The 72089-nt window shown below is 46.6% G+C and overlaps 1 protein-coding gene, 1 long non-coding RNA gene and 1 pseudogene across 3 annotated transcripts; 1 reads left to right on the top strand and 2 right to left on the bottom strand.

The window, feature by feature from the left end:
- Positions 1–256: 256 nt before the first annotated feature.
- LOC120841997 lies at positions 257–895 on the bottom strand. Its single transcript, XM_040212999.1, has one exon. It carries the CDS (start codon positions 893–895, stop codon positions 257–259), a length of 639 nt encoding a protein of 212 aa, XP_040068933.1.
- A 24539-nt stretch (positions 896–25434) lies between these two features.
- Positions 25435–39916, bottom strand: LOC115322275. Of its 2 annotated transcripts, none has more exons than XR_006076791.1 (4): positions 39867–39916; positions 28417–28507; positions 25596–25764; positions 25435–25514 (listed from the first exon to the last, which is right to left on the bottom strand). It is a non-coding gene; the product is annotated as an uncharacterized LOC115322275 (long non-coding RNA). The 2 variants fall into 2 exon arrangements; XR_003918951.2 differs by lacking the exon at positions 39867–39916 and adding an exon at positions 28640–28683.
- A 1864-nt stretch (positions 39917–41780) lies between these two features.
- On the top strand, positions 41781–42534 carry LOC8041864 (annotated as a pseudogene).
- Positions 42535–72089: the final 29555 nt, after the last annotated feature.

Raw genomic sequence — 72089 nt, 5'->3', positions numbered from 1 at the left:
ACAGTACAAAGAGTGAACCCGGCACTTCCACTGACGTCACTTTTTCGTTGTTGCCAGTAGAGACTCTCAGTTTGAAAAACACGGTAAGGTCCAAAATTGTAAATTCAATAACTTCGTGAAAAAAAAATTATTTTGACACAATATTTGGGATACTATTTTGGCGATGTTTGGTGAGTTCAGTAAAATTTCAAGCAAATCGGGAACCATCAAGAAATCGCCGCAGTACCCCTTTAAGAGATGCGTGCCGGAGAGCTCTTTAGTTTGAAATGAAGTATAAACAATAATAATAACATTTCTTACCCGAAATGTCTGTTGTTTCGTCCGCAAGCAGGGAGAAGCACTTCGCGCTGTTGACTTGACTGACAATGGTCTGCTGAACCAGAGTGCTGCTCGCCACCAAGATTTCGTTTTGTATTTGCGGGCTTAGGTACGTCGCATTGCCTGGTGCTGTCTCCAGGTGATCTCTGAGAAGATCGTCCCCGCTGCGAATTTTCAAGCGCACCAGTGCACGAAAGTTCCCGTCATTTTCGAAAGGGTCCTCCAAAGTGAGTGGTCCGGCGTCACGGTGTCCTCTGAGAGCTATGCCTTGCCTCCCGCAAAATAATACGAGTTCTATTATTGATATGAGCTTCTTCCGGTTCGTCTGCCTCTGCACGCGAGCAGCGGAGTCCATCCTTTCCTTCACTGACTCTCCTTGCACGGCTTGTACGAACTTGTCGGCGTCGAGAACGGCCGCCTTGTGGTATTCGGTCTCGCTGTGTGTTTTGAAGGTCTCTAGTGCGTTTTTCCAACGCACAAAGGGAGTCAGCACCAAGCCGCCGAGTTTCTGATGGCTCCCTTTTCCTGCCCAAAGAGGACACAAACCTTGCACAGAGCTCCCTCTTGGCCTTGGCATCTCGAGTACACCAACCAGGGGTACTTTTCTGTCCACTGAGTCTGGAATTTCAGCTTGCGTTTTCCCAGTGTAGGGAAACAATACTTGCTGCCAGGCTTCCAGTGGATTGTGAGTAATCGGCGCCTTGTCTCGTCGTCCCTGATCTTTTGACGTTTTGGACCGGTCAGGACGTAAAGTCCAATGTCATTATCGGAAACATTGCTTGCTTCGCCCGCGACGTCGTCGGAAACGGTAGATTCAGAGCACGCTGCTTTGTGGGTCAGTGTTTCTGCTGTGGACATAGCAGCATCGAGAGTAGCAGCACTACTTTCTTTTCTGAAAAAGTGGTCCAGCGTTAACTTTGGCCGCTTTGCTAAAGCCATTCTGGAAGAACCTTGCGTCCGCAGACATGGGTTGAGAATCTCTACTGAAGCCGCGGTGAGCCCGTTGGATCTGGAGGGCCTGGAGCCCTCTCCAGCGGCTCGGGCCAGGAAAGGAGGCACGGGAGCGGGAGAAACAAAACCGTGCCCGGAAATCGGAAGATCTGAAGACAGTCTGATTGGCCGAAGCATTGGCGCGAAAGTTAGCACGCCGAAGCGCTGCCAGGGACCCCGGAACCGGGGGAGGGGGGGGGGGCGTGGTGGGCAATGAGGCCTTGAGCACCCGCTGACATTTTCCAGGGGTGCTGGCAATATGCTGAGACCCCGTGCGTGCGTACCGAACAATACCTGCAGCCCCCCCCCCCCCCCCCCCCCCCCCGTCCCCCCTGTGTTCCCGCAGTAGCTCAGCTCCGCCAAGCCACGTACTTTGCTAGGGGCAAGCACGTGGCTCTGTTTTTGTTACGGCTGGTTACCCACCGGATCGCGGCACAACCTTCGTCCGTGAAATCAAAAAAAAAAAAAATTACGAAGGAAAGCAATGTGTCAGGAAACCGCGGACGACGCGGCAACTCCAAGAACATGGGGAGAAAAAGTAAAAGCCGGCGCCTACGGCCTGCATACACTATCATGGAGATCTCCTCTCTTCCCATGTGTAGGGTTGGCGGGAAAGAGGACCTTCGAGAGGTAATAGCTTTTAGACCCCGCCAGCCTTGGTGCTTTCCAATTACGGGCTCCCCGGATGTCTCATCCAGCTTCGACGACTTTTCGGATGGCGGCATCGGTCTTTGTGCTTTGTGTCGCGAACCCCGCTAACCGCAGAGCATGGCGTACCGCAGAGCAAGTCGCCGTCCCCCGCGCGGGGGTGACAAGGGCCCTTGCGGGCAAGGTCACTAGGTCGGGAGGTTGGGGAATGCCCAGGAGCGGTAATTGAACCCACAAGCTCTGTCTGTTCGGTGCAACGCCTTAACGGCTAAGGCGCTGTCTGGACCAGCAGAGGTTGTGAACTCCTGGTTCAATTTTGCGCAAACTGTTTCCCCTTTGCTCTAAATAGAAAAATGAAAAGTCGCCCTTTCCACCCTTCATTTTATATCGCGGAACTCGGAAGCCCTGGTGTCACTCTACAGTTAACACCGCAAGAGCGGTTCCCGCTTGCAGCGCCGCCAAATAAATATACGTCGGTGGAAGCGATCGCATTTGAATGTATTTACAGGGTGTCCCAGTTACTCAAAGTAAGCTGAAAAGAAAAGGGGGAATGCTCTAGGTGAATGAAACTAAAGGCCCGTTCACACTCTTGCGACTGCTTGCGACCTCTTAAACCTGGGTTCCTTAAAACTTATTAAACCAGAGAACACACTGGCGCCATCTATTGGGAAGCAGTGTAAACTCGGCGGTCCGGGATATTTGTTTTTTATTTCTCGCGCATTATCCTTCCTTTCTTGGCTCGAAAAACTTTTGTCAATGTTATAAACGAGCCTTTTTATGGGTATTACGCACATTTGACCTCGGAAATCCCGCAAAACCTTCGCTTTTGTGAAATGCAGTTCTAGGGTCACCGCATAGATGGCGCCACAATGTCAGTGTGTTCCCTCATTCTAGAAACATTTAAGAAGTTGTAAGAGATCTCGTCTCTCTCATACCCCTATTATACCCCTGTTACACGGGCACATTTAACTGCGGTTACGCTAAGCCACAGATAGCGCACAATACTTGCCGACAACATTCTGCGGCTATGCAGTCAAAGCTATGGGCGAACGTGCGCTTGAGCATCTTGAGCATCTATCGAAGCAGTGCGCGCGCGCTCTTCACTTCTTCTGAAATAGCTGTCAGAGAGAATAGTGTGGTATCTGTGGTGCCGCGCAACAGCAGTTAAGCTGAGTTAACCGCGGTTAATACCCCTGTTACACGGGCACACTTAACCGCGGTTAACTCAGCTTTAACTGCGGTTACGTGGCAGCACCAATGCCGCACTATACCCTCGGACAGCTATTTCAAAAGAAGTGAAGAGAGCGCGTGCACTGCTTTGATGGGTGCTCAAGATGCTCAAGCGCACGTTCGCCCTTAGTTCTGTCTGCATCGCCGCAGAATGTTGTCGGCAAGTATTGTGCGCTAATTGTGGTTTAGCGTAACTGCAGTTAAGTGTGCCCGTGTAACAGCGGTATAAGTGTGCCCGTGTAACAGGGGTATTACACGGGCACCCTTAACCGCGGTTAACTCAGCTTTAACTGCGGTTACGTGGCAGCACAGATGCCGCACTATACCCTCGGACAGCTATTTCAAAAGAAGTGAAGAGAGCGCGTGCACTGCCTTGATGGGTGCTCAAGATGCTCAAGCGCACGTTCGCCCATAGCTCTGCCTGCATCGCCGCAGAATGTTGTCGGCAAGTATTGTGCGCTAATTGTGATTTAGCGTAACTGCAGTTAAGTGTGCCCGTGTAACAGCGGTATCAGTCGTACTCGGTCGCAAGAGTGTGAACGGGCCTTAACTGTTTGCTTTTAGCAGAGGTCTTGACACAGACAAAAAGAGAGTGGGGGGGGGGGGGGGGGGGGGTGTCGCCGAACCCCCCCCCCCCGAAATAAAATCCTGGCTACGCCACTGATGTTAGGCACCACTGAGCTACATTTTAAGCCTGTTTACAAATAGTCAGGAGGGCCTTTTTCTACCTGCCTAGTAAGGGGTCTTTCTCTAACCTTTCAACCTGGGCCTCCGCACCGCACTGCTTAGCCTGGAATTAGCCGTCGCCCCTGCGCCTCCCTGAAATGCCGCGTAGTCCGCTGCTTCCAGTGCAGCTTTTGTTCCAGGGTCCCGCTCGCAAGCCCTCCGGTCTTGAGTACGGGTGGCGCTTGGTGAGAGCGGCCGGTTCCCCTTGATTGCCGCCTCTCTTCGAAGACTTTTCCGCAGGCTCCCGCTCGACTTCGTCACTTGACTCCGCGCGCTAGAGTCATTCTTTGCTTTCACTAGCTTCCTCCTGGATGCCGTCTCTCGGTGCCCCGTCGGCTTCACACTCGGAGATGACGCTTTCTTGGTCTCGAAGCTGTTGCTCTTTCGTAGCGAGGACCCTTCTCTTGGTGTCCTGGCCCACGCGTGTGAGTCGGCTCTCGCCGTCCTTTTCTTGGATCTCACCTTTAGATGCACGTGCGGCAGGACGATCGACGGACCATCACAGGACTCCGGGTCTCTGCCCCCGTTCTCGTGCGTCGCTGGCTGGCTGGCGGGGGAATCTGCCTTGCTGCCGCCAGCTCTGACCTTTACCGGCTTTCCCTGGATGACGCCGTCCTTGTCGCCGCCCCCTTGGGGGGTTGTGTGTGTGTTTATACAGCCTAGAACTTGGTCTGCCTCACAGGGGCGACGAGTCTCCCAGCTGTAGATGAGAAATTTAGCCAGTGAGGTACAAACCGCTAGCCTGGGGTCTTTAACGTGCGTCACGCAGTAGTGATACACGACCGCACGCCGGTACGATGCTCATCCAGATCGAAACGGGCAGGGGTGGGGCTCGAACCCAGGATCCCTGGGTTCTGCAGCGCGAGCTTTCGCTCCACGTGCTCCGAGCTGGTGTGCGCTAGACCACTCGGCCACCGATCCCCCCGCCGCCCCCTTGCTCGCTGCGGGCTCCAACTTTGCGCCTCTGTCCATCGAGTGCTGCTTTCCGGGACGTCTCTCGCTCGGGCGGCCCGATTGTTCTCTTCTCGTCCTTGTTGTCCGAAGCGATTCCCAGAGCCTCCGGCAAGTCCGCACTACTCGACGACCTTGACCAGCCGATGTGCCTCTTCTTGGGCGATCGCGTCTTGCCGACACGCGACAAACCGCACTTGCGCGGCAGCTTTGCAGCCGGGTCCTGGTTCCCCGGACCGTCCCCTTCAATGTGGAGCCCGTCTTCCTTTAACTTGCGGGACTTTGGCATGGCAGCATCCCTCTCTGTCGAGGTCTTCTTGTAGGCCACGCCCTCTTCCCTCTCTGGGGCCTCTTCCTCGGACTCGAGCAGCGGGATCGTCTATCCCAAGCAGCAGACCCCGGCCTGTGTTTGATCCTCGTCGACCACGTACACCTTCGCGGTGAATACGTCCACATTTTCGGTCGAAATGCCCTGCGGAGCCTTCCCCCTCGACGTCTCGAGGCTTAGTTTCTCACTGTCCGGGGCCCGCAAAAGCTCTAACATTTCTTCCAGCTTACGAATTTCGGCCTCAGCTTTTGTTCGGTACGCGAAAAACTTATCTGCTCGTTCTTGGGATTCCCATTTTCCTTTAACCATTTCTCTCGTCCAGTCTTGGACAGATACCAACTCCCGCTTAGCATCCACTAGATGAGTCAGTAACCACTCCTTCAGGCTAGCTTCATCGAGACCTAAATCTTGCCCTAAGGCCACTAGCTTCTTAAGCTTCATATTTTGGTCGCGCGGCCCCTTCTAGTTCCCGTTACCGTAGGATACTTTTTCCATACTCGTTCCGCAAGCTAGGCTATGAGCTCCCGCAACGGCGTCAGCTACACAGCGCACTTCCTACGGCCCAGGCGACCTCAATCTCAGCCCCCGCTCCTCACGGACTGAGCCGTCACCGTGGTCAGCAGGTCCTGTCGCGGACGCCAGTTTGTCACAGGTTCGGAAAATGATCGCCATGCAAACAAAATTTATAATTTTGTTAGGACCGCTGACCGGACGATAGGTCCACGCCCTGGTGGACGGACTCACCATAAGGGGCGAGGAACGAGGCGGAGACGTTGCGTTAAAATAACGAAGGATTTACTTGAACCCCGTTCAAAACTTAACGCATACACCAAACGCAAACAAAATAATCATCACACACTAACTCTGCCCTTCTCGCGCGCGGCGCTTTTACACATAAGAAAATTCACGTAAAAAAAAAAAAAAATCACACCGCTTTTCTTATCGCGCAGGCGCTACTAACAAAAAAAAATAACCGGCAGTGCAGCGGTTTAAAGGCTTTGTCCGCACTGGACAGTACACAAGAACAAACGAACAACAAAAGTATAACACAATAATGACTCTAAATGCTATACAATTCTACTAAATTGAGTGAGCGAACCTGGGTCCGGAGAGTGGTGTGAGTGACGCGGGCCCGTTGCGGCGCTGGTCGAAACGGGGAAGTCTGTGCGTGCTTGGATGCTCCGTGAGATGCTCCTCGGCACCACACTCACCCACGAGCACACACACTTGGGGGGCCTGCAGAGCCGCTCCGAGCTCTTCCCGCGTTCCCTCTTCCGCCGCACCCGCTGTCGCTCCAACTTTCGCGTCGCGTCCACCTACCGGTCCAGTCTTCGCATACACTAACTTGACTCGGCCAACTCGGCTCGGAATCAAGCCGAGGTGCGCACTTTCCCAAATTCCAGCGGCAGACACCACTCTCCCTCTCCCAAAAAAAATAATTGTTTTTCTACAGTTGCAACAACAAAATACATATAAACAAAAACACACGTCACACTGGCAAGCCCCGCAGTGAGCCTACCCCAGCTAACCATAAAGCGCCCCCCCCCCCCCCCCCCCTCAGACACCTGGATGCTATTCCCAACATTACGGGAAGCGAGGGGGCCCATCGCTAGCAACTGAAAACCTCGCGAGAAACGTCCTCGGGACGAGGGGGGCCAGGGGGCCATAAAACAGAAAACGGACGGTGCCGGAACCCTGCCGCTCAACGCGCGGGGCAAGGGAACGTCCCACGACCGGATGCGTTCCCCCGCAAAAACTTCGAAAAAAGATTTAAAAAATAGTCGAATTCGGTGACAATCATGTTAAACACTTCTGTCATATGTGCCAGCAAAACCACTGTCCAGTATGGTTCACTTTGAGGCACATAAGGCGGTTGCTGTGTGAACAAGAAGATCTGAGTTTTGGTACATATAGATCAACTCAGCAGTTTAACGTCACATCACTGCAGTGGTGCTGCTGTCGGCACTGCGCATGCGCAGCGCCTCGCTTCTCTCGGATCTGGTTCCTGTACATGCGCTGTCTCGGCAAATGAGGGCTTTTTTTGGTAAATACTGTGTTGGTGTATACGGTAAATAAAATGAGCACGAATTACTTCCTGAAGGTATTCAAAAGTAATGTCAAAGTAATTTCAAAATAATTTCAAAATAATTGTAATGTAGTGTTATTACCTTTAGTCTGCGGTAATTTGTAATGTAATTTATTACATTTTTGCAGTTTTCAAAAAGTAATTGGTAATGTAATTTATTAACTTTTTAAAAGTAATTTTGTCATCTCTGCCATGTGGTGCTCGAACTCGTCCTCTTGAACTACCATTATCATTCTGGAGGCGTAGGTATGGACGCAGTCATTCTCTTCGTGCCCAAACGTACGGCTTACTCTGTACCATGGTGTCCGGCATTGCTTCCTCAAGTGCCTAACTTTCCGGCATCTGAGACACAATGATGGCCGACCCGGAATCTACACTAACGCAGGGCCTCCCATGATGGTGACTTGGTGAGGGATGGAGTCCGCCGTGTTACCTTCCTTCAGATCTATCACAACGGTTCTGGTCGTTGTCTCTATTTCCTCAAAGCCAGTTCTGCGCCATTTGTGCCTCGCGACTTTCTTCACTATGCCGTAGCTGGCGAACGCTAGCAGGACTGCTTCATCCGGAACGTTCGTAGGCAGCCAGTGTACATTGAAGGTTTTCTGGCTGGTGTTGAGATCGATTACGACGTATATTTTCCCCTTGAACACGAGTTCATGTACTTTCACCATTTGTTCCTTCGCCAACATGCTGTGTAGCGTAAGAATGAATACGTGATCCTACTGATAAGCACCAAACCCGGCAATGTCCTTGAGGTTGATGGCGAACTTCAGTACGCAGCCGAAGTCATTGATTTGTAGGGTCTCGCTGATGGGTCGCAGTGCAAAATAACAGGATTAAAAAAGACCGACCTGTCGGCAGCGTGGGCAGAAGCATCTGGTGGGCGTTATTTCCTAGCTGAGCAGTTGATTCCAGGCTAGTGCTAGCCGTTGTTGCCGCTGCTGCGGAGCCCATGATCCCGCGTCCGCTCGCGACGAGTGCCGGAAGCCGAATTCCCATGCTACCGACTATACTCCCTTTCACGGTAGCGAACTGCAGAGGCTCCGGCCCCCGCGACCCAATGAGGGCGCCGGGGAAAGGCACGTGATAACACTCCGTGGTCGAGGCCACGGGGGCCTCGTTACCGCCACAGCAACAGAGCCCACTGCGAGAAAAATTAGTTCTAGGCTTCTTTATTTTTTAACGGTAATTGAACTCGCGCGATTCCATCCATAATGATAAGATATAAAGAATAAATATTAAATATTCACAGATTTATGAGTTTCGACTATATTAAAACCAAAAAAGTGACACGACATTCGTATCCACTCAATTTGTTTCGCCTTCAAGTGCCGTGGCCCTTGGCGATCGCCGGCGATCGTAGCCGTGTAATCGGCCGTATCCGCCCAAAACATCACACGGTGCCGTGGCATCAGCAGCAGTCACAGATTCGCGGCTAAATTGAGCGTATGGTTGTCTCAGGAAGTGCTTCCGAAGTGCTGGCTATTCTAGCGGATGGATGCGCTGCTGCGGTGGACGTTCATTCGAAGTAGGTTTGTTTCGGAGCAGACGACTCTTGGCTAGCAGCCGACAGCCGGTTCCTCCGGGCGATCGTGCCTCGCATTTGGCGTGGTGACACCTATGCTTCCAGCGGTGTCGGGTCACGTGCCTCGGTCCAACGCTCTTATTGGGTCGCGGGACCCCTAGCCTCCACAGTTGGTCAAGTTATCCTGAAACCGGGTATAGGCCAAACAAACACGCTTGCACGGCTTGGGAACGAGCGGAGTTTATATGTTTACCCATCGCGTTGCACTCTTAAAGGCGAAGCTTTAGTGTTCTCCTGCAATTGTTTTTGTTACTGTCACGACTGACATTATTCTTTACCCAAGTCCTCTGGTTTCCTTGCTTGTCTTTTTCTTTCAGCATTTTTTGTCACCAGTCCTACTCTGGTTTAGTCACTTGCTTTGAGGAATCTGTCTTGTGTCATCTTTACATTTAATTGTGTACACATAAATTATTATTATTATTATTATTATTATTATTACTATTATTATTATTCGTCCCAGTGCAAATATTCCCATATTTAGTGCAAATATTACCATGTAAAACAGTGCAAGAGTTAGAAGTGGAAAACAAGAAGTTCAACAAGGGAAAATCGGCGTACTGAAGAAACTACCCTTATAGAAATGGCATGTCAGAACTTATTGAAAAAGAACAGATATGGTTATATAAAAAACTGGGCATATATGGCCAGTTTTTATAAGTTTATATAATTTTATATATAATTAATTTAATTTTTATATATTTATATTTATATAATATATGGCCAGCTTATATAAAAAAAATCTGGCCAGATATGCCCAATTTTTTATATGTCCATATCTGGGTCTCCCAAAGAGGGATATATCTGCCTCCCATATAAGGTAAAATATGTCCCAATCAAATAAGGCAACCTTTATATATATATATCGGTTTCTACAAATATCTACCAAAAGTGACTTGTCATCTGTATAAGAAAAATACCAATTGTATAATGAGCATGTACCAACTTTTATTCATTTTGATATGAGCTGCCTTACGCCACTCCCGATTTCGCTCAACTTGGTTCCCAGTGAAAGCAGGATTATCGACATTCGCGTAACGAATGTCGATGAAATGTTAATGTTGACGAAACGTGTGTCCATGAAACGTGTATCCACGAAAAGGAGGCCGTGGAACGTGTTATCGCGAAACCCAGGGAGAATAAAAAATTCAGCATTCTACCTGCAGTTATGACATGATTTTAGACTGCCAATGGCAGGTGACTGCTGGTGGAATTTCGTCAAAATTATTCTGGCGGCTGCCAGGAAATAGACACGGATAATTCCAGAGGTGATCTGCAATTGTACCTGTAGGAAAACGATCGATTGTCGCGAAGTAAATTGCAGCGCACTTACGCTGACGATACCGGACTTGAATGGTGTAATCCGAGATATATGTCGACACGGGCACAGCAGAACAATCACTCAAACACAAAAACGAGGAGTAAGATGTCCGTGAAGATTCAACACGATGTAGCACAAGCTGTCATTTGTGGACGCGAAAACGAAACGCATCACAAACAATTCTGGGGCTTCTTTAGAAGTTGCCCGCGCCTGGTACATCGTTTTCTTTTCCATTGATCCCAATTTGAGGCAGTTTTGAGCGTGATCAGCCGTTTTTTTTGAAGATGAAATGTTTTGTGAAGATGTAAGTCATCCTTACATATTCAAGTCACCACTTCTCGCGCATGTGTTTTGAGCTCCTTGATCAACCGAAATTATCTATGAAACGTTCCTTCAATAGGTGCGGGGATGCATCGCAGCTCTCAAGTCTGCGTTTACTTTGCCCCGGGCTAAACCAAAGACCTTCGACAGCTGAAATTCGGTGACTGCGCGGGCGCAGCCTTGCAGCTCCGTAAAACCTACACCCGAGGGGCTAGGCTTGGTGAGCGCCAAAAAATGGGGCAGATTACGCGATAGGAGCTGAAGCTACCTGTAAGTCACGAGATCGCTGCTGCCACACCCATCGTCCGTCGCTCAGAATGGGGATTTTCTCGGCTCATCCTCTCAGAAGAAGCCGGCGCAAAAGGGGACTTTCCCTTCTCCTCGCCGTGCTACATCCAAGAAAGAACGAGGGCGAGGAGGACTTTCCGCCAGGAGGAAGAATATTTCTGCTGGTCCCCCTTTAAAGCATAAAGCGGTTTAGCGACTCGTGAGAAACCAGGAACAGATCGCCGGTAGTAAGTCGCCCAAGCCAAGGCAACTTAGAACGTCCGCACCTGATGTCGGGGTCGGCCAATCGGTTATGGCACACAACTTCGTTGGGTCAGGAGGAACTCCATTGGCTGAAATCACGTGGCCTGGGTACCGAGTTTCCCTAGCAAATAGGGTGCATTTTTTAGGAGTTATTTTCAGGTTTGCGTCCTGAAGCCGCTAAATAACCAGCTCAAGATTTGTCAAGTGTTCGGCGAACGTTTTCCCAAGGACCACGATATCGTCTGAATAAACAAGGCACGCCGACCAGGTGAGTCCCTGAAGAACATTCTCCATCAGACGTTGGAACGTTGCGTGCGCATTTCACAACCCGAATGGCACGACTGTAAATTGGTAGAGTGCACAGCCCGTGCTGAAGGCTGTTTTTTCGCGGTCAGGTGAATGTACTGGAACCTGCCAGTAGCCGCTCTTCAGGTCGAGAGTAGAGAACCAAGTGGAACCCGCGAGTGCGTCTAAGATGTCATCTGTCCGTGGTAGTGGAAGGGCAGCCTTCTTTGTGACCTCAATTAGCTTTCTATAATCCACGCAAAATCGAGTCGATCCATATTTTTTTTACCAGGGTAATCGGCGAGGACCAGGGTCCGTAGGATGGCTCAATGACACCTTGTGTGAGCATTTCTTGAACAAGGTCATTTACGTGCGAGCGCTTAGCCAGCGGCACCCTGCGAGGTGGCTGTCGAATAGGCGCAGCATCGCAGGTTATGATGCGGTGTGCGGTCAGATTTGTTTTTCCCAAATCGGTGTTACTACTCCTGAATGCCGTCGAAAAACGAGATAGAAAGCTTCTTAGAAAGACAGCGTCATCTTGTTGAAGTCGAGAAGCAGTAGTCTCGTACTGCGGAATAAGATGAGCGCCGAGGTCAACTGAACCCGAGCCTAGCGAGGTAGTAGCTGTAGTTTCCTTGCAAAAAGCAACTGTTGGTTGAGCATCTTCACTTGCAACAAGACAGTCTGCTCTGCTGTGGCCTTCTTTTTGGTAACCCGAGCAAGTCATTGTCGGAAGGGTGGTTGCCGACTGATGCATGGTTGTCCACCGTGAGGCCTTGCGAGCGGCCTCCAATTCTAATGCATACGTGTGAGCGGCCAGAAATGTGCGGGGGTGGGAAAGACGCACAGCCTCTTAGATATCTTCAGATGCAATAGAATTAATGAACGCCGCAGTGCTGACAACATCCACAGTGTCTTCGGAAGACCCGAGAAACGACAAGCGCGCAAGACGATCGATGTCGTCAGCGAGCTGGGACAACGTCTCACCCTATGCTTGTCGTCGATGACGTAGCTCAGCATGCTGAAGGTGACGTTGAGGCCCATCGCCGAAACGTTCTTCTAACGCCTGGACCAGCACGGTGTACGAACCACGGGATTCTGGCGGCATGTGGTGGAGCACTTCCAACGCTGGACCGCTAAGGTTGACTACAAGTAGTTGCTTTTCGGTCCAGCGATTGGCTTTAGCAAGAATCTCGAACTGTGTTACGTAGGCAGACCATGTGCCTGTGCCGTCAAACTGCGATGGCCGCAGCTTAAGAGGTGGAGCAGATCGAGGTAGAGTCGAAGCGACATTTGTCGTCACTGATGTTGGCGGAAGGTAACTTGCAGGCCATCAAGAAGTGCGACCGATATTCGTTCGAATAAATTCGACAGAACCTCCAAAAGGGCCGCGTCTCTGCGCCAGAGCTCCTGGGCAGTCTGTTGGTGGTGGGCATCCAGCGGGGCTTCAATGGCCGATGAAGTGTCAGTTCGAATGTTAGGGTCAATGAAGTCGTGAACCGGCCGGGGCGCGATGGCTTCTCCGGTTCGCGGGATCTCATCCTCAGGCTGTCGAGGAAGGTCCATGCGTGCCGGCAGAAGGCGCCTTGACTGAACATCCCACTTCTAACACCAGTGTAACGCTTTTATTTAAGCGCGTCCTTTGTCCCAATCTGTTCTCTGCTTGTCCCCGACGTCACGTCTTCTTCCTCTTCTTACAACCGTCACAGTATATATATATATATATATATATATATATATATATATATATATATATATATATATATATATATATATATATATATATATATATATATATATATATATATATATATATATATATATGTATGTATATATATATATATATATATATATATATATATATATATATATATATATATATATATATATATATATATATATATATATATATATACCAATTAATTTAAAATTATGTGTGCACTGTTAGGTTCGGGTTTTTAAACTTTAAATTTTTGGCGAAAGAGTTACACATAAATGACACCACGGTCAGCACATCTTCCGACTTTCAATACACGATGATTCGCCGACGCTCGCAAAGGGGAGGTTGCGATGCTGTGCGAATAGTTTTTGAAAAATGCGGCGTAGGGTACTTTGGCCGCAACAGCTTCGCAGCCATATGAAGGGAAAAGGATTCACGACGACGAAGTAGCGTCCTGCATCTTCAGTAAGCTATCGGTTTATGTTTCTCCGCAAAATTTAGCGGGGAAACATGAAGAAATTTAGTTTCACTGCTAGACTTAGCGGGAAAATTAACATCATGTGATATATACACCAATTCAATTTTCCGCTAAATTTAGCGGGGTGGTTACACCGATGCCGACGGCGACGCCGACAACGCATAACGAGGAAACGGGCGCTTATGAGCTGCGATCAAAAAATCATTATTTGATTATCTCGCTTTCCTATCTTATGCAATTCGTCAATATGTCACTCGTCAATCATACAACCAAATTTCCTTTGCCTTTCAATCTTGAAAATTCGCAGTCCAATAATTGGTTCAAGTATGTGGAATAACTTCACTTTAAGGATGTTAACAATGGTGAACCAATTACACGAGACTCATGCAATATAGATGTATCAGCTAGTGTCTTCGCGAGTACATCGGACTTTTTGCTTGCACGACCGAGACGGGCCAATATATCTTTATCATGGGATATATTTTACCCATGTATATCGTGAACGGGCTATATATGGCAGTATTTGACCTTTTATACAGCGATATATGGCCGTATTTGCACGCGCATATGGCGATATATGTCCTTATTTACGCACTCATATGGCCATATATGGCAGTATTTGCCCACTTATATGGCCATATCTGGCTGTATTTGCTCCCATATATAACAGTATTCGACCACTTATATGGCGATATCTGGCCGTGTTTGCTCCCATATATGGTGATATATGGCCATATTTGACTCCTTCTATGACATTTTCGTACGGATAGCCATGGCGATTAGGTAATTAGGTCCAGTTCACAGCACTACTGAAACTGTACCCGAAGGAGCGTTGTCTTGTTTTATAGCTAAGATACGCCCATTTACGATACCCGGAAACATTTGTAACCACGCTCCTTTCCCGGAGAAGGCGAGCCGGCCAGAAAAGTTTCCTGTTAGTCTGGATTTAGTTGTCATTCAAATACCCTCTTTCGGACGGGCTGCCGCAAGACAATGACCGAAGCTTGAAGCGTGATTGCATCCAGCGATATTTAGCGGCGATGAATAGTAACTTCTCTGGAACAGGCGGAGATGTGGCACGGTTATCCGATAACCAGTAGATCTATTCGGCATCACACAGAGTACGTCACACAATCCCGAGCCTGACCGCCAGGCCCGACTAAGACAAGAGCCTGGCCAGGTAGGGCTTTCTCCTGGAAGTAAAAGCATAGTTTTCACTAGTGAATATTGAAGGAATGGAACGGGCGAATATCGTTTCGTGAACATCCTTACCTACGAAGCCAACTTTCTTTTTAATCTTTTGATTTGTTTTGTGTCTCTGTGTTAGTTTTTTTCTCAGTTTTCTTTACAGGCCTGCATATGATGTGATCAAAGGGCAACTCCGGCCAAAACTCAAAATGGAATAAATTACTGGTATCGCTGTAGTGACACGAAATACGACCCCAGCCAAAATATTACGTCCGTGGTACGCCGCATTCTCAACTAACGCCGATAATAAAAATGCGACCCGCCGCGAGCGACTGCTTCTTAGCGGGCGGCCAGCGGGTTGCCGATCGGTAAAGCAAGATTGGGCCGTGACGTACGTATCGTCCTCTTTGTTCCTCCGGTCCGGGCGTTGCGCAGAGTGCGCTTTTTTAGCCGCTACCACCGCTACTTCGGGTTGTGATTGGCGTGCTTAGCAGGTGCTTTTCTCTGCAGCCGGTGTAGCTTCGGTATAGCCTTTTGTTTATTTGCTTGTGAGGACCCCAAGACTGCCCAGCTGTTCCTCGAAAGATGCTGAGTGCAACTTGTGGCGGTGTGGGCTGCTCAAACAACCCGATGCGCCACCCGGAGGTGCTTTTTCACAAGTTTCCAACGGGCCGGAAATTGAGGAAGTTGTGGGTGAACGCTGTTCGACGAGTGCACTGAGGACTTCGGCGTTTACGCGCCCGAGAAAAAAAACACACGAAAAAACAGACATGTACAGCACAGCACACGTGTGTTAGGGTGCCGCAGCCCGCGCCGGAGAGCCTCAAAGCTTCGTGTCTGGGACTGACCCGCAGCGCGAAAGCGAGAGGGCCCCCAGTTCTGTACGTCACTGGCAGCGCGGCGTAGAGCAACGCCGCTCCATCCACGGAGCCCCGATGACAATTTAGGCCTAGCGACGAGCACGGAAGACCGCACAAACGGCGACAGCCGATGAGTATGGCACCGAACGAGTTCACTCGTTTTCCAGTCGCTAACTTTCGGGTATACAAGGGATGGCACGCACGGCGGCGGCCGCCGAGTACGGCACTGTACGAGTTGACGGGTTTTCCAGTCGCTAGCTTTTCGGTATATGCACTAACTCTTGCTAGATATGCTGGATAACTACCACGTATACAAAATTAAAACAAAATCAGCTTACCTCCTATCTTTAGACCGCTAGCGCAACAGAGGTAGGTGCGGCTCAGCCTGCGTACTCGTTGAACGAGAACGTCACGTTCACATAGCGGCTGATTTTCAGTGTTGCCGGGGCCTCGAGCGGCTAGTTTCGGTTTTGTTGGCCACGCCCCAAACAAAACTTTGAGGCGTCGATATCTTTAAAACTACGCACGATAACAAGAAAAAAATTACACCTTGCAATTCAAGGAGGCTGACTGCACTAAAACAATTCCTAATCCCAAAATCAAAAGTATCGACCAGAGTTGCCCTTTAACATTCGTTATAACAAGTACCACCGTCTTTGTACTAACTACGTGTGCTTTTTTGTGCTTTGTATGCGCGTGGGTGTGTCTCCCCAACAGAATATGTGAGTAACTTTAGTGTATTATTTGAGGGTAATTTTAAGATTGGTTCAAGTGCCGACTTAATATTTTCGCCTGTTCCATGTGAAGTAATACCTGGGGTGCATAAAACTTTGATTTTTTTAGTGTGCACGTGGGACTACAAATTTTAAACTGCGCAATACTTTTTTATTGTACGTGGGACATGAGCTTGCGTTAACCTGCGTCAAACCTTCGTTTTTATTTACTGAAAATCTCTGTACGACTTTTAATTTGTATATGAACCCCTCTTTTCGTGTGCGAAGTCTTTGTTTACAGACGAGACTGACAATTTCGAACTGTTTTATTTTTAATGCAGGGTATGGTCCCAGAAGCCCCTGTTGGCTTTGATCGGACCCTCTAATCAACTTGAAGGTAGCTGAATTTGTGAATAACAATTTATATTATCATTATTATATTTATTATTGCCTGGTGGCTGCCTAAGCCAATGACCAACCAGGCAGCTACAGCAGGTCAAAAAAGAAGGCTATATTCATTACCCATCATCATTCTAATCAAAGAGCGATTAAGTGCGAAGACGTTAGTTTCCCGATGAGTTCCTTATCGTTCACACTGGGTGATACTGCCATCTCGTTTTTCGTCCAGTGAGAAATAGTTCCAAACACGCCTTAACATTCTTAAAGAGACGCGGAAGTGAGATTCCGGTGCGTTGTGGACAATGAATATTTCTTGATGGTATGCTTCCTGGGTTACCGATAGAGTTGTGAGCACGAGGTCAGTCTTTACTGCTTGACCTTGTGAACAAAATAGGTCCAGGAAGTATAACAGCGATGGCGACGCCCCATGACTATAAAATGGGCCTGAGGAGTGCCGTGTCGACAGAGCGCAAATAGGAAGATACAATAAACACTCTTTTAAAAAGCAAAAAAAAAAAACAGAAAACACGTAAAAACACGTAAAAACACGTAAATTCGCACACATTTTGTAACACGCGAAAGTTCTTTCAAGGTCTTTTCAAAAAGTGAAGGTTTTTACTCTCGGCAAATCGCAGATAGGTGTTCGTTGAAATCATGTTTTATATTTCTGTGCAATGAACGTCAGCCCGTGGTTTGTGAAGCAAAACAAAAAAAAAAAAAAGAAGGAAGATATTTATATGGAGTTATTTCTTCGTGTTGGGAAGTTTGCGCAATTTTCTGTCGGTTTCCTCGCATTTGTGTTCCACTCTATATTGCGCGTACTTCGTCATCCCCCTTTCGCGCGCACACACACACACACACACACACACACACACACACACACACACACATATCAATAGGTTTTGACAAACGGTCGGGGTTATGAGCTAGCTGTATTACATTATTTTTTAATGAAAGTGATGATATAGCATATATTCCTAAGAGTGAACCCCGAGCTCCAAGGACTCTTCCCTTGGCTATACGCGTAGTTCGGAGGTTTAATTGGACTCCCCGCAGCAATATGAAAGGCGCGCTTTCTGCACTCGGCGGGCTCGGCCCGCCGCGCGCCAATGTCTTGAAAGGGTTTGCCAGTGGGCGGGAAACGAAATGAAGTCGACCCGTGGCACACTCAAGCCAGGAACTAAGCGACGCCTCCGACTAGCCACAGCCATCTTGGTACTTGAAGTTCAGTGGTGTCATGGGTGCTGTGATCAGAAACGGCAGGAAAGAAACCTAGAGGTGTGAACACAGCCTGTGATCGAGCCGAAACAATGTCTCTTGAGCTTCCTGGCAGCGTGTTTCTAAAGCTCAAAAAGCGGCCCTTTTTGGAATCCGCAATCTCTCGGCAAACAGCGCCATCTCTGCACCAAGCAAAGAAACTGGTGACGCCGAACAAGACAATCAGTCGAACTGCGCTACCTGAGGGGCCAGCGACGTTGCGTTCTTGGGCGTCCCCGCACAAGATCAGAAATGCCAGTTATAAGGACGCGAGATCCCAGGTCGCGACGAGACTCTGTTCACGTTATTAATGGCTATAATGCGTGCTGTGATAATTAGCCTAGAAAAAAAAAACACTTTGGTAAATAAGCCCAAATTAAGGGCACGTAATTTAGCGTACAATGATGCACAAAATCATGTGGTACTGCGTCTTGGTTCAACGCCCATTAGGACAGGTCATCCACAAGGCGGCGGCGTTGGATGCTTCCGTTCATCGCCAGCCTACTGGGGGTCCGTTTGTTGACCGAGACAAGCCCATGTTGACACTGCAGCGACGCGAGAGAGTCTTCAGAGCTCCTGGGCAACGCTTTCCTTTAATTCGCCCTTCTATGACCAAGGTTGTCCGTCTCTACGCAAAATGGCCGCGCGTGTCTTGTTCTCTGCAGAACACACGCAAGAAGAATCACTGGCATACTCAGCATTATACTGCTGAGGTCGAGAGAACATTGGGAGCCCAAAATTCCATGTGTTTGGTTACTTTGCTGCTTTGGGATGCTAAGCGGAGGCTTCGCGGTTCAAAAGATGTATTCACACGGCGAAGAAATCCCTTCCTTTGCCTCTTGGGATGCGCTGCATCCTGGTAGCCGCGTCATGCTTTTGGGCGGAGCCGTGCTGGCGCAGACATCTCAAGGGGATCGGGGAGCTTTTGCCCGGGCTTCAAAAACTGTCCCCGTCTTGGCGGTGGACCTCTTTGCAATTGGCGATATTTTCTTGGCATGTCTAGAAACTTTACAAATTTTTCTCCGCGGTATACCTGCGCTGGCATTGTCATCGCCTAACTTGTGGCTGGCGCTGTTGTTGGGCATGTCATCGGAGGCACCCGAAGCAGTCTTCGATATTCATCAATGGTCGTCTTCAAGCCGCTCATCGTACAACTGGTTTTGAATTCCACGTTCTGTGTGTTGCATCAACCCTTTTAAAAAGCATACTCTTTTTTTTTCTTCTTTTTAGCAGCAGGTAGTTTTTTTGTTTGTTTTTTTCATCTAACAGCGCTGCTGTTATTGTCGCGTACCGCCGTTGTATAAAAGCTTCCATTTTTCTACTCTGGTCAACACGCGCCGAGCCCTGTTGTCGAGAGTGGGACCGCTAAATGCGTCGGATAACACTGACATCCCTCTCGTCTCCCCGCCGGTGGGAATGCTAGAGTCGCGAAGGGAGTCCTGTTGGTTCCGCCGATCACTGGCGTCATGCACATCCCTCCCGGAGAGGGCTCTTCCGTGTGGAGGAGGCGCTTAAAGGCCGACGTACAAAATAATTTTCCGCAAAGAAAATCCTCTTAGCCGCCCTTCCCCTTTCCCCATCTCCCACTCTTGCCTTGACGGCGGGGGAACTCCTTCTGTTGTTGCACCTTGGGGCTGGATAAGCCGGTTGCTCATCCCGGCTTATCCAGTCCCAAGATGCAGGAGCAAAAGGAGTCCACCCGCCGTCAAGATAGCAGTGGGAGATGGGGAAATGGGAATGGTGGCGAGGATTATTTGCCTACCTGGCGCAAAAAACTCTCTGTAGGTCGGGCTTTAAGGGCCGCTTGCACCAACATCGCTTACAATAACCTAAGGCAGTTCTTTCCGAAGCCGGCTTAGCATCCAAAATCGAGCTTGGCTAAGTATGGGTTTACATTGCTGTTGAACCTGCGTTATTTCGGGTTTACAAAACGCCGCTAGCTAAATGCTGGCTTTGAGTAGGTAATCTACGAATAGGCAGAGAAAATCTAGAGAACTCTCAGAGGGACGAATACGATTGGCGGAGATGAATCACTTGATGTAAACACTTTTCGGCTTGGTAGTTGGTGTCGGCGGCTGTTTTGTGCTCTTTTTCTTCGGTGAGTACGATATGAATCATTGCCTAATTGCATAATTTTCACGCTGATCATTTAAAAACAGGCTTTAATATCATAGAAGGCACCGAAAGTTCAGGCCGCGGTATGGGGGTGCTTGCGTCGACCTTGCTCAATGCTAGTCAGCACAGAATGGTTTGCACAATCGTCGGACAGCGGTTGTAGTACCTGCCAAAGGGAGTTGAGTTCGACACTATCACTCTAAAAAAAATCCCTTGCAACTGCTTTCCTGCAGAACACTCGAAGAGCCAATCAGCGGCACTTACGAAGGCAGCTTAGCGAATGACGATGCCGAAACATATGTTTAGACCAAAAAACGCAGTCTTAGTCGTGACATGAAGCAATTCAAGCGTGACGTTTTGCATTTCTTAATGTCACGACTTAGGCTGCGTTTTTTGGTTTAAAAATATGCTTTGGTATCGTGATTCGCTGAGCTACCACCGTAAGTTGCGGTGATTGGCTCTCCGAGTGTTGTGCGGAAAAGTAGATGCACGTTGTTTTCTTTATAGTGCACATCGTATTCAGCTTCTGTCCAGGCGCAGCCGACGCTACGAGCTGATGGGTCAAATCAAGGAGCATCAGAAGCTCGTCACTTCGCCTTTGTGTTTACGATTAGTTCAGCGATGATAGAACACGCACAGATGCATGACCAACACCATGACGGTGCGCTTTTGACGCTGTCTGGTTGGTCCCATCAACTCGTAGCGTTGGCTGCGTCTGCACTCCAAGGGGCAGGGAAGGAGATTCTGGGACCGTCTGTTCTTGGTCAGTACTGATTCTACGGGCCCTAACCATCCTAATAATTCCGAAATTACAAGCAAGCCGCGTTGATTTACATATTCAAAACGTAAGGAAAGGTCGGGAGCCACCACTTTGTAAGCGGATTTGTTGCGCTCAGGTAAGGTGGGGCCCCAGCAGCGGTGTCAGTGCCGTGACGATGGGCGCTCGTCGCCCAATCGCAAGCCTCCTCTCAATCGCAAGTGATTGGCAGACGCTGACGATCGGCCGACGAGCGCCCATCGTCACCGCGCTGACACCGCGTTTGGGCTATTCCCCGCCTTTCGTGAGCGGAACAATTCGCTCGGAAAGAGGTGTTGCCCGACCTTCCATCACATTGTTAATAGACCAATTGGCGTCTCGCAATTGTAATTGTTTTTTTTAATACTTTAAAGGTGCTTAGGGCTTGTAGAATCAGTTATGACCAAGAACAGACGATCGCAGAATCTTTTTTAGTGTCTCTTTAAGGTGGAACGAAGTATAGGCTGGTTGAAGGTGGCTGTGCATCCCCAGTTGTTTTCATTCCAAGCGTCTATTTATTTTTTTATTTATTTATTTTATACCCTCAGGGCCCGGAAGCATTAAAGAAGGGAGGGGCCAAGAACAACAACACAATATAGAGTATAAGAAATTCAAGTACAAAAATGCAGTAAACATGGGTGCTGAAGGATAAACAAATATTCTTCGCTATCGTAATTCTAAACGAGTCGATTGATGATATGGACACTGAAGATGCGGGAAGGCGATTCCATTCGGGTGACATTTGGGGACAGGAGAGTCGAGGTGGTCATTGCTGGGACGGCGATGAATTCTGACTTTGAATTGATGATCAGAGAGCGGGGAGTATACGGAGGAGTAAGTAAAAACTTATCTTTTACGGTAGGGTAAGAGTAATACATTCTGAGAAAAAGACATAAACCAGATAATTTACGACACAACAAAAAAAGGGGAAGAGATAGGTTAGCTTTCATGGACGACACACTGGCTGTACGGTGATAGTCAGAAAAAATAAAACGCGCACCGCAATTTTGGACAGCCTGGAGGTTAAGCGGGAGCATAGAGTGACAGGGATCCCAGATGAATGAAGCGCATTCAAATTCAGAACGTACTAGCGTTTTAAATAATAGTAACAAAGTAACCGAGCATAGAGTTGGCGTTAGCAATTATCAGGTAAATGTGAATTTGCTGTAAGATGTTAAAGGTAATGGGGACACCGAAATATTTGTAGTATGTAACAAACTGCAGGGGAGAGGTACCGAGATAGTATGACAATGGCGATGTGTTACGTCAAGATACTCACATAGTTTTACATTTGTAAGTGTTAAGAGTCATACACCCTACGTTGTGCCGTTCCATAGCTGAGTTTAAATCAGCCTGAAGAGAATCAAATTCTTTAGCAACTTGGCGATTGACAACACAGTCGCCCGCAAGGAAACTGACAGAAAATGAAAGATTTTAGTTAAATAATTCATGTAAATATGAAATAGCACTGGGCCTAAAACAGAACCTTGGTGGACACCTGAGATGACAGGACTGAGGTGAGAAGTAGCTTGGTTCGTAGTGACAAACTGAGAAAGATTTATTAGAAAACATTTAATCCAGGATAAGGCACTGGGATCAAGGTTAATTTGGTCAAGTTTGAAAAGTAAAAGCTTCTGGGAAACCTTGTCGAATCCCTCCGCAGGCAGAAATAACTTGTCTACTTTATAAGGCGTGTTTTAGGCTTTACATATTTGTTTCACAAAAGCCGTCAGTGCTCCATTCACACGGTTTGTGCAGATGAGTTACGGCCAGGGAAACTTGATATGCGGGGCTAATCGTCACGAGAAGTGAAACGATTGACTAAACTTTGTTAACGTCCTTTTGACTAGTGAAAATAGGTTCCAATTAAATTGAACTGAATTGATGGTTTTTGATGAGGTACGTCTCTAACATTGGAAACATATGTTTTGTTTCACTAATTGCAATGTTGACTGAGATAGTTAATTAGCCGACTTATTGTGACAAGTATAGTATGTCCGCCTGGACGAAGAATTCACCTGAACAAATGGCATCGGTGTAGCTTTGACGGACTTTTTAAAAACTAATCCGTAAAGCCTGAAGAAACCCTCTGTATATTCCGCAGTACGCCAGCATTCTGAGAACCATAGTGACCGGTTTGAACAGCCTCTGGATACCCGATAACTCAAACCCAAGTCGGTCGGTAAGGACATAATCAGAGTTTCTTCTGTAAACTTTTTATGATTTTGAACGAATGCATAGCTAATAATATAAATGTACGAATATTATCTTAATTTACCTATACTTTTAGTCCTAATAATTGAAACAAGTAGTGTGAGATGTCGAAATGCTGTTGGGGTTCGAAAATACACTAAAACCATCGCATTGAAAAAAATTTCCATCTTTAATAATTTTAAGGCATACATTAACTAAAATAACCCCGTCGTCTCGATCAGTGATGCCCCTTTGGAACATCAACTCTTAAATCTCTACAATATGTTCTCACTTTAAAAGGGAGCTTGAACCATGCAGAATGAATAACCTGTGCTACTTCAGTACCACATGTTATGTGAAAAGGGACCCCTTGATACCTTTATACATAAAATGTCTCCCTCAGTGTAAACTGTCATGTTGTGTTTTTCTATTCATGTTTGCCCCTTTTACTGGACATATGTCTAATTCCCGACTGGCTCAAGTTTCCATTTCATGTAAACTATTATGACTACAAACATTTGGACCTGTCTCGTGGATATAAAAATTATTCGGGACAAGTTACATATTGTGATATCAACTATTATAACTGTAGGCTTTCCTTCGTAGAAGCAGTATTTGTTCCAAAGGAGCACAAGAGGTGGGGCCCATGTGGGCCCCACGTAGGCAAGGGGGACAGCCCCTACAAAACTCACGTTGGTCCCACTTGGGCGAAGCGTGAACATGCCCAATATGGGCTGCCCACGCAGTGCCGCGGGGGGTCCAACCTCCGGCATGCGAGGGAACATTTGGGCACACAGTGGGCATGCCCACCTTTGGCTGCCGAAGCAATACCCGTACCACCTCGGCTAGACAAGGGCCATCTTTACGAAGATGGGATGGGTCTCTATGGCGGCAAAGCGTGGGCATACCCAACTTGGGCTACCCATATAAAACCTCCATGGGACCCACCTCGGCTCTGAAGGGGCCAAGTTACACACGGCAGGCCTCACTTGGACTACCTGTGCAAATCCCAACACAGTACTTTCCGCTAGTTTTCAGAACATTTACTGCACCTTCTCTAAATTCGGCATCAGAGATTTGCTCAATTTTTACACCGAACCACCAAGGATTGTAATTCTAAGCGTGAGCGAGGCTTGCTAAACTTTATTACTAACTTACTACTCAGGGTGTATGTTGAGAAGGCTGTATTACGGAGGGGGGGAGGGGGGGGGGGTTAAGCAGAGCATTGAATTTGAAGGTGAATTCAAAACATTCTCGACCGAATGTCGTATCTCTTCTAAACTTCTGTGTTTGTAGACGGACGACTCAACCTGGTCATGTATCCCGATTTTCTGTCCAACAGTATTTTATATGGAAGTGCACAAACTTTTTTTTCTCCATTTTCTACAGTGGAAATGTCCAATTTTATGGCCTTGCTCAAGTTGTTGATTGATTTATCAAAATGGTAATATTTCTAGTAGGCCCACGGGTAAAGTGAGGCATGCTCAACTTGGTATGCACTGCACGACTTCAAACAGTGCGGAAAATATGAAATGACCCCGAACGAAATGATATTCCCGGGGCTGCCCACGTGGAACCCCCGTCGCCCCCCCCCTCCCCCCCCCCCCCCCCCCCCCCCACCCCTTTTGGAGCCCCTTTGTGCTACTTGGGTGAGTAGTTTTTTTTAAGAAACTCGAAGTTAAATCCATTTACATCCTATGAATAAGGTAACTTCAACGGAAATAGATTTCATTGGTAGTCGACCGGCACTCTTCATTAAAGGGTTATTTATATTGCTAATATTTGAGACGGCCTGAAAAACAAATAATCTTTCCATCGGCACATGCGTCACTGGGTAGGCTATCACCATCTGATAACCTAAGTGACACTGCAAAAGCTCTTTTTTTTCTTAATAGTTCTCCGAACATTTAATGGCTTGTTCGTCGACATCTATGGTGGTCTATGTGGAAAATAATTTGATGTTGCATGTTTGATTGCTTTTTTGTGTGCTTCTCCGGCACACCGCTACGCGGCCCAGAGAAGCTCATAGACCGACACGCGGCGCGGCTCTGTTCACCAACACGGCCAGAAAGCCGCGCATGCGCAGATGCTATCTGGGCAGAAGCTGCCAGGCTCTCCTTGTTTTCGCCATTGCGTTGTGTGGCGTGCGCTCGCTGTTGGCGTGGTCGAGACGCTGCTAGCTTTCTTTGTGCGTCGTATTTCTTGCCAACGTATGTCGTATGCCAAGCCCAACTATTTGAGCTCGCTACCCGAGCCTGAACGGCAGTGGTGAGACAAACTATGCGTGGATGGCGTACTTTCGACGATCCACACACCGTGGACAAGGCCTGCTAGAGTTCCGACGTGAAGTTTCTGGATCCGACGTCGATGGCTCAGGTTGTCGTTTATTTAGTTTTATCGCGAAGCCAGTTCACGCCGACACGGTGCAGGCGTAGAAGTCTCTCGACGCAGTTTCCGCGCTGCGGCGAGATCAGCAGTCTGCGGGTTTGTGAAAGCTCATTTATTAATTGATTAAATACACACAGTGTCCTTCAAGACAAGGCATAGTATTTTGCTTACCGTCATGACCACAAGGCACGACAAGCGGTAACGCTTTGTTCGTTTTGCCGCCGATCTCCTTCCGCCTGATAGCACGGGCGTATAGCCACCGACGAGCGCTTGGCCAGTGCTTTGTGCGCGAACACCGGGGGAACAAAACCTGGGTGGTCTCGATCAGAGGACGGTTTCCCTGCACATAAGCAAGTCTTGGGACAGAGATTGAAATGGAAGCCACACTTGCCTTCAAAAACGTGCTTGCCGCACAAACGGTCGTCCGCGCGTAGCGACCATTCCTCTCGATCCAGGGATATTATAAACCTTCTGCTCCTTTCCGAGTGCGCCAGGAACTTGTGGAAATTCAGTCAGCTACTTTGCTGTACCTTTTGGTGCAATTAACGGCTACACAGATTTTCGGCCTGCTGAAATGCTATGACGCCCATTCAAAACGTGCGCCCTTCTGCCCACACCACTCTGCTTCGGCGCAATCGCAGCGCCGACGCGGATCCGTGATGTCAAGCCCGCGTGTCAGTCTATAGAAGGAACACTCTACGGTACAGGTGCCTCTTGTATTTGAGAGTCGTTCCAGGGCCCTCGTGAACCCTTGTGACCGGGTTTTTGCAAGGATCTTTCTTAAAGGTATGTATTTGTTAGGTAGTAACATAAACTTATGCTTAACCCAGTTCCACCTCTCTTCAACGGAACGCCCCAAATCGTGTGCCCAATACTGGACCAACAATTGCAAGTATATTGTGTTATTCTAATTAAAGTTAGCTTTCACTATTATCTCGTATTTGCTTTGTTAGTGAAGTGGTCCTTGCCACTGATGCATTTAAAAGAAAATGCAGTACAATATGATCGCTTATCGCTGGTAGATATCACCGTCATTATCATGATTATTTATTCCCTTGGGGACCCGCCAGGGCTATACGCAAAGAGTGTGCATGCATATAGATATATAAATATAAAACACAACAAGCGCACCACTAACTCAACACTAAAACTAGGGTTCCGCGTTTTCGGTTTCTATTTTTTTCAAAATTCGGCGTACTTTTTTTGGTGTTTATTTTAAAATTCAATTTTCGTTTTTTTTCGGCGTATATTTATGCCCTCAAAATTTTATCGGTGTTTTTCAGTGAATATACAATAAACACCAACGGTCACCGGATCAGATGATTCTTGTAGCTCTGATATTTTTGATCATTCAAAGAATAACGGCACAGATACATTGAAAAAGAAATGGACACTTTATTTGGCGAATGGGTGCAACTGTAAAAGAAACAAGAAGAAAACAGAAATACAGACAAGTAAAATATAAAGCCTATTTCCAAAAAAAAAAAAATGGAACTTTACCGTTTGTACGTCAGGATTACGTGATCTTATTATAGTACACACACATGTACATTCCTAAGTTCTCCTCGTTGATCCGCACTCTTTCTTCCCTGTTAATATAACCCTGAGCTTCGAGAATGCCCTCACAACGGCCTCAGCCTGCCAGGCCACTGGACACTGGCAGGCTGAGGACATGAAGAGCTGCCTGAGCCAAAATTGGCCCATCAACCAATTGTGACCACCAAAAGACACACGGTGCGACGTATTGAAGCACAACATAACATGCAGAGCTTGAATCAAGTCAGTCTTCTTCACAACGAGTTAAAAAACACGCTTGTATATGGGGAGTCAGGGGGCATTTCAGTCTTCACGTTCGGATCGATGATGCGGCACACTCAAACCAAGACGTCGTGATGGCATCCGTGTATCCCATAAATTCGGGCACATTTCGATAGACACTGTCGTTCCATTTTTTTCGCCACAGCTCTGCGGTACGACTGGAAGGTCAAGGTGAGCTTTTCCGGTTAAAACTGAATTTTAGAAAATGAATGCGACGTATATTTATCGGTTTCAATCGAAAATGCCGAGCCTAAAAACTGACCTTTTTCGGTTAAAACCGAATTTCCGAAAATGGATTCGGCGTACTTTTATCGGTTTTTATCGGTTTAAACCGAAAACGCCGAACCCTAACTAAAACACACTAGTCTAATATGTAATAATCCTTGGATGTTTAGGGTGACCGGTCGAAATAAGGTCTAAAACAATCGTTGTTAGTGGTGTCACAGTGGTGGGACGAAGAACTAATTGCGAAAAGATTAAGCCTAAACTTAAGTTAACAGACGCATTTTTTTTCTTCGTGGTTCACTCATTCAATGACTGTGACTTCAACATCGTAGGGAGGGAAAGTTAAAGTCGCCGAGAAGAACGATTGGCGCACTGGGAAAGCTATTGTCTTTATTTAATGATGATAAATGATGGTGGCCGGTAGCAAATGAGCAATACCATTGGCCGGTATCATTGTTGCGAAGTGGGGCAAACTAATAAAAAAAATACTAAACTCTATGTAAAACGATAAACTACTTGAAAGAAAAGAAATATTAGGTTCGGACCGGTGACATGTGATAGGTCCACGCCCGATACGAAGTTAAAAGGAGGTGGAGATGAACGTAGAGGTAAAAAATCAAGAGAAAGAAAGCAAACAAAAAGTTTATTGACAGCGATAAATAGCCGCGCATGGCGACAAAATGAAATCGACAGACAAAACGCTAAACCACAAAAAAAAAAAAAAAAAAAAAAAAAAACTACAGATTTTTGTGCATCTGGGCCACGAAGAAACTAAAAATGATAAATGAAATCCGAACCCAAACGCAGCCAAACTGCTACTCTAAATGCTCGGCAAAGTTCAACACAAATGCGGCCATGAACTCGCGTTCGCCGGCGGAAATGAGAATAGCAAAAAGAAGAAAATATTAACGGTAGTTTTGCAAGTCTAGGGGTACGTTTGAAGGCTCACCGAAGCTGGGCTGAGGTCAGGTCCAGAGGATCATTCATCGTCGTCGCCGAGGGGTGTCGACGACACTTCACAGCTCGCGCATGCACTCACCCTGCCAATAAAGGAAAAAATAAACACCCGTAGGGCAAAAGCACACCACAAGGCAAACACGTCCCTCAAGGCAACATGCGGAAATGGCAAGAACTAGGGCCTCAACCCTGAAAGCGAAAGAATTAGTACTCACGACGTGAGCAGCGGGCCAATGTCCGCTCTTACTCTGTCTATCCCTCCAAGACCCAGCGCTTATCATCATCATCATCATCATCATTTATTATTCCTTGAAGGCCCAGGGGGCATTATACAAGGGAGTGAACACTTAAAAAAAAAATAACACTATTTCTCTACAAAAACACGCTGTAATCTAGTTATGGGTTAGAAAAACTAAGCTAAAGGGTGCAGAAAATTTCTTAGTGTCAGATAAGGAAGCAATTACGTCAGGCAGTTAGTTCCAGTCGTCAATGGCCAATGCTAAAGCCGACATTTGGTGAGTGACGGTCGACGATGAAATTGGACGGAGTTTACACGAATGGTCGAGACGAGGGAAAATGCGGTAAGGAGGTGATAGCAAACTTTGTCCGAGATGACTGTTGTATGTTGTAAGAAAAGATTCGATGAAGAATAGAAAGGCGAGACACCCTGCGGCGGTGAAAAAGAGTGTCAAGGTTAGCTTATTGGCGAAATACTGACATGCTTGCGTGAGGAGAATAGTCGGAATAAATAAAACGGAGGGCTCTGCTTTGAACGGATTCCAGGTTGTTAGTTAGGTACGTCTGCCACGGTGACCATATGGAAGAAGCGAATTTTAGTTTAGTTCTGACCAAGGTAGTATAAGCTAGTGGTTTTACGGGGGATGTAGCTTGTCTGAGGTTACGGTTATAGTCAACCCTTGCAGGCTCGCAATGAGGAATATCCTGAAGTGACGACAACCTTTCGAGAACTCCAACCCTCCCAACCCCCCCCCCCCCCCCCCCCCCTTTTCTTAAAACAAGAAAGACGACATAATCTATCGTCAAGGTTACTCGATCCTCCAGTATATCCTTATAAAGTGAAAGGATTAAAAGATTACCCAAAAGCCTTAATATGAAAACCGCAAACGCATCAATCAGTCCCCGAGAACTGGCCGGAAAAGCCCAAAGCCGCGAAAAGCCCAAGTTACCCCGAGGGTAGTGCCCGTATTGGAGAGTTCACCACAGGATTAAAAGCTTAAAAAAACCTGGTGCAACCCGTCATCGAGCGAGAAACGAAACAGAGGGGTGCGTCTTGAACCACACAAAAAATGAGAATAGTCAAACACTGTTGCATTCCGTGACAAGCATACTCCTAAGATGCACTTTTTATGGTTAACTCGAGGGCAAACCCAGGCTATGCCTTAATTGAGATGCCGGGTTTTGATCCAAAAAAAAATTCAATACGGTAAGTAATTCCAATAAGCGCTCCACCGCCTCAATATCTGTCATGTCTGTCATTCCTGTACGCATTGTATTTTTGTAACCATCGAACAGTTTACTGTCCCGTACCTTCCGAGGAAACAACGTTTCGGTTAGGACGGGAGTATGAATATCAGTAGTGTAAATAACCGAACACAATTCCTCACGTTTGTTCAGTGAATTTCTTATGTTGGGGTGCATAATTTAAATATCGGAAAAAATATGGCGGGCCTGCTCTGTCTCACGGTAAATCGTAGCTTGACGAACGAGTCAGTGATTAACTTTGAATTGTTGATGACTATCTGAGAGACAGTTGGCTGTGGGGGGGGGGGCGAGGACGAGCGACAAACGAGACGGACGTAGCTCACAGCCCTTACCAGTTTCAAGTCAAGTCAAATTTGGGGGTTTTACTATGGTGCCTGAATCGCGTCTTTGACAGGTGTGTTTACCGCGGCCAAAAAAGTGGTCCCTCGATTTCCGCCTGATGACGTCATAAAAGTGTCATGCTGTCGCCGGTCGCGACCCTGGCGGCGTTCCAACAGTTATGGTGTATGTAGCAGATGCCTGTTCTGCTGCAGGTCTCTTTCCACTGTGACAGTTCACGGAAGTTAATGCAGCCGGAAGTTGGGACGCCTAATGGGACGCCGTGACGACAGCGACACTCGCGTTCGCTCGTGCTTTTCGCCAGCATTTCTACGGCCAACCGCCAGGATCGCGACAGGCAACAGCATGACACTCGCGTCATTTGTTGCCATATCGGGACCACTTTTGATGTATGGGCGGGATAGGACGCTAAACACACCAGTCGAAGACGCGCTCCAGGCACCATAGTTTTACCTGCCAAACCAATCGCTCTAAGAAATGTGGGGTGTACAGGTGTACTCCCCTTGCCCCATATGTAACTCCCCAAAACTAGATTTTTTCGTTCTGTCCACCGACGTCGAGCTGGCGATACCAACTTTTACAAGCGGCTTGATAGCTGTTGGATATTACGCACTAAATCAAAGACTTAAAAAATTACTGAGGTTTTGCAGCAGGGCCGCAAAAACCTTGATTGTCTTAATGTAACTTTTAATTAATACATTAGCTCTTTTCATAAGTTGTATCGCTCGACTATCAAGCCGCTCGTCAACGTTGGTATCGCCAGCTCGTCGTCAGTGGCCGGAACAACGAATGGTAGTTTTGGAGAGTGACATATGGGAGAAGGGGAGTACCCCTGTACACCTCCTATTTCTTAGAGTGACGAAGGGAATGTGGCACGGCGCACGAAGGACTAATGATTTAATTTCGACCACCTGGGCATCTTTCGACGTACTACCCAAATCTCGATAACACAGCGCCTTCTCTGCCACAAACTCGCAGACTAGTATAGCAAAACGTTAACAAAGGACACCGAAGACTATTTTCCGCTGAGATACGAGCTTCTACTGCCCTCCGCTCAGCGGCTCTACTGAGAAAAATACTTTAATTATTCCACTTTTTTTTTTGTGAACCACATCTTTAGCTGAAAATTGTGATGTTTTTTTTTAGAATATTTCAGGTCTTTAGCGTGTTGAAAATGTGCTTTTTATACTCTATGTCAGATAAACCAGAGAATCTATGATGCCGACCGAGCGTTCATGCGTCTCACTGGTCCCGCGTGGTCGCATGCAGACTCGTCGCAGGCAGCCGGGTGACTCATGAACGCCGGCATGCTGACCGCCTGCTCGTCGTAACTTTCAGGAAAGAGTTTTCTACGCAGTAGCTTCGGTCAGCTTGTCTTCCCTCGAGTAGGGTCGCTAAACTCGTGGACACAAAGATTCTTTGCGTTATGACGTAGTGGGGGGAGTGACCGAAAGAGCGCCGCAAAGTTGTCTTTTCTCACAAACCCGCAGATCAGTTGATCTTCGAGACGTTTTTCAATTCAAGGGGCGAAAACTCCCTAGTACTCCCTAGACGCCGAACAAGAGCAGCACGAGAGAGCGCGCAGAGACGACCGTGGTTCATACGTGTGGCGTCACAACAAAGATCACCAGCTGCGACCAACGTTTTTGACCGGCTTCAAAACGCATGGCGCAGGCTTGCGGTAATTGCATTGTAAAATCAAGGCCGTCAAAATTGACAGTCCGATATCGTTCTTATTTCTACTGATAAAGCAGAAGCAAAAGACTACAAGAACGTCGGAGTGCTTGGCTTTTCAAGATTAGTAAAACTGGGATTAATTCTGCTTTCATCATCAGAAACAAGAGCAAATGGTTCACAAAGAAAGAATAAAACGTTGAAATGGGCGGGCAGACACTCGCATATTTTTAATGGGTCTCTGATATTTTTTTAAGGACTTCGTCTTTTGTTTTTCGTCCATTTTAGTAGTTTATTGTTTCTGTGTGGAGTCTATCCAACGCGCGCTGCTACGTGTAAATAAGAGAAATGTCAGGCTGTCAATATCAACGGGGATGTTTTAAGAACACGATGACTCCAAGGCTCTATAGTAAACAATCAAACCTGTACCCGTCACTTCGAACATGCACCATAGCATTTGTGGTTCACAGCTGATAATATTGAGTCTGACGTCAGCTAATAATCTTGTGCCTGAACACGCACCTGCACACAACGAGCCCTGGCACGAGCCTCTCACTTTGGCCTGGCATGGCCGCTCGTAAGTGCATGGAGCGCCAACCGTATTAATTCCAGAACCTCTATACCCATCATTTCGAAAATAGCACGCTACTCTGTTCCTTGTCGTCTCTCAGTTGGAACACCTCCAAGCAGGTCCGTCGAAACGAAGGGGTGGGGAGCGGGCAATTTATCCCCCCCCTCCCCAAGTTTCGTGAAAAGAGGAGGCAAGGGGCATAAAGGTAGAAGTGTGTGGGGGGGGGGGGGGGGGGGAGGCGATCGCCTCAGCCGACGTTTCAGAAAGGTACAACAAAATATTCGGGGGAAGGCATGTACCCCATTAATACAACCCCCCCTCCCCCCTTCCCCAGTCTCTCTCTCTCTCTCTCTCCCGAACAGTTTCTACGGCACGTCCTTGCCCCGAATTTTGTGTCGATGAGTGTGTGTTGGTCGTACCCATTTTTATTTTCCATTTTTTCGCCCCGGTTTTTTTCCCGGCAACCCCCGTCGCCCCCTCATCTGTCATAGACTACCGACGTCACTACCCACACCGCCTCTCCGTTGCCCCGGTTACGTGGTTGACAGTGCCGTAAGCTGAGCTCTAAAATCGCGTACACCGCGCGCGGCTACACAATATCACAAAGTTCAAGCTTCGTCTCGATTCCCAGGCGAAGATTTTGGCCTCAAATTTAACTCCGTCCCAAAGTGGTGTTCAAGTTCAGAATATTCACAGTCCGCCTAGGCAGAATCTTGACAGCATTGACTCATACGCGGCGTAGGGATGTGGGGACACGCGGGAGCGACGTCATCAGTTCAGCCGTTCAATCGGCTGGCCCCACGGTGTTGCTCGCGCGCGCACTGATGAAGCTCGCTGGGACTTCGTGTTTCTCAATCTCTCTCGAATTGGAGCAGCGGGAGAGTTTGGTTGATTGACACCTCGTCTCGCGTGACGCCACCGTCGCGAGACTCCAATCAGCCCGCTCCGCGAACTTCGGCCCCAACTTTGTGTTTGATGAGTTTAGCGACCGAGGAGGTTAGTTTACGATCTTTCTTCTACACGTTTGCGATACTGCTTGAAAAAGCGCGTGTGACACGGTACGGCTAGACTAGTGCCACTAAATAAGCCACGCTTCAGAGTAACGACACTTGGCCATATTGTGGCGTAAAATCATGGTTGCCAGTTATTTTAAGTTTTATCTGAAATCGCAGGGAACGCTTTTCCCTCCTCCACAAATGTTTAAACAGTTCTCGACAGAGCAAATCAATATCACATGAGCATCCTAACACTGAATCTAATGCTGAGGAAGTCACACTTTTGAACCATGACGATCGGCAGTTGCGTCTGCTCTGCACAAGCCCCAAAATGGCGGCTCCCGAAACAATGTCAGAGAACGGAGTGCCGATACTCTAAGCGCAGCTCATTTAGTGGCTCTAGGCTAGACCAAGCTTGCGACATTATTGTTTTTCGCTTCAATGTATTCTTCTGTTAGCCGCATTTTTCTCTTTTTGGCGCTTCCGCAATAAACGTTAGGAACGTGTTGTTGATGGTCCAATTGATGTCACCAATATCTCTCGATTGCCAAAATGATGTCCTATAAAAGCTACGGCGACGTTCTCTTGTGAACCAACAATAAAAGGACAAATATTTAAAAAGAAATGGGCCACTAAGTTTTCTTGAATTCCACGTGAGTCAAGGTACGTTTGAACCCAACGCTCAGTGGAGCAGTAAGTAAAATATCCGAAAAGGCATTTAAAGGTAAAAGAACTCGGCAGCTTCAAATAACTGGTATATAATAGGTACTTCCTACCCCAAGATGCACAGTCCTTCCCTAGTTAGAGGATGCAGCTTCAGTTAAACATAATGTAAAGCTGTCAGGTGTAAAGTGGAAAGGGTCAGAGAGTTGTCACCATGGTACAAAGCCTGTGAACATTTCTCTAATTAGCTAATATAGATAACTCACATGATGGACAATTTTTCTGTGAAGCGGAGGTGTGCCTATGAATGAGACGTGCCTGTCTCAGGATCTTGATGAGGCCAAGGCACTTGTGCTTGCGTGACATTCGTTTTAAACCTTCATTTGTTTCTTTGTATACTCCTGTCTAGGGAAAGTGAATAGTGTTCAGACTTCAGAGTGTTGTGCCACATAGGGAACAATGGTTATATATAGGGTTCCGCGTTTTCGGTTTCTATTTTTTTCAAAATTCGGCGTACTTTTTTCGGTGTTTATTTTAAAATTCAATTTTCGGTTTTTTTCGGCGTATATTTATGCCCTCAAAATTTTATCGGTGTTTTTCAGTGAATATACAATAAACACCAACGGTCACCGGATCAGATGATTCTTGTAGCTCTGATATTTTTGATCATTCAAAGAATAACGGCACAGATACATTGAAAAAGAAATGGACACTTTATTTGGCGAATGTGTGCAACTGTAAAAGAAACAAGAAGAAAACAGAAATACAGACAAGTAAAATATAAAGCCTATTTCCAAAAAAAAAAAATGGAACTTTACCGTTTGTACGTCAGGATTACGTGATCTTATTATAGTACACACACATGTACATTCCTAAGTTCTCCTCGTTGATCCGCACTCTTTCTTCCCTGTTAATATAACCCTGAGCTTCGAGAATGCCCTCACAACGCTAACACTGGACACTGGCAGGCTGAGGATATGAAGAGCTGCCTGAGCCAAAATTGGCCCATCAACCAATTGTGACCACCAAAAGAGACACGGTGCGACGTATTGAAGCACAACATAACATGCAGAGCTTGAATCAAGTCAGTCTTCTTCACAACGAGTTAAAAAACACGCTTGTATATAGGGAGTCAGGGGGCATTTCAGACTTCACGTTCGGATCGATGATGCGGCACACTCAAACCAAGACGTCGTGATGGCATCCGCGTATCCCATAAATTCGGGCACATTTCGATAGACACTGTCGTTCCATTTTTTTCGCCACAGCTCTGCGGTACGACTGGAAGGTCAAGGTGAGCTTTTCCGGTTAAAACTGAATTTTAGAAAATGAATGCGACGTATTTTTATCGGTTTCAATCGAAAATGCCGAGCCTAAAAACTGACCTTTTTCGGTTAAAACCGAATTTCCGAAAATGGATTCGGCGTACTTTTATCGGTTTTTATCGGTTTAAACCGAAAACGCCGAACCCTAGAACTTATATAGAGTTTTAATGCCTGTTCTAACTTTTCATGCCCGAAAATATTGTGTTGTTATCTTCTCTTGGGCTTCTACTGTGCGTGTCGACAGGTTCTGCATTAGCTTCTTCTTTTCCCGAAGAAATGTAGTTTGGGAAATAGATAGGGATGTGAAATTTTCTTATGTTCAGTAATGTTTCTCGTCTATCGTAGAGTGCTGTGCTGGCTAGAGGGTGGCTTGTTCCCGGTGCCCACAGGGATGCTCACGACTCGTTGGTTTGGTAAACTAATCTATATTTACAGATTATGCACAACTTTATGAAAGACAAAACAGGAAAACGTCGCGCTGCTGATGCTGCTCGCGGCAACCCAACGCCATCAATAGCGCCTCGGCGCCAAGTCCCTTGCCGCGCGCGGCAAGGTCTCTGTCTCGCGAGACAGAATAGGTGGAGCCCTCGGGACCGCGGAAGAATAACGTCTTGCTCCGCGCACGGGCTCGTTCAAACTCAACTTCTCCAAGAAGAGACACGCCGACATTCCGAAGAGAGGCCAAATCTCCCTCTCTCCCCGGAGTCGCCGACATGGCCCTGACAAGGTCGCTTCCCCAATTACCACGGCGGCAAGGGCGACCACCCGCTCCCGCCTTCAGAACAAAGGTTTCGTTTACTTCCCACGTGGGGAAATCTGCTTCCGCTTTCGGGAGCTGGCCGCCGCTTGCCGCCAAAGGGAAAACGTGAGACATCGGGCGCCTCCGAAGGACGCTTCGGGTGACCGCGCCGCCAATGGACCTTTTTCCAGTAAGCGTCTGCGCACTCGCACACCCTTTTCCCTTGACCTTGACCGCCCTTTCGCCATTTTTGGGGGGCACTGTTTTCTTGCGACCCTAATCTGTTCCTATGGGAGAAGGCGAGTCCGGTTGCCCTCCATTTGTAGTAGGCGGCGAAACCGTCAGGAGGCACTCCTTACTGGAAAAAGGTCCATTCCCCGAGCCCTTTTGGCTCAGCACCCTCGGCCATCCCTACACGTTCCGAATAGTGTGTGTAGTGACCCCTGGAGACCCAAGAAAAAAGAAGAAGGTGAAGGCCTCGCACGGCAGGCACAGTCATCGAGACACGAGTAGAACGAACATTCTAGCTTCTGCGGCCATGGAAGCCCTCAAGAGGGATAGCCGCTTGGGATCAAGAGCCACCCTCAGTGTGGATGAGCTAGGTCACGTTCTGTAGTTTTTCCTTGGCACCACGTACTTCAGTGTCAAAGGTGAGCTTTTCAAGTAGGTCAGCGGAACAGTGATGACTGCTTCCATGTCTTCCACGACGACCACCCTGAATGATTGTTTCTTTATTCTACCGAAACCCCATGTTAACAATTTCCTGGCACACTTGAACTCCATCGAGCCAACCATTCAATTCACCGTAGAATGCGAGAGAATCTTGTCTTTCCTCAATGTATTGGTGAAAAGGCGAGGAGATAACCTGAAGTTTACCGTGTACACGAAAGCAACGGTCACCGGGCGCGACATACAGTTCGATTCAGACCACCCAACGAGTCAGGAAACGTTCGTGGTCTCGACACTGCTGGGCCCGTTTGCTCGAAGCGCTAACCGCGGCTAAAGTTAGCCGCGGTACCTCGGAAAGGGATTTTGAAATCACGTGCCTGGACTCAGTAGGGATGCGGGGAAACATGGCGGTGCCCCGGTAAGTGAGCGCCGCTCGCTTTAAAACTAGAATGTTGTTGTAGCTGCAATATCGGGCGCGTTAGTCAGCAACGATTGATGCAGGAGGCTTTCGCGTTGCCTTACCTAACTTAAATCGCAAAGCATGAACAATGACCTCGCCGCATTTTTTAGATAGTCTTTCCATTCTGGCCATTCCTAAGCCTAAATGAACGCGATAAGTCTCAGCATGGCAACGTCCTTGGAAAGTGGATTTCCTTGACTCAATCGGCCGGGTATTGATAGCACGCAAAAGCAAATAGCGCCCCAATAGGCCTTGTCGTCACGAGCTGAGAATGACGATTCCAACCATTCCCAGAATAAGGGGTTGAAATATTTCAATTGTCAGAAATTAGGCCACATTGCACGAGATTGCCCGGATTCACAATGCGAGAAAATGTGCACTCACTGTGGGGAGCAAGGACACAGTTTCAAATAATTGTCATGAGTGAAAAAAAAATGCACTACAAGTGGTCAAGGCTAAAGACCGGCACAAAGTTTGTGGGTTGTCGGAAGCCTTCAAATCAGTGAACATTGATGGAGAACCAACAGCTGCTCTTCTGGACACAGGTGTGCAGATCAGCATGATCAAGACGAAACTTGCCGCCCAGCTAGGCAAAAAAAGTAGCAGTTCCTAGCCGAAAGGAACAAGTATGTGGCGTAGGCGGAACATGCAAAACCTTAGGGGACCTTGAAGTAGACAGTAACCTCTTGAAAGCGGTGAGAATGCAGGTGGTTCCAGACAACATTTTCACGGGCCGAGACATCATCGTGGGAACAGACGTCATTGACACACCAGACGTTGTGCTACTTCGGAAAGAGGCAACGATTATGCTGCTAGACGAACGAGACTTTCCATTTCTCAAAGAAATCAAGGTTGACCATGATGACATGCGAGTTTCGTTGTCCACCAGAGACAGTTTCAAGCTTGAGAAGAAGACTGTACAATGGGTCACACTTGTTTCAGATTATGACAAACCATAATTTCTCACAGCTGGGGAGGATGAGATGGACTACCTGTGTAAGTTAAAAGACGGGGATAGAAGTCTTCCTATCGTGAACGTCACAAACTCTGACACCATCCTCAAGAAGGGCCAGACAGTTAAGCGTGGAGACCTGGTCAAACTTCAGGATACCGATAAGCTAATGATTTCACAACTGGAAGTCCACCACGTTTGAGTGTGGAAAGGGGTTCCTGTCTAGAATCAACATGGAAGAGAACAAGGTCGGAGCGTCTGTGACCAAGGGACATAAGAAAGAAATCTGTGAGATGTTGAACAAAAAGTGTGAATGCTTTGCAATGAGCACCAAGAAACTGGGATGCATGACAGCTGCGACCATGGATATACAGGAGAAACCAGGGAGTTCAGCCGTGGGTTGACAGATCCTTACCGCGCACCATGGACAGACCGGAAACTACTTCGGCAAATCACCGACGAGCTTAAGACCAATGCACTCGTAAGGAACAGCGAGTCGGAGTACAGCAGTTCAGTGATCCTAGTTAAAAAGAAACAGAAGAAAAAAATCCTAGTAAAAAAAATGGAAGAAAGGCAAGAAAACAGTCAAAGCGTTTCCAAGACGTGACAAACTCTAACTGACTGACAGCCAGCCACTCAGATTTTGCCGATTGTTTTCGTGTGGCGTATAGTGTGCGCCAACAATAATCATCATGGTGTTTTTACAAGAGCATCTGAAGCCAGCACGAGACCGAACAAACATATCTGTCTCGCTGTGTTGGACGGGTCCCATGATGTGCTATGTATTCTCTTTTCTTTAATTATTTTATATTTTATTGAACACATTTTCTCAACTTGTAACAGTATCAACAATCGCATTCCTGCTGATTTGATTCAACTGATCTGCAGTAATGCGCTTGACATGCTCGATCACGCTGTCCTGATCAGAAAGGCCGCACGGGCTGGTGTCCGAGGCTCACTACCACTCTGGTTGACTCGCTTCATGGTGGGCTATACCCAACGCGTGCTACCATGGGTCAATGTCCCAAAGCTATCCAGCTCTTTCTAGAGTTTCACAAGGCTCCACACTTGTCTATGTTAACGACCATACCGCAAAACAGTAACACCCTACTTGAACAGTATGCAGACGACAGGTCCATTATCTCCCGCATCAATGCTCCCGACTGCTCCATCTGCCTTCAAGGCTACATCACTTGCTTTTCAGAGTGGGCGCATGCAAACTGCCTGGCCATGAGTGAGGGTAAGAGCATAGTGATGCGGTTCCACAACACCAAGACTACCAGTATTCCCCTATACACTATCTCAGGATCCCCCTTATGGAAGGTACAATGCGCATCAATCCTTGGGGCATCGCTTGTAATGTTTGTACCACCACTGGACTTATCTCTCCACATTTCAAACATAGTGGCTAAAGCTCGGTGCACTTTGGGCTTTGGGACACGATTGTCGAAATTCTGTGGCTTTTCAAAACTTGCTTTACACTGCACTTGTTCTACCAAAGTTGGAACACTGCGCATTTGTTTGGCATCCATGCTGACTCCACTTGACTTACCGGCTGTAGGATGTGCAAAACCGTGCCATTCGGACACGGTTCACTTGTCCCGACCGCTGACGTGATACGCTTCTATCATACGAGACGTGGTTGCAGCATTCGAAGTGGCAGACCCAAAAGCACCGCCACACTGCGAGTCCTGTTGCCCTCCAATTGCTGCACCTTGGACCGGTTGCTCAAAGGCTCCTACTTCTCAGTGGTTCGACGCAGTAAACGGACAGGACCAGCCCGTGTTTTTTATATTCCAGAACAGTACAGGGCATCAAAACGCGGTGTTGTGGGTACAGGTTTTGGCCCTGTATACACAAAACCTGTACTCGCATCAGGTACAAAACCTGATGCGAGTACAGGTTTTGGCCCGCCTGGTTGTAATGCTGGTTCAGCACACACCTTGAAGACTTTTTTTTGTAGTTAGCTTGATCTGAAACAAAATGAAAAAGAAATATATCGATACCAGGTATAGTGCGCCACCTATCAACATATATTTTTTTTTTATTGTCAGGATACTTTCACGTCTCCACTACTTCCGGGTAAAAGGGGAAGTAGGCAACTCGCAAGTTTCGCAAATGTTCCCATGAGTGGATTCCTGACCACTGCGTAGGTTTTCCCTTGACGGATAGAATAGTACCTTTCCCCCTTGTAGAGATGAAGCAGTACCTAAATAGATCATAGTGAACGACTCTGCTTCAACCATAACACCAGTATAACTCTAAAAAAAAAAGTGAAGGTGCTTGATTCACAAGTAAAAGAACCGCGTCTCTTTTCTTTTTTTTTCGGAGCGGCATACGTAGTTATTTTTGTGAAACGCTCATGCCAAACCAAAATAAAAGAAAAATAATATAGAAGAGTCACATTAACAAAGTGATTTAGTTAAGTGTTGTTTTCTGGGAAACTTCTTTGTATGGGCGTGCCAAGTTGTTAGATGCCTGTATTTTTTCGCTCCAGTTCGCAAAGATCTAAATCCTTTGCACACTGAAACACAGTTTTTAAAATTCTCATTATTCTGAGTTTCAATTATACTTTTTTTTCTATCAGTTTGAACACTAATGTAAATCTAAGCAATCTTGTTAGTTTATTCGTCAGTCAAATGGGACTTGAAAACAAAGTTCAGAATGAATTTTGAACAGTTTTTTGCAACTACGATATTTTCATTTAATTATTGATTGCAATACCTCCAGGGCCCGTAAGGAATTACAAAGCAGCAGGACAAATTCCCACTAAAAAAATTAACCCCATAAGAATAAAAACAACGTAAGCATTTTTTTAGATAATAATTAGTACCGCGTGCTAGCAAAGCAGATTGGTTAAGGTATCTTGAAGTAGTTCAATTCATGGCATGCTGACGATAGGTGCTGGGAGGCGGTTCTGATAAGATGACGTTGTTGTCACGAAGTTGATGTATGCTGTACTTTGACACTGAGGTATTCAGATTTTAAAATGATCGAAAAGCGAATGCCGTATATTGCTTTTTTTGTGTGGTATCTATATCGGAAGAAGCACTTTTACCTACTCCGTTCTCGAAAAACTGAGCAGAAGAGGTGTATACACTGGTTGTCCTGATCCTCCCATCTCTGTCAATTCATCGGCGTCTTGATTACAAAAGAGCGACGAGAAATTAACCAAGAACGTTGTCTAACGTACGATAGTGATGGAACTGCCAATGTGTACCACAATATTATCTATAAAAGCATAAAAGTTTTTTTTTGCCCCATGGAGAATTTAATCTACACCTTTCGAGGTCTGAAAGAGCTGCACGTGCCATAGGGTAACGTTCCGTGTTTTTGGAGTTTATTTTAAGGAAAAAAATTCGGTGTTTATAGGAGTTTATATTTTGTTAGATTCCCAATTAGTCGTAATTCAGGGCTTAATTTTACTCTTTTAAATGTTTTTTCAAATTGAAGATAAAAATAAATAATGGCCGGACAAAAACATGCCCCAAGTTTTGAAACCGCCAAACCCTTGGACGTAATCCTTGGGAGACATAGAATCTTCAGCTTCCCCGACCAGCTTCGGCTCGGTGGGGGTCTTGGTAGTCGTCCCCGGGCGCGCACCGAGATGTCTCCGTTGCCGTCGCACGGGGCATATTCGCCGTGATTGCAAGGCGCCTCGGTGCTCCGAGTGCGGCGCCATTGGACACGAGACCAGGGATTGTGTCAAGACCTACGCCCGTGTAGCCGGCAGCAGAGCCACCGAGGAAACCTCCGAGCTGCTGATGGACGAAGAGGAGGCGGAGGAAGCAGCAGCACCGGCGTCACCGAAGGAGCTGCAAGGACAGAGACAGAAAAGGGGGGCTCAAGAGAGGTAGAGGCCGGGGCTTCTCAGTAGGCGCCAACGCTCAAGACGGCTCCAGAAGGAAGCTATGAAGCCTCCGACGGGGAAGGCGACGCCGGATGACGCCGTAGAGGACCCTCAGCCAACAAATACTGAAGATGTCAAGGGCGGCGACCAAGACATCGTCATGGCCACAGAAAACTGGGCGGTGAAACGAAGGCTGGATGACTCTGCATCTGGGAGTGGGGAGGCAAAGCTGCGCCTCGAACGGGAATGGCGCGGCAAGGTGGGACGGTACAAGTCGCGGCCTGAGTGACCCAAATGCCGCACGGAGTACACGAAGTGAGTTCTCTCGTACACCGCTATTCGTCTCACACTGCAAGTGCCGTGCTCTCGTACTGGCCTCCCTCTAAAATACAAAATTTTCTGAATAGGGCTTTGAAATTTGGCACTTTAAACGTGCGCGGTCAAGATACACGTCGCAGGCAATGCCAAGTGAGCCGACTGTTTATTGAAAAAGACCTCGACGCAATCGCCGTGCAAGAATCAAAAATAGAGAGCGAGGCACAGACGGAGAGTATGATCCCAGGCAGCACAAAAATATTGGACCAATAATGGACAAATATCGGTCAAAGTTTTAGGAAATGACGGTCCAATAATGATTTGCACCCCGGCTCCAGATCGGTCCAATAACTTGAACCGATCACGGGGAAAGTTTTGAGACCGATATCGCCAACCGTTTTGTGACCGATGTCGTCAACCGTTTTTCGGCCGTCTTTCGAAACCGTTTTACAGCCGTCTTTCAAAATGCTTTGTGGCCGTTATCGTTGAGCCATTTTGGGATTTAAATGTCTTCTTGAAATACGTAAGAATGCGAATGACGTACTCCGACATCAAATGTGAAACTCTTTATTTTCAATGAAAACGGATGCTTCATTTTAGTGGGAATTGGAGATGTCTGACCATCTTCGACTTGGACAAGGGGTATGGCAGCACTGCAAAAAAATTTCACTCAATTTTATGGGTAAAAGTTGCGGGTTCCATAGTGCCAGCATGGTTTCCCGTAATCTAGAAACCGAACAGTCTGTTAAAAACAAGGCATATAATTTTGTAAAATGACGGAACGTCTTTATTCCACTTAACAGACAGTTATCCGTTTTCCCATTTTATTGGTAAAAGTTGCTGGTTTTATATTGCCGGCAAGATTTCCCGTAATCTAGAAACTGGACAGTCTGTAAAAACAAGGCACATAATCTTGTAAAATGACGAAATGTCTATAGCTCACTACGGAGGCCTATCCGTAGGAATTATGAAAGCTGTCGGCACTAAATAATGAAGCACTATACCTTTCGGCCTTAGATAAGGCCAAAGTTACGAGCCATCCGTACCACCCGCACCTCCGATACATCAGGCGACTCCCCTGGGAGGGCTATACCTTTGCCAGGGGTGCCACCTGGCGTATCGGAGGTGCAGGATTGGTGCGGATGGCTCGTAGCTACGGGCTTCAAGAAGACAGAAAGGTCTAGTGCTCCGTTATTTAGTGCAAACAGCTTCCATGCTCAAGCAAGCCGAAGTCACATGAAACTTTTGAGGTATGGATTGGTATGGAGAGTTCATAGTCTCTGTCATTCAATATACTAACTTGTATAATTTTTTATCCTTACACAAAACAACAAGAGTTCAACAAGAAAAGAGGAAAACAAACAGCGCAAGGAAAAGGACAGAGTAGAAGGCGGTAGACAGACACAGCGCTGTGTCTGTCTACCGCCTTCTACTCTGTCCTTGTCCTTGTGCTGTTTGTTTTCTGCTAATATGAATGACCAACTAGCCCAATCGTCAACACTACTGAAGAAAAAGAGCACACAACCTCTACTACTCATTGCCAGGATTTTGTGTGTGTGAGATCAGCTGTTCGTAGAGATGACAGCTGAACCAATTAAGAAGTTTTGCCACAATGCCTTTATTGGAAGAAGGCATGCCTTGCTTTAAGTTGGGAGAAATTTTACATTACAGTTGTCCTTGCGCTTGCCATCTAGATGCCCCTCCGTGCTTGTACTTATAGTTGTCCTTCAATTGGAGACCTCTTCGATATCTTCATGGTGCATATAAGAGCAGCCTGAAATAAAGAGCAGAAGAGGATTCGAAATCAATACACAATCACAACAAGCTGTATATGACATACATGGTTAACATCAGCAAGCAACGTGTTTACTACCTAGCCCAGCTCCCCACCTTTCTACTGCACATGATATAAAAAACAAACCTCCCATAAATTGAACCAAAGTAAAAATTTGCATTGATTTGAATACCCAACACAACATGTGCTTGAGAAATAAAACTAGCAAATTAAAATTTGCATAACCATTCAGTGATATTAAGCACAATCAAGTGAGCCATATCTCCTTTAGAGTATACAGTATGCTCGCGATAATTCAAACTCGGAGATATAATACCTCTGGTTAAGTCAAACAAATTTCAAAACTTGGGCTGTCCCGCTACGTTTTCATTGTATTCATAAGCCGCTTAATTTGAACGACGTTTTCGTGTAATCCATACTTTTTGTTCTCGCGGCCCCGTTGAGTGCACTTCTTTCCGAGCACCGGAGCACTGCGGAGAAGCACCACCTGTGAAGCTTGCTTTCACAGGCTTTGTTTTCCTGCGGTGCACTGGTGCTCAGTAAAAAGCACACTCTACAGGGCTAAAGCAGAGCAGAGCCGTACATATAGATCTTGGTATATGAAAGGAGCAAGCAGAGCCAAGGCCTGCATCAGACGCAGATAGAGGGTTCGACAATCTCTCGCGGCCAACCAGAAGCTGAAAATAATCCCCTATCTACGGTAGTGAGAAACGGTTTTGATAAGTGCCTAAGAGTTAATTGTAGGAACTCTCCACGGTTGAAAATATGGTGCACGCACTGTTTCGATTCTGGTTATGCAAGTAGATGTAGGAGACTAATGTTCCGCTTGATTTCTGTTTTGCTCAAATGGAGTCTGACCGCTTCGACGCCTGGTGTACGGATTACGTCAATCGTTCAGCTGGTTGCGCACGTTTTTTATATTTTCTATATCTTCCACCGTGACTTTGCATGACCACGATCAACACATCACTGCACCCCAGTCACCGAGAGTTACTCCGACGAGCTCATTAATTTGTTTCTCACCACCACTGCCAGGATATTATGCGCGGCTGCTAGTTGGCCACATACGAATTTGTGAAAATGCTCTGGAACACGCCCAGCCCACCTTAAGCGAAAGGCGCCTCCTCATTTGCCTTCTATACATCCAAATGAATGGTTAAACTATCTCTATATACGTCTCTGAAGCAGAGGACACATGAGCGGCAAAAACGGGCGTCGTGCAGCAGTTTCCATATCAATTTGCAAGGATGCTGTGATGTGGCGGCATGGCTTTATATCGCAGTGTTCACGCAAGTTGCTATAGAAACTGCAGCACAATGCCTGTTTCCATTACTCATGGGTCCCTGCTTAACAGTCCCTAATAGACAACTTTTTTCTGGTTGAACAAACTTAATTTTGTTTTGAGGTGTCATGTGCTGTCTAAACAGTTCCTGATAAACAACATTTTTGAGGGTCGAATAAACTTGTGTCATAAATGTTACCAATGTTTCATGAATGGCATACCAGCTTATGATTAATGGGCCTGTACAGAGGAAATCATGAAATATCTGTTTTGCATGTGTAGCCATCCATTTAGTAAATCATAATTTATCTTGCAACATATTAAGATAAACTTTGGATAATTTGAGCTTTTGATAATTCATGCAAAATTCGTGGCTTCCTGGAGTTTGAATTAATTAGTCTACTATATGTCACATTCAAATTAATGGTCTAGCTTCTTGGGCTGAATTGTATCTGAACCTTTTCCTTTGGCAGTGCATTAAATGTAAAATAGTACAGCAATGTTTAGGCTCTAGTTTGTGCACTGGCACAGGCTTGTGCAAATAAGTCAAACTAGCATTAAAGGGAGCTTGAAGCACTTTGTAAGAAATCTGAGTTAGAAGCAGACTTACATAGCATTTTGGCTCGTTAATTCAGAAATTGCACTAAACTTGGGCAAAAGTCAACGTAAACTGCATTTATTTTGAATATGTGCAGCAATTATAGCAGGGCATGCACTGAGCCTTTCTTCCAGATGTAACCTGTCCAAAGCTTGGTGACATCATCGTTGGCATCCCCAAGTCAGCCTATTGGCAAGCAAGGGTTGTCGGACCCTGCTAATGACGTCACTTTTGGTAGTCTTTATCTCCGTTCTTTCGCTCTGCTTTGCTCGGTTTGCCGCAATGAGCGGGGCAACGCCGACAATTTAATTAACGACTACGACGCTGCTACTAGAAAGATTAACAGAAAACTTTGACTTGACTCGGGATCTCTTTGGCTGGGTCTTTGGCGGCTCATGAACTGGGAAGCGCAGTTTGTCAATAAGCGTCCCAGCGTGTCCTTACTTGGCAACATGTGCCGCTTAGCATATCCAGTTCAATTCTAGCAGCCAAACACGGTATCCTGGCAACAGCAGTTAGACCAAGGCGTAATTCAAAGGTAGTCTAGATTGTGTTTACCGTTTATAAATGTCCAGGCACGCCTGTCAATTAGCCCATCCAGAGGCTTTCGGAGATGGTCACGAGAGCCAGCAGGTTGTCTTGGGCAGCTCACTGTCAGCCACTCTGTCCCTCTGTGCACAGTGCCACCTTCATGAGCTCCCACTGAAGAAAATAAACAATCTGAAAATTGTAGCGACTGCAATGAGAACCAATCAGAACATCCCAGCAGCAGATGCTACAGCATGGTGTCTGGAATGCACCTCTGCGTTCTAGCATTCTATACCATCCACTCATTAAAGGTGGTCTCTAAGCGACAGCATTAAATGACGCCACAGTAGTCGGCATGTCCTGCTGTCGGACGAGACAACCCTGGCGGTTGGTTGTACAACTTCTGGCAAAAAATATCCAAAATCCTGGCTGCTAAAGCTTCTGTGGACTGTCAAGCTGAGGGATATTCTCTTCCCCGCAGCAGAAACTACCTCAACAGCCATGATGTTCACAGCTTGTAAAAAAATCCCATGGAAATTCCATTCAGGAGCAAATGGGTAGCTCTAGAGACAACCTGTCGCACTATGAAGCAGTTCCACAAATCTGCCATAAGCAGCACTGCCATAAGCAGCAGCACTTGATTTACAGTACAGAAGTTTGTGTATTTCATACATTTCGAGATGAAATTGTATCTCTGGATTCTCCCAAGACTATAGTTTCCAAGCAGAGATTTACATTGGCAAGCTGGCTGAGTTCCTGAGTAGGAAGGTTTATGTGTCACACCACACGTGTCTTTTGCTGACATTCAGACAAAGGAAGGCTGAATATCCCTGATCGATGGTGATTAGGGTGGAAATCTTCAGGCTTTTGCAATCGCCAACTTCCTCAACATTACCATTTTTCCAGTTCATACACACCCTGCACGAGGTTGAGTTGGGTACCAATGGTCATTAACAACTGCATGAGTGACCTGCACACATATGTGGTAACTACTGGGTGTATCAAGGAGTGGCCAGGCTCTTTAAATTGACCGGAAAAATTCGGTTTCTTAACCTATCGCGCTATTACTTGTGCAGCGTTGCCCACAGATGGTGCACTTTTTTGTAAAATTTGCAAAGAGCAAACTTACCTGAGGAAAAAGTAAAGAAAGAAAAAGGCTTAGCTCCTATGCAAATGCGGCAAATGCGGGAGACAAGAGATGGCACAAGCGGCCACAATGCCAACTGCGCCAACGAACGAGCATACACACTAAACATTTTCACGGCCTTATTGGTGTAAATGGCATGGGTCACAACTCACCCCCTTATTGGTGTACACAAACGCCCTAGAAAAATGGTGTTATTTCTCACACCCTCAAAAACCGGTGTAATCCCTTACACCCTACACAGAAAGGAGTGATTCTGCTCTACACCTATTTATTAGGGTGTGATGGCAGCAGTACACCCTACCAAAAACGTGTACTGCAGCTAGAAGAGCATGGTGGGTAAACCCCGAGACTAGTGACAAAAAAATTGGGAAAACACAATACTGCCTCAAAATGTCTTGAGACGTGTTTTGTTGTCCCAATTTTTTGTCCTAGTCTTGGGTTTTTTTCACCATGATCCTTCACCAGCTCGCCTGCGCAGTAACTCTCACTTCATTCAGCTACAAGAAGTTATACTAAATGTGTAACACAGCACTTCATCAAAAAGTATTTACGGAGAAATGATTGCTAACAAATTGAAACATGTGGAACACTTTATTTTTTGAATCCAGAAAAAATGTGCATGGACCTCATCTTCTTCTTTCGCGAATTCGCGAGAAACCCATGTCAAACCTCAAATGCTGGCATTTGTGACCTAGTGTTAAGTTTTTGTGACAAAGCTACAAAATTCTTAGAGGCTTAAAATAAATGCACTCAAACTTTAAATAAGGCTTTCCTTCGCCTAAACCTACTTTAAAGCTTTCTAGTTTTGCTGACGTAGGCAAAACTCGACAGGCTGGCAGAGACGGAACGACCGGGAGTTGATTGAGGCGTAAGCAGTAGTTCATGCTTGTAAACAGTAAAATGGTCTATTGAGACGGAAGCAGGACTACTACCAGAAGCATGCTTGCAGAGTACTTACAAACAAAACACCGATCTCATGTAATCCGTGATAGTTGCATAATCCGGTTCGGGCGCCACAGAAAAATTCGCAAACACAACGTCCAGGATGAAGGCGGTTGCTCACATTCAACGGAACTCTCGCCGTCGCCGATGAGCAGCTCTCTGTCGTGATAGATGCACAATCCGACTAGGGCAGCACAAAACTACGCAAACACAATGTCGAGGATGAAGGCGGTCGATCACAATCAGCGGAAGTCTCACGAGCGCCGACGAGCAGTTAGTTCTTTGTCGAAACGCGTCCAACAAACACAGCACAATAATTCTATGGACTCCGACGAAATTCACAAATATTACCAAAAAATTAGTATGAACGTATTCCGGCCGTTCGAGACGAAAAACCACGGCTGCGACTGCAACGCACGAAAAACAGAAGAACACTGACGCCTGACGGAAGCTTTTTAGAAACCGGACCTACGTGGCCCCTACACTCACCGTAATTTGGAATACGGCAAAGACTTCGGCCCCAGTGAGCCCATCAGCGCGTCGGAGCGAGTCACGTGACATATTATAGTCCAAGCGTCCCTGTCCCACGGAGAACGGTCACGTGTTACACACCACCCCTCTGATTTGCTAGAAGCGGCCTTCGCACTCGCTCACAGCCACACGAAGACACAATAGAAGGTGTGGAGGCTTATCAGAAGACGAGGTCAAAGAGGGGTGGACAAAGCAGCTAATCTCCCTCTGCGGCTTTGTATAAGCCACCTGGGCTGCCCAAGGAGGGTCGCAAAATGGGACACGTCAGGACTTGCTTCACGCAGTGGCGTGCGTGCTCTGATGCCGACCGCGAAATCACGAAATAAATAACACAAAACAAATTCGAACGCATGAAACAAGAGATGCAATTTCACCCGTACGAAAAAAGAAAAAAAAAAAGGAAAAAAAGCGTCGGGAGGCTAGATATTTTGGTGTCAACTAAGGATCGCGTACTATAGCCGGGGTGTCATAAATTCGGCACTTTCGATTGTCTTGCGGAATTGTTTCGTTAGAACTACACACAAAAATAAAATCTCAGTGAAGCTGCTATAAGTAGTGCGAGGGCCAGTCAGGTGAGTTTGTAATACACGAAATGAGGGCGCCACGGCCCATAAATTGTTCAGTGGTTCAGCGTAGGAGGTCTTTCTCTGGTTAAAAGTAAGCAGATTCCGTTTTGCTTCATCTTGTTTTTCTTTTCTTTTTTAACGTCGGATTTTAGGCGGTTAAGAAATAGACATACCTCGCCGGCATAGGCCATTCATGCGGGAATCTTGACGCTCAACCAAAAACGGCATCGCCTACGGTATGTCAGGATGGCGTCGCCGCGACCCATCCTTTTTTTCACAGATATTGGCTGGACCAAAATGGTAACGGCGCAATTTTTCATATTTGATCCCATATCGGCGCAATGCTGTGTGCTGTTTGGGTTGTATATTGACACGTCTTCGTTCATTTTTTGCGAGTGGAGATGTTTTGTTTTTAAGTCGAAGTTGAACTGATGAAACTGACGCACACGCGACGCGTAATTTTCGGCTCCTCTCGGACGAAGAGTTCGATCGGAGTTGCAGAAACTATACTCCATCACTTCCTAACCATACGCGACTTCGTGTAGCGATTAATTATACTGGATGTTTATACCGCCGTACATCAGCAACAGTTTCAGCAAAGCAATAAGCATTAACGGATATGAAATCATGGGTGTATTAGACTGGCATCACCATAACGCCCCTTTCACACCGTGTTAATACAGGGCGTATAATTCGCCCATACACCCTTTTTACACGATTTCAGACGCCATCGCAATAAGCGAGGTCGTAAAAAGGGTGTGGAAGGGATGAAAAACATCAGCACACCCTTTTTACACCCACCGATATTCAAATATCGTGTAAATGAAGTGTAAGAAGGGTGTTTTTCCTAACTTACACCCTTTTTACACGATTATGGGTGTTATAATGTTTAGTGTGTACGGCACCGAAAGCTGGCGTCTTTAGCAGACAATCTTTTCAACTCAAAAGTAGAGTGCATTCCGCAGGCGGCGACAGTCGCAGAAACAAAAACAGGCGCGGTAACAACAAGGAACTGCAAAGCAGATGACATCGGTACTCCGAAAAAAAAAGTCAAAATATCCCAACAAACCACTTTTCTAATCGATTATGTGCCCATTCAAAATGTTTTATCAGTAAAGATAATAAAATAATGCATTGGCAACTGATATCAGAAAAGCTCGTGCCACTTTTGAGTCGAAAAGATTGTCTGCTAAAGACGCCAGCTTTCGGCGCCGTATGCTCGTACGTTGGCACAGTTGGCGTCGTGACCCCTTGCGCCATCTTTTGTCTCTCTAGTGAAACGGCGCCATATTGTTTGAAGACCTTTGGCTTCGCTGCATTTCCATAGGAGCTAAGCCTTTTTCTTTCTTTACTTTTTCCTCAGGTAAGATCGCTCTTTGCAAATTTTACAAAAAAATGCACCATCCCTGAGCAACGCTGCACAAAGTCGTAGTGCGATAGGTTAAGAAACCGAATTTTGCAGTCGATTTAAAAATCCTGGCCGCTCCTTGATACACCCAATATACAACAGCCCAATTCATCCTACTGGTCTAAGTGTTGGCTTACGTCCAAAAACATGGAACGTTGGCAGGTACCTTTAGTCGGTGACAGGTCAAGAATGAAGTGAAAGCTCCTCCCACCTCTTTCCCCTTTAGCAGAGCAAACGCTGGAAAGGAGGGCGTCTCCTCTACAGGGTTCAGTCTGCTATAGTGGAAAAAGGTGGGAGCAGCTTCCACCTCCTTATTGACCTGTCACCGACTATAGAATGTGAGCAACCAATGTGGCTTTTATCTTATTCTGGGCTCGCTTTTGTTTTTGAATGTGTTTACCTGTGTGCCTGCATTTCTTGTTTTTTTTTGGTACATATGCACGAGCATATTTCTACCGTCACGAATGACTACATACCTCCCCTCTCCTCACCCCCCCCCCCCCCCTGCAATAATGCCTTCGGGCAGTGCAGGGTAACCCGAAAGTAAAGAGATGTGAATGTGCCTGCCATGCTCGGCAATCCCAATTCAACTCCCTGAACTGCAATCCTCGTACAAAAGAGATGCACTCTAGCAACTGCGTGGTTGACATGCCAAAACCCAAACTCAAACCGAGACCAAAAGAAGTTCAGAACTACGTGGTGCGCTAACACAGAGCCATTTGCACCTGCCTGCCCCCCCCCCCCTAGCTTTCTTTTTATTGCCACAGAAAGTGGTGTACAAGAAAAGATGAGTTGCTCTTTTGTTCTAACTCAGAAGAGTAAATTGAAGGCTTTAGTAACAGTCAATGCTAATCAAACACTTTTCAGAATGCTTCTTTGTAAAAAAAAAAAGAAAAAAGTCACGCTTTGTTTTTTTGTGTTTGCATAATTAACAAGCTCCGCAAATGCAGCTATTCATAATTCCGTGCACAGACCAAGCAAGGGACCATGAACACTTACCAACTATCGTACCTACCAAGTGCTCAACCCCCAGCTCTCTATGATTATCTCCAATTTAGAGTGGGCGTTTTTTCGGTATTTTACAGTTTCTAATGTTGTTTGTTTTGAAAATCAAAATGTGAGATAAATTCAGCAGGGTGCTGTGGAAACAGTGCAAGGGCCCTGTTTCACCTTTTTATAAAGCATCCTGTCTCCAATGGCAGTAGAGGAACGGGAGGAGGGCTGATGCGCCTGCAGGCCCTTGCCGTGTTGACAGCTGCCATTCCGACTGGCAGCTCATCGGCAGCTTCTAGTCACCTGCAGTTTTTTCGTCATCATACAGACTTCCTGCAACATCATGAATAAGACTCAGACTGACATTCTGGAACAAAAAAGAAACCAGAACTTGCTTCACGGATCAACAAAAGAACAAGTGCAACATGACACTTCTCTTGTCGTCGACAGTGCAAAGACCATGACGACACCACCATTAAACTCAACCAAATAAGAAAAATTAACTTCTTCATTAAGTAATTGTATTAAGAACAGTGTGCATGTGGAGCTTAGACACCTACCGGTGCCTTAAAAGATCCCGGGAACTTTAAAACAAATTAAACACCACCTAGAAATAGCACAGCTCGCTTGATAGGCACATGCACAGCAATCAACAAGCCTTTTGACGTGTTCTGTAGTGCTGGGATAGAAATCAAGAATCAACACCGGAGATGTGGTCAAAATAATTTGGGGTAGTACAATGCGCAAGTTTATCCTGAAGCTACTGTTGATTATATTCACCTAAGGTGTTAAAGCTGGTTCACACTGTTGCAACCGACTATGACCAAGTTGAACAAAACAGGGTGTTAAGTTGCTTACGAATAACATTGCTGCTGCGCAGCACGATCATAAGCTGTCACAAGAGGCTAGAAGACTGGTTTTATCAGACTCAGTTCTGGCGGGTAGCAACAGTGTGGACCAGCCTTTTAGACTAAAATTGTGCCCAGCACTGGGTTTTGGACATGGTTCCAAAAATGCTTTAAGAGACTCCCTTCAACTTTAACAGAACCTCAAGTCTTTAAAAGTTGAAGGAAGCCTTCACATTCAAAGCTGGATCTCCTTGATTTGAATGTGTCTCCACTGTACAAGCGAGAGCGCCTGGCAGGTATGGGAGTTGGCTTGTGGCTGTCCCTATCCGCACTCCGAGTGCGGATTGTGTTGGATTCTTATCCGCACTCAAAGTGTGTGAGTAGACTCTAGTGTGAGTGTGGATTGCGTGCGGAGGCGCGGACGCTGTACGGGGGTACTAGGAGATTAGGGTACGAAGGCGTTGGCACGAAGCCGTTGAGTGTGTTGGATTGTATTTATCTGCACTCCGCGTGTGATGCGATTTTGTCGCGCTGTGAACAGAGTGGTTTAGAAGTTCTCAACTTTGTGTTGTGAATGACACTGGCCTTGAGCCTCGACGAGTTCATAAAAATATTGGTGGTTCTGGTTTCAGAATTATGGTAATTTCAAGCAAATGTTTTTGCTTCTATTAAAACAAAATTAATTAGCATTGGGTGGTGCACTTCAGATTAAACGGCACTCACGCCACGGGGATCGGACACAGGCGATCAATGTATGTGTATGTGTTTGTTGCAGGGGGAGGGAGGGGTTAGGGGAAAGGGGTGGGTATCTTGTACCCACTCCAAAACTTAGAGAATCCCAAACACATCACCCCACCCCCCCCCCCCAAAAAAAAAGGAAAGAAAAGAAAAAAAGTTCTGGCGATAATTTTTTTTGTAGGGTTAAATATTTTTATCGACGAAAGAAAAAAAAGAAACTAGAGCAGCCTACAATTTCTGAAGTGTATTGTCTTGTGCTTAGGTGATGGGGGCAGTGGCAAAGGAAAAGGGGGGGGGGGAGCTGCAGGAAAATCAGTCATTTCCAGTAAACAATATTATTAAAAAAAAAAAACCCTTTCCTATGCCACTGCCCCCATGACCTCAGCACAATACTATACACGTCTTTTGAACATTTTCAACACTACTAGATGAGGGAATGCTTGAAAAGTCCCTGGCATGGGCGTACCAACCGGGGGGGCGAGGAATGTGTTTTGCAGCCCCCCCCCCCCCCCCTTAAACAGCCGCCACTGGGCCGAAGAGATACCAAGGGCACCGCCCCCCCCAGCTCGGGGGGGGGGGGTGGGGGGGGGTGTCGTTTGCCCCCTCACTCAAAAACAAGTTGGTACGCCACTGGTCCCCGGCCATTTGTTCCTGTAGATTTTTTTTTTAATAGAATGATGTGCACATTTGTAAGTAGACGATAGATGTCATGGCTGTGTGGGTGCGGCAGCAGCGGAAGTTTTGAACATCTGTGTGTGTGTGCGTGGGGGGGGGGGGGGGGGCGGAAGCAATTGCATCTTGAAAATTGTTTGCTTGCCGCCCCCCTCCCCCTTCCTACATTACTGCCCCCACCAGCTAAGCACCACAGAATGTTAATGTGCTGACCATGGCAAAGCTTCCGTTTTCGGAGTGTGAAAAGGGACAGCCGTGCGAGTTTTCATTGCGAGCTGTCCACTCTACAAGCGAGAGCACCTGCCAGGTGTGCGATTTTTACACTGCAACTTTCTTGAGCATTTTAATCAAATCGTATAACCTATATCTTGTAAACACTGATATGGGGAACGCTAAAAAAACGAACAAACATCTCAGGGTTTACAAGATGTCGATTAATTACCAGCTAGCCTGCACTCTATCACTGCTTACATATAACCTCTTTCCTCAGCCATGTAAAGTATGTGTGCACCCCCGGGTTCTAGAAGTCAGGAATATGACCGGGGTAAACTAAAACGCCATTAAGGCAAACAATAATAATCTTTATTAGCTACAGTAGTAGTACTCTGGGTGGCTCGCAAGGCTAGACATATATGCAGGGCCCGTAAGGGAGAAAACAACGGAAGTGACGAGCTTAACAGGGTCCTGTCAACACTTTTAAGCAACCCTAGGCCCGCGCGCCTGAACACCGACGACACGCAGAGCAGGCCGGCGCGGGGCACACGCCGTACGCGAGCGCTACGACGACGCCCAGCTTGGAGCGTGTTCTAACAACCCGCTGAAACCCGCTAAACGCCAGCACCCCAACCGCGCCATCCCGCTGGACGCAGCTCAAAAAGCCAGCGCGCGCTGACCGAGATACGTTGTCGCAAGCGTGAGAAAGGACGAGACGACACGTCAAAGTAAAAACCATCCAATTCTTCACGCGTGTCGCCGTCCTGAACACATTCAAGGCGTTCGTTCTAAGATCCGTATCCAAGCGTTTGACAGCACAGCTCAGTTTAGCGCGCTTGGCATTTACAGCGTGTCCGAAGGGCTCGCCGATAGCAACGCGAACTTTCGAAACAATCTGATCAGCGTCTCTGCAGTGCTCCGGTATCGCAGAACATTCACGGGATTCTCAAGATAGCGGCTAGCATTTACGCAAGGCTTGAACGAACGGCCTCCACAAGCGATTGCGATCGTTTCCCGAAGGCAGCCAGCATCCCGTAGATAGAAGGCACTGCGACTCGACACGAAATCGCGCAGACCGCTCAAGCGTCGAAAAAGTTAAATATCATCCGAATTACGGTGGCAACGTAAGCTACGGTGCTCGGAAGATCATCCAGCACATGTAGATGATACTCTTCGGGCATGCATTATGAATATGAAATCGAGAAAACTTACCTAAACAATCATTTGACCCACGCACGTTGAAGGTTCAAACAGGCCTTTGTCTGCACGGACGGGACGAAATAGAATCCCGACTTCAGAAGCTGCTTGTGGCTTTGGATTAGACTTTGGATTGGCTGTGGCTTTGGATCGGACAAGTATACGACTGCGGCATATAGTTTCGGTTTCGACCGTGGCCAGCCATTACTGGAGTTATCTTGTTCTCCACGCAGTTTGAAGTCAATTCTTTGGGCGAGCAGACATAATAGAGAGTTTTAGAATAGGGGCCCCCAAAACTTGGGGCCCCCAAAGAAATAGGGGCTCACCACTGCGCATGCGCAGAACCCAAAATCTGTTTGGGGCTTTGGGTTGGTGCTTGGGGTCGGGTTGCGTCGGCAAACATGGCGGCGCCCTTTGTGCTCGCTTCGGAGCGAATTCGACATGGGCGCTGCGGTATTAGCCCATTTAAATGCCAGTGAATAGTGCTACCGGCTTTCGCTTTGCTTGATCTGGCTCAAATCACAAAGAATGAGCGGTGGGCTCGCCCCATTTTAAAGATCGTCCCCGATTTTGGCCGTTTCTAAGCCTGAACATACGCGGTAACCGTTGACATGGCAACGTATTGCTACTTGGTGGCACGATACCTGCATCTTGAAAACAAGTATTTCAAGGCTTCAAAGTCGCTCCAGCTCAGATCGAAATAGTGCAACTGCCCGCAGAGTATGCGCGCTCGCGTTCGTCTCAGTCTCGGCATAGTTGAAGGCCAAAATCTTCGGCTACATATGGTCAAAGCGCACACCCAAAAATATCGAGAACGAGCCATACCTAAAACAGCGCGCAAGCAAAGGAGGAAAAAAATAGAACACAGGAAAGAGCGCTGACTCCCAACTTATGTATTGTGAAAGAAAGAGAAAGAGGAAGCTTCAGACATGAAGCCCACGCGCACAAACAAGGTATAGACGCTTTCAGCGCGCGCCAGATTGAGCCGCCATGGCCGACCTTCTCTTGTTTTACCGAGATGCCGAGGCACTGAAGCGGGCGTTGACGAGCCTCCACAAGGGCCTATGCTGGGGAGAAGGTCACAGTAACAGTTAAAATGGCAATAACCGGTCCTGCTGTTGTAATGATGAAGTGGAGCGAACGGAATAATACGGAACAAAAACTGAAGGTCAGTTATGGCGGCGCCCATGCATAGCTGCCTGAAAGCGTCTATAAAGAAGAAAGAATAAAAACATATAAATTACTAAGTTGCAGTAGAAAAGGAGAAAACTGACATTATAAGGTCACGAAGAAAAAAAAGATGAGAAAAAAGAAGAAAGAAAAACAACAACGTGGGCTTCATATCTGAAGCTTCCTCTTTCTCTTTCTTTCACAATACATAAGTTGGGAGTCAGCGCCCCTTCCAGTGTTTTGTTATCTTCCTCCTGTGCTTGTGCGCTGTTTTAGGTATGTCTTCTATGTACAAGCTAGCTCAACTCTCTATGTTACTACGAGAACAAGCGCCAAATTAGAGCGCTACGGATTGGATTGTTTCGGCTACACCCGAAATAGGATGGCCGAACGAGTCGAGGCCGATCCAAGGCCAAAAGAAAATGGAGGAAGAGAAGGCTCCCGCGCGCGTTCGCTTCTCGATCGGCGATGACATTTATGTGCTACGCGAACTGTATGCCACTAACTCATTAAATTCCAGGAGATGGACTTGAATGGCCGAAAGGGTCCCCGAAGCAATCGGAAGAAATTTCCCCACGCGGGCCATCCGCGACCGGGTCGACCTGCTGCTGGCACAGTTCAACACGAAGCACAGATTTCCCGGTTACTTTTCGTAACTTAACGTGAAAAAAAAAGAAAAAGAAAGAAACGGGTCTGTGTGAACGAGCCTTTAGCCGTGGAGTAGCAATACGTCACCATGTCAACAGTTACGACGTATGTTTAGGCTTAGGAACGGCCAGAATCAGGTACGATCTTTAAAATGGGGCCAGCCCACCGCTCATTCTTGGTGACTTGAGCGAGATTAAGCAAAGCGAAAGCCGGTTGCACTATTCATTGGCAATGAAATTGGCTGATACTACAGCGACCATGACGCATTTGCACCGAAGCGAGCGAAAAGGGCGCCGCCATGTTTGCCGATATACAACCCGGCCCCAAGCAATTGGGGGCCCCACGTTATTTCTCGAATTTCACGTTGGGGGCGCGAGCCAACCCAAAACCCCAAACGGAGTTTGGGTTCTACGCATGCGCAGTGCTGAGCCCCTACTTCTTTGGGGCCCCAAAGCTTTGGGACCCCCGATTATAAAACTCTCTATAACTGTCGTGCTGCTTCAGCTACAGGATGAGCTAACAGCAAGCTACACCTACCAGCGTCGTGCCTGTGACCGGGGAATGGCCCGTCCAGTTCTCAGATAATTCCATTGGCTCACATGATAGCCTGGTATTTGAGGGCGTGCACTCTCTTGTTGACCAGAGAAGTAAATCTTCTGATTCAGAGACGGTCGGCAGATGGGCCTCGCTGTGCCGTTCCAACTGGTGTTACCCTCCCTATTATTTGAACCGCAACCCACAATAAAGTGTCGTTTCGGCGGAAATGTTTTGCGTTTTAATAATTTTTCACTGTTAAGAAGTTCGTTCGTTGTCCACAATGGCGCTGCATGCGAAAAAGGCGAGCGTGCTGCGTTGCGTCGTCACAAACCCTATTCTACAAGCACGCTGCGTGAGGTGTCATTGCGTTGGGTACCCCAAAGCTTTGGGTTACCCAAAGCGTTGGGGCCCCCTATTCTAAAACTCTCTAATGTCCCAGCTTCTTCTCCTGTTATACGTTCCATGATAACATTTGTTTGCTGACTGAAATCTACGTCAACTTATGTGCTAAAAAGAAAAAAAAGGAACAGGGTGTTCGAGATCTTAATTTAACTTGGTTTTTTTTTTTATATGTGAGGATATGCAATATCTTAATTAATTATTGGATATTTGTTTTGAGTTTTTATGTTTTGCTTAACAATTATTTGTATTTCTTTTTTTTTTGTCTGAAGTTTTGGTCGAGTTGCGGGGCTCAGTAACAGCGGGTTATTTTGGGATTTTCATACACCAGTGACGTAGGTAGAGGGGGGAGCTGTCAGGGGGGAGCCCTCTTCCTCCTGCCTCTTTTTCATCCTTGTCCCTCCTCCTCCTCCCTCCTCCCCCTTCTCCTCCTCCTCCCTCTCGCTTGGTGCATTGTGGGAGACGTCCCATAATGCAACACGCGCGGCACCGCGGTGCATTATGGCACGTTTCCCATAATGCACCACGCGGTTACGCCGACGGCGACGCGTCACGCCGACGCGTTACGGCTAACGTTACGGTCGCCGTCGGCGTAACGCTTTTTCGTTACGCGACGCAAAGGCGTGACGAAAAAGCGTTACGCGACGCTGACGTGTCACGAAAAGTGCTACGCCGACGCATCACGAAAAAGCGTTATGCCGACGCGTTACACGACGCCGAGGTGTCACAAACAAGCGTTACGCCGACGCGTAACGGAAAAGCGTTATGCGGACGCCTTACGCGACGCCAAGGTGTTACGAAAAAGCGTTACGCGACGCCGAGGCGTCCCAAAAAAACGTTATGACGATGCCTTCCACGACGCCTCGGCGTCAGCGTAACGCTTTTTTGTGACGCCTCGGTGTCGCGTAACGCGTAGGCGTAACGCTTTTCCGCGACGCCTCGGCGTCGCGTAACGCGTATGCGTAACGCTTTTTCGTGACACCTCGGCGTCGCGTAGGCGTAACGCTTTTTTGTGACGCCTCGGCGTCGCGTAACGTTTCCACGTAACGCTTTTTCGTGACGCGTCGGCGTCGCGTAACACTTTTTCGTGACGCGTCGCGTAACGCGTCGGCGTCGCCTAACACTTTTTCGTGACGCGTCGCGTAACGCGTCGGCGTCGCGTAACACTTTTTCGTGACGCGTCGCGTAACACGTCGGCGTAACGCTTTTTTGTGGCGCGTCACGAAAATGTGTTACGCCGACGGCAACGCCGCTCAAGCCAGAAACGGACGCCTAAGAGCAGCGCTCGAAGATGGAAGAAACATCAATCAATTCAGGTTTTATAGGAAAAAATGCTTATGTGTCTAAATATTCCTAGTAGATATGGAAGAATCCCGGCGATGTTGCCGCGACTTGGCTGGTGCTGTGCCGTCATTCGGTGGTTGCAAAACAGAGCCCGATATAGAACTTCATATATTTTCAGCAATATATTTTGAAAGCTGGCAGAAACGGCAAATGTTGCCGTCATGTGGCCGTCATGTAGCCGGGATGCAGCAATATCTTTTGGAAGCTGGCAGAAACGGCCAATGTTGCCGTCATGTAGCCAGTTTAGTGCTGGCATCATGAATGCTGGCTCTAGACTGGTCAAGCTGGGCCCATATGGGGCCACCTTAACCATGCTGAGACCAATGTCGGCACAATATCTTGTGCTGCCTGGGATGCGGCTCTTTGAGTCACGTTACGACGTGTGCGTCAGTCACGCTGTTAGGACGTCGGGCGGTTGTCTTTTATTTATTAGAAAGTCTCTAGGCACTGTGACAAAAGTTGTTAGCTCGGGAAGACTTGTTCTGTGCGATCTGTCTATTTCAAATTCTAGCTTAAAGAAACGCCTTGAAGCTCTTGATACAGAGCGATATGAGGGGCCCATGGTTTGAGCAAGGTTAAAACGATTATCGCGTGGGGAATACCGACATAACGTGTTATCGGCATGGAAAAGATGTATGCCAGTAAGAACGAAGTAAACGAGATATGTTATCAAGGAATTCTGTCTAGTGACAGATAGTTTATCGAGCGAGCGTTTGTGGAACATTACAAACGACTTTTTAGTTATCGGGCTCCAAAGAAAACGGAGTTCCAAAGCGTATTTTCGCCGCTAATCCCGCAACTCGATGACGAAATAAGGGAAAGGTTAGAACAACCAATAGCTTTGGAAGAAGTCGAAAGTGCAATTGATAATCTGTGACTTGGAAAATCACCGGCCCGGACGGGTTAGGAGGTGAGTTTTACAAATATTTCAAAAACCAAGTTGCTCCTGTCTTGTATCGCGTATTTACAGCAGCGTACTGCCTCCGGCGTTTTGCCTCCTTCCTTCCTATCTACGCACACAGTTTTTGTTCCAAAAAGTGACGACCCCGTGCGGCTCCGTTCTGTTGGATGTTATAGACCGATAACTTTAACAAATGTAGACTACAAGATTTTAATGAAGGTATTGGCTGAACGGTTACAAAGTGTTATAAACGTTATCGTAGGCCCTCATCAAACTTGCGCCATTAGGGGCAGGAGCATTGTTACCAATGTGCACGTTGCTCGTAGCATTCTTGAGTGTTGTGATGCAATGCAAAGAAGGGTTGCAATGCTGCAAGTCGACTTAGAAAATGCTTTTGACCGAGTGCCACACAAAATTCTTTTTTTCCATTTTAGAACACGTGAATGTGGGTTCGCTCTTATGTAATGGTGTACGTATGGCGTACCGTAACTGCGCCACTAGTCTTGTGGTGAACAAAGCGGTCAGTGAGCGCATCCCCCTTTTTTCTTCGGTGCGTCAAGGTTGTCCACTCTTGCCACTTCTTTCTTTGTATTTTTCTGGAGTCTTTTTGTTTAAGTATAATTCATAATAGTCAAATACGTGGGTTTAGGTTGCACGCAACTGAGGTCCGTATTTTGTCCTATGCGGATGACCTCGCAATTTTTTGTGTGGACTACGAGAGCCTTAGGAAAGCTGTACAGTTAGCAGAAAGTGTTTGTGAACACACGGGTAGTGCAGTTAACTGGCAGAAGTGTTTGGGCTTTTGGCATGGCGACTGGACTTGAAAGCCTGCGGTGTTTGAACGTGTAGCGTGGTCTGACACTCGAACGCGTTATCTTGGAGTACCGTTGGAACAATACCGCACCAACGACCAATATTGGAGGGATGAAACGGAAGGTATGCGCGCTAAGTCAGAAAAGTGTGGGGGGGGAGGGGGGGGGGGTGGGGGAGGTCTGTCGATTTTTACGCGAGCAACTGTGTGCAATACGTTTCTTGTTGCAAAATTGTGGTACGTGTTGCAAGTATTGCATTGTTCACGGGTTAATATTCAACGTATGCATCGTGTGTTTCCTGTTTTAATTTGGAGCTCAACGTGGGAAAGATCGAGCCGAACAAATTTTTTTCGTAGTGTCGAAGCTGGTGGCCTAGGTCTTTTGCATCTGTTCTTGAGACAGCTGGTCAAGAGGTTTATTTTTCTTAGAGAACAGAAAAACCCGTTTCTGCGTACTGTAATTCAAACTCGGCTGCGCAGTGCGCTGCCCGGGTTCGTGGTGACGACAACTGTTGACATCAGTCCTTTAAAACTTGTTGTTGGCCTGGTTGGTTCATGATGCAGTCTAGAAGGTTTTTTGCGCGACACAAGGGACAATCACAAGCGAGTATACACAGACAAGCGCAAACGTTCTAGACATCAGTCCTTGTTTACGCGGGTATTTGAAAGAAGTGGTGGATGCATATCGCTTTTTAACAACGCGTTTCTCTCTGGAGTACCTGTCTGTAGTGTCTTGTAAAACGTTGTCAAAAGATTTGAAGGGTTTGCTTTTTCCATTTCCTTTGTACAGTTCTGTATACAGTGCAGGCCCAGGGCAGAATGTTTTGAAACGTGTTAAAAGAATGTTAGTCCCCGCGTACACCAAAACCTTTTTTTTTTTTAGCTACACAGTCAAACACTTCCCGTTAAAGCTTGGTTAACTGAAAGAAACATACCTGTTCCATGGTCAGATAACTGCATTCTATGTAAAAAGACAGAATCTATTGAGCATGTATTTATAGAGTGCTGGGACGCTGTGTTTTTCTGGGACGTGTTTCAAAGGACCATAAAAAAGGACCTTCCTTTAACCCCTCAAAGAATTCGTTTTCTGCCAATGGAAGAGGAGGACGATGTACCGTATGACATGATAATGCTCGTGGGCCTACACAGTATATGGAGGAGTCGTGTGGCTGCTCGCCACGCTGACGTGGACGTTCGCCCGGTTTATAAATATTTTGTTAAAAACATGAGTTATCTGAAAGAAGTGTACAAGGCGCAGCAACCTCGACCTGAGTGGTTGTCGGTACTCGAAGCGCTGTCTACTCTGGAAGACTTTTAGCCTTTTGACATCAGTCAAGACGACTGGTGTTTTTAGCCTTTTTGTTTCAAGTTAAACAATGATGTGTGTCGGTGTGTAAGATATAAGGCAATAAAAAAAAAAAAGTCTCCATGGCCTTGTCGGTAGCGTGTCTGGCTCGAACGCGTAGGATCCTGGGTTCGAATCCCGCTTCAAATTTTTTTTTTAGACATATGATTTCACTTTTATAAAGTGAAACCAGTTGAAACACGCGGCGGCTTTCAATTCGCATTACATATCATGTTTTAATCACTTTCATTCCACACGTGACTTCGCGTTTCACGCGAGCGTTGTTGCCTATTTGAAATTCTCGCGCGAGGTCATGTGGCTCTGAGGTCATGACCCTATCGACCAATCAGGAATTTCGCTGCTTTTCTGGGACGCAACAGGATTTTCTGGCACAACACCAAGGCTGGCGCCACACGAGCTCCTTAAAGCTATCGCTTTAACTTATAAGTAGTCATTAACCCGAAGCTTATAGTGAACCTTGTAGACCATCTTGCCAGCCATGTCCCGGCACTCGCCCCTAACATTTTCTTTTTTATGTCGCGTGCTCTGCGAATAATCATTCTGGATGGGAACTTTAGACTCTCGTAACCTCTTTTGGCGATTTTGAGCACTGACTCTTTTTCGGTCAAGTCCTGGCAAGTACACAACACCGGGAAAATTTGTGTCATTAATTCAAAGCTTGTGTATCCTGGAAAGGATGAAGAATTGAGACCCAGTTTACCATAAAATATGCCGAATATTATATTGGTTCTTTGTTGTTCTTCCTATTTATTCGGACTTTCCGTGAAACCGAAACAGGACTCAATTCAAGCAACGGAAACGATCGTCTAAGTCGATATTTTTTTTACGTTTTGCCGTAGCACTGTGCTCCAAAGAAAGACGAAGACAGTGTTCTGGAGCTGATCAAGCCGTTTGCATTTCTCTCTTAGCCCCAAGACACCATCACTCTCAATAAATTTTGCATGATTATTGTTCACGGTTTTGTCTGTCGCACTTTGCTGAACTTGAAAATTCAGTTATGGCTTTCTGCATGTCGTTCGACTATTAATACGGGTTTGAAGCATTTCTTTCAGTATTAGAGCCGGGGTTGGATTCCATGTCACCACACAGCAGTAACCAGCACACACGAAAAAGTGATAAATACACTTCTTAAAAATACCTTGGTCACTGCACAATCGGAAGCACCAAATCGTTACTTCTAAAGCAAAATGTGTAGTCACTAACCTGTAGCAAGAAGAATGGCACTTTTATTAGCCGTATGGCTCCGATGGTTTCGCCGTGCCCACTGTACAAGTAACGCTGTGGAATCTTTCTTGCAGCCGTGCTTGCGTTGACGTCACAGAACCCGCGGTGTAATGTTGCATGGTGAAAAAAAACGTTTGTTGAAGTCGGGCGGGGTAAACAATATTAAAACGAGAGCTTTAATGAGGTCGTTGCGCAGAAATGCCGGTGTTGGTGCCGTGACGGTAATATCCTTATTAGTTGATGGGGTCCTGACGTCACAGCCACATGACCCCGTCTCAAATGATTTCCCTTTATAAAGTAATTCATTCGCCTTGTTACAGATGCTGTAAGAAAGAGCAAAAATGAGTGATTTTAGCCTGGCTGAATTCGATCGCAGGGCTCTTCGGTTGCGAGCCAGATACGCTACCGACTAGGCTTCTTTATTTTTTTCTTCTTAGCACTACCGACGCTTGCATGGCTTGGGACCAACCGCGGTTTTATAGAGAGTGTTTCAGAAAACTCAGGCCAAATCGCTCCTGCGAAAACTATTCATTGCAACGAAAAGAGGCTTGTGTCGTTTTGGTCATGGGCCAGGGGCCCACTTAGGAAAATTATTAAAGTTCGAGATAACTAAGTTGTTAATTATTTTTGCGTAATTAACTTTTTAATATTGTGTTTAAGGGCATGGTTTCAATTAGAAAATTGCTCAGCATCCTCGAAAAACACTAAATCAACAAATTGCAGAACGATAGAAGGCACGCGAAGCATTTTACGGCTTTCATCTGGGCCCCGGCGGCACCGCGCCCCATGGAGAGATAATACAACCAACCTTTGTTGCGCTGTCATCGCGCGACGCAGCAGAAGCTGGTTGCACTATCTCTCCACGGGGCGCGGTGCCGCCGGGCCCAGATGCGCTCCGATAGCAAACCGAAACTTAAAAACCCGTCGAATTTGTGCGGTTTTCCAGAAAGCCGTAAAATGTTTCGCGTGCCTTGTATCGTTCCGAAATTTGTTGATTTAGTGTTTTCTTATGATGCTGAGCAATTTTCTAATTTGGTGTTCCTCGAGTCACAATTCCTTCGTCAACCACACATCACGGAGGAATGGCAAACTCAATCCGCGAAACCAAAAGCCATTCTCAAAAGAAAAACTTGAAGCCGCTGTTTATCACGTAGCGTGAAAGAAGGTTAAATCGCTTGCCACAAGATGGCAGGGTCAAGCAGAGCAATTGCAAGTAGCTAGGCTGGGTGGCGCCGGGTACTGCCCAACTCATGTTCTACAAAAAATAGTTTTATTTCCTGAGGCCACCATTGCCGCTGCGGGAACCTCTTCTCTACACACATTACGCATACTACAAGCATCAGGTGAACATACATTGAGCACATACATTGCACATACAAACATCAATACAACGGCACACTAACCCGAACACTACACCCGAGCTCTGCGTTTCCGTCTTTTATACTGGTCATTTGGAACGTTCGGAATTTGTCGGTCACTGAATAAGCAATAAAAAATGTTCCCAGCATGTTGATTTTTTCCCAGCAATGTCATAGGTCTGGGAGTATTTTGAATGGCTCAGGGGATGAATCTCTTATTACAAAGAAACGCTCGATCATGCCGCAATTATTTGAAAGCCAATAAATCAAGCCGCTCCAATGCGGTTCGAAGCCATGTTTGTTTCCCGGCACGGCACGTCGTAGCCTGTATTTCTATTGTAGTGATTTTTTTCTATTTGTGCTGTTCGCGCAAGGCTGCAATTGCCGTCTTGGATAAATCTCTGTAGAGAGGATATTCACTCAGCTGGAAGTTATGCTTCAGGGGCTGAGAAATCGCTTTTCAATCAACTTGAATGCAGTCAAAGCCGCGACTTGCGGCAGGTGTAACGTGTACTGAGCTACGCCGTGGCGAACTCGAAAACTTCTAGCTCTCATCCCAGCGCACCACTTGGAGGGCAGTTTCTCCAGGAACCGTAGTATATTTAAACAGCAAAATAAATCATGGATGAAGAAAGAATAAAACGATTAAAACAGAGACAACACAACCACATCTTTCATGAAAGATGTGGGTGTGTTGTCCCTGTTTTAATTGTTTTATTCTTTCTTCATCCATGACTTAAACCAACACGTTCTTCTACCAAGCAAAATAAAGGGTAGATTTTTTTTCGATTTTACCTACTATTTTTTTTTAATGCTGAAATTCCATACTGTAAATATGCGTACTTTCCGTCACAATTTTGTACTGTTCAGTCCTTTCCCCAGAGCGCAATCGCTCTCGGGGACGAGACAACCGACAGTCACATTAGCCACTGTACGATAGGAGCTTACGGTTGAGACCAGCGTTCCAACATGACTATCCGCACGTCGAACGATTGCACCTAATCCCTCCAGTGGTATTAAAGATTTTAATGTAAAGCGGAATGTGAACCTGCGACACCCCGCCCCCTCCGATCACGGCCCGACCAGCGGCAGCAATTTCCGACAGTTTAAGTCATTTTATCTTGTTGTTACACCACTGATACGCGAACACAAGGTCACATCGGCGATAATTCCAGTCTTCTGTTAACAACCCAAAACACTGCCATTACGATGTTGCTGCTATATTGCTGACACGCACAAATACAGATGCAGCCGGCAGTAGAACCTGACTGTCTTGGACGCAGTTCTTGCGATTTTTATAACGTCGAAAACGTCGAACAGTTCCGCGTGGTTTCGCTACTGTAGTTCCGAGCACAGAGGTTCCGCGTGAGTCCCGCAATCCGAAGACGGCCATCTTACCCAGTGTACGTGGCGCTGCTGACACTGCTCCGGAACTTCGCTGTTTCTAGCGGCTTGGTTTGCTCGTTTGATAAAAGTAGGGATAAAAACGTCAATGCAACCAAAATGTTCTGCAAGTTTAGACTAGAAGACGGAATTACAGGCGGCATTCGCTGCTGCTGAAGCTCAATCAACTCAACAGCTATTTATTAAACAGCGTGCGCGACCTGCTCAAAAAACGAAACCGAAAGAGGATGACTCGGGAGGGCGAAAGCTTTCTTCCGCCTGCCTGGAGAAGGAGAGAAACGCATCGTTCCTCCGTTTTTCTCGTGTCCGCTTGGGGGCGTGTGAGTAGAAGGGAGGAAGACCCGAAGGAAAAATCCATCAATGCAACCCTGTTTGGCAGTCAATGTTTTCTAGTGGACCGCTGACTGTGCCTGACTGTACGTCAAACATGTCTGATTGAACAACAAGTTACTCTGACCGACAGTCAAACTCCAGTCAGACTCCACTTGTCCGCTTTCTGATGGTTTCCTGGTGTCAGTCGGCCGCCGCGAAATGCCATCATGATGTCTTGGTGGCGATTCTGATTGTACATCGACTGGCTCTGACTGTACGTCAGAAAGCTTTGACGTGCAGACAGACGTACGGTCAAAGGACGTAAAGTTCGTTCGGATACCACTATTTCGTCAAATCTATGAATACGAAAAATAGTCTATGCACAAGAAAACGATTTCGGGACGTGAGCCCATAAAACCGCGGATGTTAGAGATATGACACGCAGTCGACCGACAACCTTGATCAGAAGCCCGCCGAAACGCCGAAAACGCCATTTCGCTTCGCCCATAGAGGCTTCGCCGAGCTTTCTTGAACGATCGCTCTCGACTCGTTTTGTTTGCCCGCTTGCTCCAACCTGTCGATCCTGCCCGGGCTCTACAGTGTTTTATGTTTTAGTAGAATTTCTACTCGACAAGACCCAGCCTGTTGTGAGTTCCGACGATGTAAGGGACTTTAGCGGTGTAGTTGAAGACGACAAGGTGTACCAGGTCTACTGGGCCGGAGACGCGCGAACAAAAGGATCGTTCTACGGCGCAAAAGTACTCTACATGGCAGGTGAGTAGAACTGAAGTACGGCGAGTGATGTACGAGTGCTTTGCATAACATGCTGAAGTCTTAACTGCATTTGCGACCGAAGCATCTCGTATAATACGAAAGGTGAAATTGTGTTTTCTAAGCAACGGCGTAGCATAGGGGTTAAGGTGTCCGATTTGTACGCGAGCGGTAGCGGGTTCGATCCGCGGTAGTCCTGCTTTTTTTTTTTTTTTTTCTCGAACATTTTGTTTTATCGATGCATTTGGCGATATTTATGAGTGCGTATAGCTTTACTCTTATATAAATGCTGCCCTTGTTGATGAAATTCCCTTGGCAGTGGCAGTCAGACGTCATCTGATGGACCATCAGATGACGTCTGATGGTCCATCACGTTCCAGCAAGGCTGCTGACTGGCAGTCAGTGTCCCAAATTACGTACCTTGATGGAATTTTCAATAGGGGAGGCACCGTTTCTACTTTTTTCCTCCATTTGTTTCTTAGAGTGTAGTGTCACCCTGTAGCGACGTACGGTCTTGTGTGGCCTCTGACACCGCCTGCTAGTCGCACGAGCAGACGCAGCCTCCGACATCGTCTGCTATTTCAACACCGTCGATCGTCGCCTGCAATGCCCGTAAGACGCGGACACGAACATCTGCCCGTCGGCGTTGGTTTTCGCCTCCGTCCGTCTGCTATTCCGCCGCCATCTAACAACTTCTGCAACGCTCACAAGACGTGACCATGACCACGGCGTTCAGCGGCCTGTTACGCACGAGCCACGGTTCAATACAAGCGCCTGTCAAGAGTCCATCGATGAGCGGTAATAACAATAAATCGACAAAACCAATATTCAGTCCTTCTAGCTTTACTGTTCTTATTATTTTCCCCCACGAGATCCGCGAGCAAGGAGGGTGAGCTTCGTGACACACAATTAAAACTCGACATCAAATTATTCACTTTGCTATAGGCCAGGCACACTGCAAAACGTAAAAGGTACTTGCTATTCAAGGCGAAATGACGGGAACAAACCTAGACAAACTTGATGTGAGCCGACCTCACGATTTTTTTTTTTTTCCAAATGGCTCGCCAATTCTTGCCTGTGTAGGTATCGTGTCGGAATTAAAACCGTGGTCACAATCACGTTGGTTGCACAATTCACAGAGAAGCGGGGCCGCTTTTACGCCGACCATCTTTATTCAGCATCAGCACACGCAAAGAAAGAAATCAAACTGGTTCGATCAAAAGAGTTTAGGTGGGACGCTGCGCTTAGGCCAGTTCCACTACGAAAACAATTGCATCCGGACAGAAGTTTTGACGGCGCGTAATTGCGCAGTTGTTTCTGAAAACCGTATCTGAGTGAGATCTTTTGTTAAACACTTCTTTGAACTGAAAACAACTCGCACTTATTTAAATTTACGAGCTCAACGAGCTAGGCTCGTTCAGCAGTCCGCACACGACAGCCAGCCATGTTTGGTAACACTTCAAAAAAAGCGGGAGAACCAAATGCAAAATACATTTGAAAACAATAATACCTCTGTCTTCATTACTTGGTTCTCAAGCATACAAAAAGAAGAAAAAAAATCTGGAATAAAATACTACTGGGCACAAAGATACACCTTTACAACTAACCTTTTAGATGTCCATAATCTCTCGAGCCGATGAGAGATGTAAGGACCTTGTAAGCACGGGGCGGGCTTAGCGGGCGGCGCCCTCCACCTTCTGCGCCTAAATTCCTAAATTGCTTCCAGCGGTGGAAATATTGCTGGAAGAAAAATAATGTACGTGCGTGGTAACTTTTTTTTAAATGTGCGTGTCCCATCTAGGCCATTAAATTTTTTTTTTAATTCCTGTGTTTTTGTAAAGCGAAATTGCAATGGAATTTTTTTCTGAAGAACACCTAGTTAAAACGAAATTTCTCACGAAAAATATGTCGCAATATTTACGCCTTCGGCGCGTTTTAGGTGGAAAATGTGAAGGCTGGAACCCACTAAGCCCCACCTCGTGCATACACTGTAAACAATTTTCACCCCATTTTACGGACAAAAGTTGCGGGTTCAATATTGCCGGTATGGTTTGCCGTAATCTAGAAACGGGACTGTCTGTAAAAGCAAGGCATATAATTTCGTAAAATGACGTAACGTCCGTAGTTCACTTTACAGACAGTTATCCGTTTTCCATTTTACGGGTAAAAGTTGCCGGTTCAATATTTCCGGTATGGTTTGCCGTAATCTAGAAACCGGGCCGTCCGTAAAAACAAGGCATATAATTTCGTAGAACGACGGAACATCTGTAGCCCACATTACGGACAGCTATCCGTAGGAAATGTGAAAGTTGTCCGCACTAAATACCGAAGGACTATACCTTTCCGCCTTATAAGGCCAAAGCCTCGAGCCATCCGTACCACCTGCACCTCCGATACATCAGGCGACTCACCTGGCAGAGCTCTAGATCTGCCAGGGGTGTCACCTGACGTATCAGAGGTTCAGGACTGGTGTGGATGACCAGTAGCTTTGGCCTTATATAATTCGGAAAGGTATAGTCCTTCGTTATTTAGTGCGGACAGCTTTCACATTTCATATAGATAGCTGTCCATAATGTGGGCTACAGACATTTCGCCATTCTACAAAATGATATGCCTTGTTTTTACGGAAAGTCCAGTTCAAAAAGACGTAACGGTCAAGTGCATTATTTAGTGCAAAAAGCTTCCATATTCAAGCAAGCCTAAGTCACATGAAGCTTTTGGGGTAGATTGCTATGGAGAGTTCATAGCTCCGTCATTTAATATATGAACTTGAATAATTTTTCATCCTCAACCAAAAAGTTCATGTTTTGCAAAAGAGAAAGAGCACACAACCTGTACTTCTCAATGCCAGGATTTTGTTTGTGTCAGCTCAGCTGTTCCTATAAATGACAGCTCAACAAACGAACCAATTAAGAAGTTTCGCCACAATACCTTTATTGGAAGAAGGCATGCCTTGCTTTAACTTTGGAGAAAATTTACATTATAGTTGTCCTTGTGCTTGCCATTTAGATGCCCCTCCATGCTTGTGCTTGAAGTTGTCATTCAATTGAAAACCTCCTCGGTATCTTCATGGTGCATGTAAGGGCAGCTTGAAATAAAGAGCAGAAGAGGATTTGCATTCAAACACAATCGCAACAAATTGTATATGACATGCATGGTTAAAGTAAGTGAGCAACGTGCTTACCAACTAGCCTAGCTCCTACTAAACATGACATATAAAATAAACCCCCCATAAATTGAACCAAAGTAAAATTTGCATTGATTTGAATACCGAACATATCAAGTGCTTGAGAAATAAAACTAGCCAATTAAAATTGCACAAGTATTCAGTGATATTAAGCAGATTGGATTGAGCCAGATCTCCCCTAGTATATACAGTAGGCTCGCGATAATTCAAACTCGGATATTTAATACTTCTGGTTAAGTCAAACAAATTTCAAAACTTTGGTTGAACCGCTACGTTTTCAATGTATTCATAAGCCGCTTAACTCGATTGATGTTTTCGTGTTATTCATACTTTTTGTTCTCGCAGCACCGTTGAGCGCACTTCTTTTGGAGCACCGGTGCACTGCGGAGAAGCAACACCCGTGGAGCTTGCTTCCGCTGGTGTTGCTTTTCCGCAGTGCACCGGTGCTTGGTAAGAAGTTTGTTTAACGGGGTTAAAGCAGAGCAGAACCGTGTATAAACTGTTTTACTAAAAGAGTGCGAGAGATAAAAGGGGAAAGGGCTACCGGCGCTTTCTCCCTTGCTGGAGCGTTAAAAACAGTGAAAGCCCCAGATGAGAGGCTTTGCCGGTGTTCGGTGTAAGCATTGCCCGAACTTCGTTCGTGTTTTGTTCTCTGTTTTAAACTCCCAAACTTAATTAGAGCCACGGGCTTGGATGGCAACAGTCCCCCGGTCATCGAGA

This window comes from Ixodes scapularis, unplaced genomic scaffold (genome assembly GCF_016920785.2).
Source record: "Ixodes scapularis isolate PalLabHiFi unplaced genomic scaffold, ASM1692078v2 PGA_scaffold9__187_contigs__length_104089568, whole genome shotgun sequence".
In the NCBI taxonomy this organism is placed as follows: Eukaryota; Metazoa; Arthropoda; class Arachnida; order Ixodida; family Ixodidae; genus Ixodes; species Ixodes scapularis.
The sequence above is the reverse complement of the archived record's forward strand: the minus strand, read 5'-3'. Positions and strand labels throughout refer to the sequence as shown.

What these genes read in the sequence shown, in the direction of transcription:
- LOC120841997 (XM_040212999.1), bottom strand. Translation starts at nt 895, where the DNA reads ATGCCAAGGCCAAGAGGGAGCTCTGTGCAAGGTTTGTGTCCTCTTTGG.